Source organism: Crocodylus siamensis, chromosome 6 (assembly GCF_052110815.1).
Source record: "Crocodylus siamensis isolate JL-2025a chromosome 6, ASM5211081v1, whole genome shotgun sequence".
NCBI lineage: Eukaryota > Metazoa > Chordata > Crocodylia > Crocodylidae > Crocodylus > Crocodylus siamensis.
Window position 1 is genome coordinate 23,593,212 of NC_143400.1, and position 70,312 is coordinate 23,663,523.

Below are 70,312 nucleotides of genomic sequence, written 5' to 3' on the forward strand. Positions count from 1 at the left end.
AACTAGTTCAGAGGCGGGGCAACAGCTTCTGTTGGCAACTACCGACCGCATCCAACGCTATGAGGGGTGGGCAGAAAGGAAGGGCTGTGTGGAGAAGGGGAAGGGGTCGGGGAGATTCTGCTAAGAGCTGATGAGTGGGTCCATTAGCTCCATGGAGGTGAATGAGGTAATCAACACAACTCAACCTGAAATCCCACTGCCCTTCCCCTACCCCATCTATCCACTCTCTGCCCAAAGCCACAGTCCCAGAGAGTCCTCCAGATGCTTTAATAATTCTAATTTCCCAAAGCTTTGGCCCGCACCTGGAGGGCATCGGCATAAAGTTCATCTACAACCTTGGAGAGCTGGTAGACAGAGACAATGAAAGAGCACGCTGCACCTATTAGTGCACAATTACGTTTTCCCTTGACCATTCCAAGTACACAATGTGACTTCTGGGCCCAGGATTGCTGTACAAGAGGAAGCTGTATCTTTTGGATTTCTGGTGATCTCATCATCCCCTTCAACTCAGCTAGAGGAAGGTCAGCCTGACTGGCCATATGGCTCAGGGACTCATCATCCAGGCCAAAGTGCTTGTAGAAGCCAATCATGGAGACCAGCAGGAGTTGGATATTGCACTGCAGAGAGACACTAGGGACAGGAATGGCACTGGCACCACCTGAGGCCAGAGCTATGAGCCAGGTCAACTTCTTCAGTGCAGCTCGCTTCTTCTCCAAGATTTCCTTGGAGAAGATGGGCAGGCTCAGCAGAAACACCAGCTTCTGCAGACGGGGAAGATCCTGTTCTAGGGTGTCCTTCAGTTGGTGAAGATCAAACTTGGCTATATCCCAGCTGGAGAGAAGAAAAACCTTTGGACTGGAGACCCCCAAGGCTTCCAGGTGTCTCCTGCACGTGTCCCGGATCTTCTGAAGAACACCGCCTTCATTGTAGGCTTCACCACGGGCCCTTTTTTCATTCTCTAAATCTTGGTCCACTTTGGCCCGCACAAAGTAGAACTTCTTGTCCATCTTCTGGATCTCCAGAGCCAGGTCGACATCGCTGGATCGAAACCGTTCGGAGCTCACAATGATGAAGAAGTCGTAGGTACTGAAGTTCACGTCCTTCAGATAGGTCTTTGGCTGGAAATGCACAGATCCGATGCCAGGCAGGTCATAGAATATGACATTGGGGTAGCGAGGACACTCATAAGGCGTGGGATCCATTGTTGTTTCCTTCACCCCAATTTCGGCCGCACCTGTCTGTTCAGGTCTCACGCCCCGGATGGCATTGATGAAGGAGGATTTCCCAGCACCTGTTTCCCCCGTGACAGCAATACGAAGCTTGGCGGTTTCCAACAACGTGATCTCCTGAAGTGCTTGACTGGCCGCTTCTTGGTCATCCCGGGCTTGGAAGAACGACTCAAATGACTCATAGATCTTGAAAGCTGTGGACAGTTTCTGCTCTGAGGGTAAATCTTGATATGGACTCATGGACACCTGGAAAGCTTCCAGAAGGAGGGTCCATTCCTGAAAAGCATGGGGATGGCAGAGCTGCAGTGGGTGCATGGTTAGAGGATCCCCCAAAATATACTGATCAGAATCATTCCTGTCCTCTCCTCCCCTCTCCTCCTGCCCCACACATACACCAGGCTCATGTTTCCCAAATGAGGCTCATCAGGGTTTGAAGTACTAGCCAACATGCCTGGGTTCTTCCCCAGGTCCAGGAAAGGACCCAATGCACCCCACTCCTCTCCCTACCCAGGCATCCTGTCTCCATACCCCCCTGCTGCAATCACCCCAGCCCCACTCCCCTTCCAGAGCTCCTGGACACTGGGCTTTATCTCTTGCTCTGCTGAGGGACCTGAGACTGGTGGATTAGAGCGGGCGGCTGGGAGCCCAGATGCCTGGGTCCAGTCCCAGCTGTGAGGAGCAAGTGGACGAGACCCCAGGAGCTGTGGACCAGGACTCCTGGGTTCTCCATGGACTCTGGGAGCAGGCTGGGGTCTGCTTGATATGAGCAGGGGGGTTGGGAAGGGCAGCTGTGACCCAGCTTCACTGCTACTGCCATGGGTTCACTCAGTAAGCATCTCTGTATCCCAGAGCAGCCCAGAGGCTGAAGTTGGTTCCTTATTCCCAGTTCCTTTTTCAAAGCAAATCCTTACACAGTTAAAGGGTGTCAGTAACGAATGGCAGAGGCTCAAGAGTTTCATCCAAGATGGAAATCTACTAGTAGAAATGTACAATACTATCATGTATCAAGTACACAGCCCTGGAAAAAGAGACTTGCAAGTAGGCTAGGATGATGAAGTAACTCGTTTTCAGGACACCCAAAATAAAACGGTGCATATCTGGTTCTGCATCCGATTACCAACCCATGAACTCTCAAATGCCAATCACTAGGTTTTGGGAGATGGTTGTACCCTATCTCCTTGCCACCAAAATCCCTTTCTTCTATCCTGTATTTATGTCTCATGTATTGAAGCCAATGGACTGCTGCTAGTTCAAACATGTCACCAGTCCTGCCGAATTCAATGGAGAACATCCAACAGTTTCATAGTTTCATAGTTTCTAGGGTCAGAAAGGACCTAAGCAGATCATCAAGTCCGACACCTGCCATGGCAGGAAAGAGTACTGGGTCAAAGTGTTAGAAATGGAATATTGTTAGAAATGGAGTATTGTTAGAAATGCACAGCTTGCATCTTGCACCTGATAAGAAAGAAACACTGCCAAGGACTTTTTTCCTTGCCCAGCCTTGCCACAGCTTTTCTTATATTAAATTGCAGACTCTCCCCCAGCTTCTCCCTAGCCTTTCTCATGCAGATTACAGAAGCTGGAATTCAACTGACTGTGTCCTTGAAAGGTGGGGGGTTTAAACTCTTGGTGACCTATAGTATTCCCTGAGCATGCTTAATTAGCTGATGCATATTTACCTCTCCGCCCTGCATACTTAAGGAGTTAATTATAATATACATGCGATGTATGTAGTGATGTAACCACATGTATGCTTGTATGAAACGGAAGTGAGCTGTAAGAGTTCCTGTTTCTGCACATGTGCCCAGGAGGAAAAAGATAAATACAGCCTGCAAAATTCCTTGGTGGGTTCAGAGTAATCTGAGTTTTTGACTCTGCTCTGACCTGATTTGCAAATACACCTTTTGTGCTGCTAAATGACTGTGTGTCTGAGATTCTTTGCGAGCCTTCAAGAAACAAACCGCAATCTTTTGCAACAGCCTATTCCTCCCTTCTAGCATGCCCACATCCCCCCACATCTTAGTGTCATCAGCAAATTTGAACAGGTGCTTTTTACCCCCTTGTCCAAGTCGCTGATGAAGATGTTGAGCAGTGCGGGCCTGAGGACTGAGCCCTGCGGAACCCCACTGCCCACGTCCCTCGAGGTCGAACATGACCCGTCCCCCACCGCTCTCTGGGTGCGGCCCTCCAGCCAGTTGGTGACACATCTGACTGTGCGGGTGTCGACACCGCAGTCCTCTAGTTTTTTAATGAGAACGGGGTGAGAGACAGTGTTGAAGGCCTTCCTAAAGTCCAGGAAGACGATGTCCACTGCTACCCCTGCATCCAGGGATTTGGTGACCTGGTCATAGAGGGCCACCAGGTTGGTCTGACAGGACCTGCCTCAAATGAACCCATGTTGGTTGCCCCTAAGCATAATCTCCCCCCTGGCCCCTCGTGGACAATATTGACAAATTGATCAGATTTTGGTAAAACAAAGGATTTCTCATTGCCAGGACAGGGTAGTTGAAGTAATGTGCAACACTGGCAACCATCTGTATATTCGCACAAACTAGGTGAGACTAAGAGCTGGCGTTATCACGATGGATACAAGCCTCCTTATCACAGGGGCCTGTGAGTTGGCAGCCTGGCACACAGAAACTGCTTCACATTGAGCAGGTCTTTTCTTCTTCACAAGAGTCCCCTGATGGCCAGGACACATGGTTTCTGGTGACCTAAAAGGATTTCCACCTGTAATCCCAGCCCAACCCCAGCTCCTTATTCAGTGCTACATACATAGCACAAAGGCCCGGGGTGCCACCCGTGGGCAGCCTGGCATGCAAAAATGAAGCTTCAGATGGGGCAGGGCCCTGCTCACGCTTACTCAGAAGTGTCCTTCAGTGGCATTGACATGCATCTTGGGGTGTCCCAGAAAGTATTGTGTCCCAGAATCCCAGCCTAATCTCAGGTCCTTTTTCAGGGCTGTGCATTTGACGCATGAGATTATTTTACCTTTTTACTAGCAAATCTCTATTTTGGATGAATCTCTTGAGCCTGTGTCATTTGTTACTGACATCCTTTAATTATATAAGGATTCACTTTGAGAAAGGGGACGGGAAATGGAACAAGGAACCATTGTCAGCCCCATTGGGAAGGCTTGAATAGTCCCAGAGGCCAGGCAGGACCCCCCAGTTCCTCTATTTACCCCCTGGACCACTCTGCCCAACCCTTTCTCCAGGGCCAGATTAACCCTTTAGTGCACCCTAGGCAAACAACCTCATGGGTCCCTGCTTAATACTGTATATTTATAGTACTTTTTTCACTCAGTAATTATAATCTGTACAACAAGCACAACTGGGCCCCTTCCTGGCTTAGGGCCATAGGCCCGTGCCTAGTTTCCTGTGCATTAAATTGGTCCTGCCCCTCACTTCCTTTTGCTGCTAAGACACTTCCAACCCAGACAGGAGCCCTGAATTGAGGGCTGGGGTGCAGGACAGCCCAGGGCACCCTCCATGCCCTCTGTCGGCACCTACCTCATGTCCAGCCTCAGTTTTCCCATGGTGCTTACTTGTTGTGGGTCGAGACTGGTGGTTCCCCATGGCTGCTGCAACTGGAGGAGTTGCTAGGGAGCAAAGTCAATCCAAGGCTTCACACAGTCCCAGGACACGAAACCGAAAGCAACAGGCCCATGTGACCGTTTTCCAGAAATAGAGTCACTGGCCAGGAGCCAGGGCTGGGTGTGCTTCCTTAGGGAGTAGGAAGAAGGCACCAGGTACCGTGGGGCCCCTGTGGGAGACTTGGCAGTCTGGTGGTCGCACCAGAGGAAAAGGCGGACCTTTTTAACAATTTCTTTGGCTCCATTTTTTTGTGCAGGGCCTGGGACTCCCCCACCAAGATCCAGGATGGACTCAGGAGAGACTGTGCCATGCCTAGGGTCAGGAAGGAGCAAGTTAGGGAACGTCTGGAGGGGCTGGACGTGTTCAAAGCAGCAGGTCCAGACGCTCTCCACCCCCGAGTCCTGAGGGGATTGGCAGGGGTCATCGCGGGGCGACTGGCACGGCTGTACGAGCACTCATGGTGCTCTGGTGTGGTGCCAGATGGCTGGAAGAGGGCCAGTGTGGTCCCCATCTTTAAAAAAGGGAGGAGGGAGGACCCAGGCAACTATAGGCCCGTTAGTCTTACTTCAATCCTGGGGAAGCTGTTTGAGAAGATTATCCAGGAGCACATCTGTGATGGGCCGGCAGCAGGGATGATGCTCAAGGGCAACCAGCACGGGTTCATTAGGGGCAGGTCCTGTCAGACCAACCTGGTGGCCTTCTGCGATCAGGTCACAAATCATTGGATTCAGGTGTTGTGGTGCATGTAGTCTTTCTGGACCTCAGCCAGGCCTTTGACACTGTCTCCCACCCCATCCTCATTAAAAAGCTAGGTGACTCTGGCGTCAATGCCTACACAGCGAGATGAATTACAAATTGGCTGAGGGGCCGCACCCAGAGAGCAGTCGTGGAAGGGTCATATTTGACCCGGAGGGATGTGGGCAGTGGGGTCCCCCAGGGCTTGGTCCTCGGGCCCGCACTATTCAATCTCTTTATTAGCAACTTGGGCGAGGGGGCAAAAAGCACCCTGTTCAAATTAACTGACGACACCAAGATTTGGGGCCAGGTGGGCAAGCTGGAAGGGAGGGACAGGATCCAGCTGGACCTGGACAGGTTACAGGAGTGTGTGACTGTGAATAGGATGGGATTCAACACTGACAAGTGCAGGGTACTGTGCTTGGGCAGCAAGAACCAGCACTACACCTACAGGCTGGGGAATGCCTTTCTCGAAAGCACAGAGGCAGAAAAGGATCTTGGAGTCATTATTGATTCCAAAATGAACATGTGCCAACAATGTGAGGGCAAGGTGCAGTTGGCCTTCCTGACCGCGCTCTCATATTGTCAGCCCATGTTCATTTTGGAATCAATAATGATTCCAAGATCCTTTTCTGCCTCTGTGCTTTCGAGAAAGGTGTTCCCCAGCCCCCCACGTGGGACCCAGAGGACTTTGACAACACAGCCGCCGACCGTCGGCGACCCCCAGATCCCAGCGGCTTCGCTGCAATACAGCGGACATCAAATAGTCCCCCTACAGACCCGAGCGGGGGAGGTATACACCTCTTTGGTGATAGCCCCTCCCTTGCACCGGGTGTACGCCTCCTTTTTGGCAGTCAGGCATTCCCGAATGCCCTTGGTGAGCCAGGGGGGCTTTTGGGCACTCTTGCCCCGCTTGCTCCTTGTTGGGACTGTCACCCCTTGGGCTCTGAGTATCGTCTCCTTAAGGAATGACCACTCATCTTGAGCACCCAGTTCCCCTACTCTCGAGGACCCCAGTGCCTCTCCCACTAATCTCCTCAACTCATTGAAGTTGGCCTTCTTGAAGTCTAGGGCTACTGCCTTGCTGCAGGCCCTTGACACCCTGCACTGGATGATGAATTCCCACAAGTGATGATTGCTATTGCCCAGGTGGTTGAGGACCTGAAGCCCTCTTACCAAGGTGTCACCTGTGGCCAGGACCAGGTCCAGGAGGGCACTTCCCTTGGTAGGACTGTGTACCTCCGGGGTTAGGTGGAGGTCCTGTATCTCAGCCAGGAACCTCTGTGAGCAGTTTGACCTGGCTGATTGCTCCTCCCAGCAGAAGTCCGGGTAATTTCATAGATTTCATAGATTTCATAGACATTAGGGCTGGAAGGGAACCTCTTCGGGGTGGTGGCAGCTTACGTTACCCCCAGGCTAGCGAGTGTGCTCCAGGAAGGGGGTCAGCCGGACACGAGGCACCCCTGGGGAGGAACTCAGAGCCTGGAAGGTGGTCTGGCGCAGTGAGGTGAGTGGCTCAACACAGGAGCGCCCTCTACTGGTCAGCTACAGTCATCAGGTCACCCCTGAGCCTGCGCTTTTCTAGGCTAAAGAGCCCCATGTCTCTCAGCCTGTCGTCGTAAGGTCTGTTTTCCTGACCTCTGATCATGCGCGTGGCTCTCCTCTGCACTCTCTCAAGCTTCTCCACATCCTTTTTGAATTGTGGAGCCCAAAACTGGGCTCAGTACTCCAGCTGCGGCCTCACCAAGGCCGAGGACAAGGGGAGAATGACGTCCCGGGATTTGCTCGAGAAGCATCTATGGATGCAAGCCAGCGTTTTGGTTGCTTTACTAGCCGCAGCATCACATTGCAGGCTCATGTTCATCTCATGGTCAATCATGACCCCCAAGTCCCTTTCATCCGTAGCGCTAGCCAGCGTAGCACTGCTGAGCCTATAAGGATGCTGCAGGTTTTTCTTCCCAAGGTGGGAATTTTTCAGTGTTGAACACCATCAGGTTCTTGTCCACCCATTTGCTGAGCCTGTCCAGGTCAGCCTGGATCACTCGCCTGTCTTCTAGTGTGGATGCTTTGCCCCAAAGTTTGGTGTCATCGGCAAACTTGGCCAGTCCACTTCCGACTCCAATGTCCACATCATTGATGAAGATGTTGAACAATATGAGTGCCAGGACAGAGCCTTGAGGGACCCCACTGGTCACAGGGCACCACGATGAGTGACTTCCATTGATTACTACCCTCTGGGTCTGACCACGGAGTCAATTTCCCAGCCAGCAGATCGTGGTGGACCCAAGGCCACAATTGGCCAGTTTCGCCAAGAGATGATCATGGGATACCAGATCGAAGGCTTTTTTGAAGTCAAGGTATATGACATCAATCTCTTCTCCCTTGTCCAGGTGATAAGTCACCTGGTCGTAGAAGGAAATGGATTGGTCAAGCAAGACCAACCCAAAACAAACCCATGCTGGGTATCCCTCAGGATGTGGCGTCAGCCAGTCCATTAAATATGGCCTCTTTAATAAACTTTTCTAAGATCTTCCCTGGGATAGAAGTCAGGCTGATGGGCCTATATTTAGCTGGATCCACTTTCCTCCCTTTCTTGAAGATAGGCCCCACATTGGCCTTCTTCCAGTCTTCGGGCACTTCACCAGAGCGCCAGGAGCTCTCAAAGATCTGTGCCAGGGGCTGGGCTATGATGCTCGCCAGCTCCTTGAGTACCCTGGGGTGTAGGTTGTCAGGGCTGGCTGACTTGAAGGTATCCAGCTTCTCAAGGTGTTCCTTCACGAGGTTGGCATTGATGGAGGGCAGGGGATGACCCTCACCTGTGAATTTAGATCACCCATGACAACTACATCCCTTGCCTTAAGTGCTTCCATATGCTGATCGGAGAATTCACAGTCCAGCTCTTCCCCATAGTTAGGAGGTCTGTAGTAGACCCCCGCTGTTAAGTCCCTTTCCCCACAACCCCCCTGTATGCTGACCCAGAGCACTTCAGCCTGCTGGTCCTCTGACCCCATCCTGCTGGTAGAGGATGTGTATTGCTCTTTGACGGAGAGCGTCACACCCCAGCCTTTCCTCCCCGCTGTATCTCACCTGTACAGTCTGTAGCCCCTAATGTTAACTGCCCAGTCATGCAATGAATCCCACAGGTTTCTGTGAGCCCTGCTATGTCCGGATTTGAACAGGTTATTTAGAGGTCAAGTTTGTCCTGATTATTCCCCATACTACGAGCATTTGTATAGAGGCATTTAAGGCATGATCAGGAGGCAGCAACGCAGACCCTATGAGGAGAGGCTACAGGATCTGAACCTGTTCAGCCTCCACAAGAGAAGGCAGAGAGGGGACCTAGTGGCCATCTATAAACTTTCCAGCGGGGACCAGTGGGGAATGGGAGAGACCCTGTTCCCCTTAGCCAAGGGGGACCAGCAGCCATTGGGAGAGTCCCTGTTCCCCTAAGTACTACTGGGAGTAACAAGGAATAATGGCCATAAGTTGACTGAGAGTAGATTCAAACTAGACATCAGGAGGCGCGACTTCACAGTCAGGGCGGCTAGGATCTGGGACCAACTTCCAAGAGAAGTGGTGCAGGCTCCTACCCTGGGGGACTTTAATAGGAGACTAGATGAACACCGTGCCGGGGTTGTTTGACCCCAGTACTCTTTCCTGCCATGGTAGGGGTCGGACTTGATGATCTGCTTACGTTCCTTCCGACCCAACCAACTGTGAAACTATGAAACTAAGGGTTATGGATTCATGATGAAGTCAACTCCATGTGTCAACGACCTTATTCATCTCCAGGGACCTAATGGACCCACTCATTGGCTCTATAGCAGCATCAGCCCCATCCCTTCCCCTTTTCCACACAGCCCTTTCTTTTCTTTCATTGCTGATCTCTTCGTACTAAATTACAGCAGAGGGTGCCACACACCACTAATCCTTGTTATAAACCATTCATATCTGTAACTTACAGCGATATTAATTCATTAATTTAATTAATTTTTACACATATTTTGACTTTTTTTTGCATTTTTTCCACCAATAGTTTTTAATTTTTGTATTCTTATTTTATTCTTCCTCTTTTCATTCCTAGCTTTATTTTTATTCTAATGTTATTTTTTTTCCCTACTTCTATGTCATTATGTAAACTTTTTTCCCTGTGTAAATCCACTTTAAAACATTTCATTCAAACATCTACCCCCATGAACAGGGCACTGAAATTCTCTGCTTCTAATATGCTCACCAGTCTGCACCCCATGCATTTCTTATATATCTCTCTTGGTGTACATATTGGAGTGAGTCTTGTGGTCTCTGTTCACATGCATATTGGGGTCCACATCCCAAGCACATACCAAATACCAAATCCACATACCAACCAGCCAAGCTCCCCCCACCCCACGTTAACAAGAGATCCTGGCCTTCTGACTGGACATACCCCATCCCAGACAGGAGCGGAGAGCTGCTTCATTACCACCTCCCCTCTCTCCAAGCAGGGTGCTGAAGTTCTCTGAGCACTTATAAAAATGCATGAATCAGCACCCTGTGAATCTCTTATTTTTTCTGGGTGCTGAGTGAATGTGATCAGTGGTAGGAAATGCATTTTAATATCCTTGCCGCATCACAGCCCCCATAAACACAAAGCAAAGGAAAACCTGTAGACTTCAGCCGTCTCTGGCTCCTACCCCCTCCCCACCACCTGCTTGCGCTAAGAGGGTTGAATAGGTAGGGCTTTTAAATAGGGTCATTAGTATTATAAGAGCCCTGTTCTTTACATCTCAATTCCTACACACCCCAGGTTCCTGGAAACACCCTTCCTGCAAGAGCTTGGGGTTTTAGGTTTCTTGGGGATTACCCCTGAACTCCATCAAGCACTCAGTGGATAAAAAGCAGGTGCTGAGCAGACGACTGAACGGATGAACCCCCAATTTCCCATCCCTCAAACCCAATAGACCCCCCAGAAGGAGTGGCAATGCATAGGAGGTGCAAGCGGGTGCATGTGCACCCCCTAAGATTGGCCACCACTGATGCTACCGGCAGTGCCTCCGGGCGGTCAGCGCTTGTCACCACCTCCCCTCACCACTGACACAGTCATTGGCTCACCGCCCCCCAACCCTTGCTGCCAACATCGCTGCGGCCACCTACGGGAGCTCCCTACTCGACATGCAGTCCACGTGCGCTCGCCATGCCCCCAGCCTCAGGAGGCTCGCGACGTTCATGCCCAGGAGCACAGCTGAGTGACTGATAGGTCAATTGATAGGTTGGACAGCGCACGAGTGGGGGAAGGTGTTTGGCGGCATGTATTTGGCAGCGGTTGAGAACAAAACAACTTCAAAACCAGTCAGGTAAAAGTTTGACTAATGGTAATTGCCACTAGCGCTCCAAGCCAGCAACCCCCCTGCCCACCAGCACTGAGCTGTCTGAGCACTTGAGACATAGCAGGTGAGGGAATGAATGGTGACAAAACTCACCCGCTATGTATAAAGCAGGTGCACTTAAGGCTCATGATGGCGTTCACACAACTCCACTCACCAGGTTCACATAAAGCCAATGAGTAAATTAACGGTGTTGGGGGAAGAATTACGCTGCGGCCAGCTGAAAAGGGACGCTTTAGAGGTTCAGGGCATGGGGCCATAGGGGTTCCTTATGGTTCAGGGTGGGAAAAGTCTGGGGACTTTTGCCACCAGCTGTCTGGACAGCAAGGGAAGTTTGGGGACCCATTAAACTCCTAATAGGTGTTAAATGCTCAGAGCAGAACCCTCCCAACTTGGCAGGCAGGGTCAGGCTTCTCTACACCAGGCATGGCACAGCAGCTGTGGGGGAAACCCTGCTCCGCCATCCCCGCTCCCCAAAAATCCCTGGCATGGCACAACACCACTCATAGCACTAATCCCAAGTGAGGTGACCAGCATTCAATAGCATGCTTCACTGTGCAGTATTTCTATAATACTGCTGCGGGGGTCAGGGTACACCATGCACATCGTTATGCTCGATAATGGAGAAGGGAGAACAGACAGCAAACACTGACCGAGATCCATGAGAGCTGAGAATCAGCTCGATCTCCCCCCCACAACACGCCCTGGGGCCCTTTGCACACCCACCACAAGTGAAATAGGAGATGGCAGCCACAGACTGGTTTCTTTGAATTCTTTATTTAATACAATAATTAAAAGAGGTCACAGGAGATTGGTTCATGTTAGGCTCTGCCGCTACACCTGGTGTCCTAAAACACTCATTACACACAAATATGCCCAAGTGGGCTTCTGAGGTGTGACTTACGGGTGTGGTAAGCCTGTTTGAGAAAACTACTTCTTAGTTTTATTCATCTTAGTAATCATTCCTTTACACTTCTTAGTGATCATTCCATAAGTCTAATCTCCAAATTGAAGCCTTCTTCCAAAAACTGTTTTTACAGATTCTTATGTGATCTTCAAAATGCATACTACCAAGTGTGTACTGGTTTTTATGAAAGTGTACTTCAAATGTTTTGATATACTTTTTACTGAAGTTATTTGAGCAACATCATTCAAAGTCAACTTCACATTTCAGTATAGATTAAGGATGCTTATTTTCTGGTTTTTAGGCATGAAATAAGCTTATATCCACATGACAATTCACAAGATTCATTACAGAAAATCACTTTGGCTTCCTTTTGTCTTAATTTTACAAATATAAAAGAGGAACACACTATGCCCTAAGTATTCATAGAGTCATAAAAAGCTACCTGCACTGAACATAAGAATTAAAAAAACCCAGCAGTTCACTTCTTTACTTCCTACTTTTTTTTTATAGGAAAGGATTTGTGGCCTCTAAGGGAACTTGTTTATGGTTAAAGTCATACAAGGCAAAAAAGAGAACTCCACCTTTAAATGCTAGATCACCATGAACTTGAGTTCTGCCTTCCTCTCATTCATGTTCCTACTTTCTTCAGTGTGCCTACTTGGAAATCATTTTCTGATTTCTCCAAACATATATTTCAAATCGTATGTATATTTCCCATCATCTGTGCTCTCAGATAGTGTACATATAAAAGCAGTGTGTCAAAAAGAATGATTAAATACTAGAGGGGCTTGTTGGGTTTTTTTTTTTAAAATTGGTTTCAATCACTGCTTGTCACAAGGGCCATGCTTGTGGGTACCTGTTCATACAAAAGAGACCATTTTATATCTCTAGTAACGATGGATCCACTTAATGATATTACTCAAAAAAACAAAGCAAAAAAGAGCTCCCAGGTGGCATACAAATATTCAATTCTGGCATTATTTCCACGGCTAGAAATGACTACAGGAGTGGGGGAGGTATAGATGTTCAGTCTGCAACTTTCCTATCAGCCCTACTCCTTGTATCTTCCCAAGACTGGGGTGATCCCAGTCTGATCCTGTTCCCAGTAGAAATGGAACAGCCAGGCAAAGTCCCTGCCTGCTTCTGGTGTCCCAGGGTGAGAAGTAAGTAGGGGCTTTGCTGCTTCCTGTGCTTGGCTCCCTGTGGTTTGAGGAAATCTGGTGTGAGAAGTAAGTACCAGCTCCCAGTGCCCAGCAGTGGAGCAGAGGGAGTAGTGCAGCAAAGCTCTGCCTGCTTTTGGCAGCGAGAAGCAAGCGAGGGGCTGTGCTGCAACCTGCACAACTCAACTCCCAGGCACAAGATGTGAGCAGAGGGAGCAGCACGGCAAAGACACTGCCTGCTTCCTCTCATTGACTAGGTATAAACATTCAAAAAGCCTGAGCCTGAACTGATTCATTCTTTGCAGGTTAGTCTAAGCTGTGCAGCTTAAACTGATTAATAACTGAACGGATATTCTCTGTTAAATCAGGCAATGCAGCCACATGCCTACAGTGGCTCAAGCCAGAAGTTAGGGGGTACTAGGGCACGTCTGCCCACCACTGCCAAAGGGGAGGGAAGAGAGACGCCCTCCAAGTCTCTCACCTACTCTGCTGGAGCAGAGTGGGTGTGGTCAGGCACCGGCCGAAGCTAGCACAACACACAGGCTGCCACCCACCAGCCTGGGGAGGCAGCTGCTACCAGACTGAGGAATGGGGATGGGGAAAAATTAGGTTAGATATCAGGAGGCGCCGCTTCACGGTCAGGGAGGCTAGGGTCTGGAACCAACTTCCAAGAGAAGTGGTGCAGGCTCCTACCCTGGGGGTGTTTAAGAGGAGGCTGGATGAACATCTTGCTGGGGTCGTTTGACCCCAGTACTCTTTCCTGCCATGGCAGGGGGTTGGACTAGATGAGCTGCTCAGGTCCCTTCCGACCCTAGAAACTATGAAACTATGAAAATACCTGCAAATGGTAGCAACACTTGGTGCACAAGGGGGCTCACCACAAATCATTCAGTGACTTGCCATGGACACATGACAGACTAATGGCTGCAACATTGCAAGCTGCAACATTGCAAACTAAACTACCTCAGGATGTGGTTTAGTTTGTGATAATGCAAACTCATTTAAACCCCCCCCAAACTTGCGTACATGTAAAATGTGATGCCATTAAGCCATACGAAGGGAAATTTTCATCAGGTGTACATTGTCTGGATGTCACGTGTACAAGCGCCCTAGGTGTCCTTACCTGGCAGGGGAAATACCATGACCACTAAAGTGGTTTTTCCAGTTGCACCCAGGGAAAACTGCTTTTCTGGCACGGGGTAGGACCCACAGAGGCAATGTATAGTTACTCTCTCCTGTTCTTTGCTCGTGGGAAGATCTAGCTTTACGCCCACTTTATGGACATGGGAGACTTGCCCCTGGGGTGTTACAGCTGAAGGGGAGCGAGACTTGGGTGCATCCGAACCCTAAGCCTCCGGGCGTGGGCCTGCATGTAGGATGCCTGCCAAAGGATTTGGAAACATCTGAAGCCCCAGCTGGGGGTGGAGGATGTTTGCCAGTAGTACGGCCACTTACAGTTCTTGACTGACTCACGGATTTGGAATTAATTTGACGGATTTGGACTGGAACATGAACAATTCTCTTAAAAAAAATACAAGTCCTGTTTCCCTGCTCTAACCCGCCGGAGCCCATGCCCCTCACAGAGCTGGAGAAAAGCCGGGCATCTGGACTCCCACTCACCCCCTCTCATTCCCTTAAAGCCCCGTCCTCACTCTCCCCCCAGATTAGGGAGAATCCAGGTGTCCGGGGCCCTTCCTGGCCTCAGGCTTTACCTGCTGCATGTTCCTGGTCCCTTCTGCTCCCACTCGTCTTGGGAACTCTCCGAAGGTGGAGATTGGCCAACACAGGAAGGATGGGCTGGCCTGGCCACCCCCAACTCCCCCAGACAGGAAACAGGAGTGGAAGTGTGGAGTGGGGGCTAGGAGGTGTGGAGTGGGGGCTGGGAGTGGGAGGCTGTGAACCCAGGTTCTCACCAGCTCTGGGAGAGGAACGGGGGCTGGAGACTTAGGACAGGGGGCTAAGAACCGGGATGCCTGGGTTATCTCCCAGCTGGGAAATGAGTGAGTGGGTTTATAACAATGTGGAGGGGGGGGGGTTGGGGGTCTGAACACCTGGCTCCTTTCCCAGCACTGGGAAGTAAGGAGGTTTAGGGCAGGTCGGCTTGGGAGAGAGAACCCAGGTGCCTGGATCTGAGTTAATCTTGAGATCCCGCTGCTGCCCCACTCCCCAACTCTCTGCCCTGAGCCCCGGCCCCAGAGATTCCTTCTGGGTTCTTTTCTCCCAGAGCCCTGGCACGCACCCGGAGGGCATCAGCATGAAGCTCATTCACAACCAGGAAGAGCTGGAAGATGGTGACGATGAAAGAGCATGTGGCGAATACTAGCATACCAGTCGGACCACTCAACTTCGCAAGTATCCAACCTGCTGTGTGGATCCAAGTTTGGTGTATAAAGAGAAACGTTATGTCTTCAAGTTTTGGTGATCTCATCACTCCCCTCAGCTCGTCCACAGGCAGGTTGCCCAATCTGGCCGTATGGCTCAGCGACTCTTCATCCAGGCCAAAGTGCTTGTAGAAGCCAATCGTGGAGACCAGCAGGAGCTGGATATTGCATTTCAGGGGGACAGTGAGAAGAGGATTGACAATGGCAATGGCATTGGCACCAGTTGAGGCGAGGGCTATGAGAAAGGTCAACTTCTTCAGCTCAGCTCTCTTCTTCTCCAGAATTTCCTTGGAGAAGTTGGGCAGGCTCAGCAGAAACACCAGCCTCTTCAGATGGGGAAGAGCCTGTTTTAGGGTGTCCTCAAGTTGGTGAAAATCAAACTTCCCTATTGTCCAGCTGGAGAGAAGAAAAACCTTTGGATCGGAGACTCCCATGTCTTGCAGCTGTCTTCTGCAGTCGTCCCGGATCCTCTGGAGAGTGTCACCTTCACTGTAGGTTTCACCATGGGTTTTTCTTTCATTCTCTAAGTCTTGGTCCACTTTAGCCAGCACAAAATAGAGCTTCTTCTTCATCCTCTGGATCTCCCGGGCCAGGTCAGCGTGGCTGGATCGAAACCGCTCTGAGCTAATAATGATGAAGAAGTCATAGGCACTGAAGTTCACATCAGTCAGGTAGGTCTCTGGCTTGAAACTCAGGGATCCCATACCTGGCAGGTCACAGAACGTGACGTTAGGGCAGCGGGGACAGGCATAAGGTGTGGGTTTCTTTGTTGTTTCCTTCACCCCAGTTTTAGCCGTGCCTTTTTCTCCAGGGCTCTTCCCCAGGATGGCATTGATGAAAGAGGATTTCCCAGCACCACTTTCCCCTGTGACAGCAATCCGCAGCGTGGTGGTTTCCAATGACTCCAACTCTTCTTGCACTTGACGGGTTGCTTCTTGGTAATCCCAGGAGCAGAAAAATGAATCAACTGACTCGTAGATCTTGAAAGCTGTGGTCAGATCCTCCTCTGAGTCTAAATATTGATACGGACTCATGATCTCCTGGAAAGCTTTCAGTAGTGTCCATTTCTGACAATGTTCTAAAAAACAGCCAACATGGCTTTGTTGTGGGTAGGTCTTGCTTGACAAACCTCATTTCCTTACATGTCCAGGTGACATATAACCGGGAAAGGAGAAGAGGTTGATGTCATATATTTAGATTTCAAAACAGCCTTTGCCTTGGTCTCCCGTGATGTCCTCATGGTAAAATTGTGGAACAGCAGCCTTGACAACCTTATGGTTTGCGAGCTGGGGAACTGGCTCCGTGGTCGGACCCAGAGAGTGATAGTCGATGGCACGGAGTCAATATGGCGCATGGTGACCAGTGGCATCCCCCAGCACTCAGTAGTGAGACCAGTACTCTTTAATATATTCATAAATTATCTGGATTCATGTGTCAGAAGCAGACTGGCTAAGTATGCATACAACACCAAGTTGTGGGGAAGTGTGGTCACGCTAGAGAATAGGTTGGCAATTCAGGTCAACCTGAACAGGCTTGCCAGGTGTGCAGATCAAAACCTGATGACACTCAACACAGAGAAATGCAAGGTGCTGCACTGCAGCAGAAAAACCTCATCGAGCTTATGGGCTTAGCAGTGCTACACTCACTAGCATCATGACCAAAAGAGACTTGGGGGTCATGACTGATCACAAGATGAATATGAGTCATCAGCGTGATGCTGCAGTCAGCAAAGCAGATAAAACTCTGGCTTGCATCTACCAATGCATCTCAAGCAAGACCCAAGAAGGCATCCTTCCACATTACTCAGTCTTGGTGAGGCTGCAGCTGGGGTACTGTATCCAGTTCTGGGCTCCACACTTTAGGAAGGATTTGAAGAAGCTTGAGAGAGTCCAGGGGAGAGTCATACACATGCTTAGAGGTAAAGACAACAGGCTTAGGTAAAGAGAGTCTGAGGGACATGGGACTCTTCAGCCTGAAGAAGCGAAAGCTCAGGGGTGACTTGGTGGCAGCCTACAAGTATATAAGGGGTGTGCATGGGTAACTGGGACAATACCTATTCACCAGGGCACTCCGAGGGAAGACAAGGTCCAATTGTCACAAACTGTGGCAGGAAGCCACCTTTGTTTCTCCCCAAAATCTCTGCGCTGTGACAATGTGATTAGGATGGGCCCAGCAGAGGAGATGCACCTTGACCCTATCTCTTTAGGTAACCTGAGCTGGCTCCAGTCCTGAGGGAGGGGAAACCTGCTCCCTCTGCCCACAGGACTGCTATGAGCTACCTGGGTGAGGGGCATCTACCTGGCGGGCTGGAGTCCGCACAGCAACTAGTGATGTATTTCAAATTGGTTGGCTGACAGCCAACAGATGCTGGCCTCCACTGGACCAGGTGAATGAGGTCTCAGGGGCTACATGTTAAGACTGCCCGGGGGTGGGCAGCAGCCATGAGGGGGACTCAGAGAGGAGTTTACCATCAGAAACCGGCTCTCCCCCATAGCTCATGGGCGAGGAATGGCCTGCCTCCAGAGGGGATCTCCAACAGCCTCAACATGATACTTGTGAGTAAGCTACTTGAGATCTGCTGAGATATCTAGCTGGCAGTAACTCAGATGCATGATCAAAAAGCTACTTCAGCCAGACTGTTTGCTCTATGGGATTTCTATGATATTGGTCTATCTTGTACCCTATTTTCACCCTGCCCCTGCGATCAATAAAGTTCTCCTTTGTGACCGATGTAGGAGACTTATTGAGGGGTGGGTCTAAATTATGCCTAAGAGGCCCCTTGGGTCTGTGGACTGCTGCTAGTTCAAACATGTCACCAGTCCTGCTGAATTCAATGGAGAACATCCAATAGTTTCATAGTTGGTCGGGTCAGAAGGGACCTGAGCAGATCATCAAGTCCGACCTGTGCCATGGCAGGAAAGAGTACTGGGGTCAAACGACCCGGGCCAGGTGTTCATCCAGCCTCCTTTTGAAGACGCCCAGGGTAGGAGCCAGCACCACTTTGCTTGGAAGTTGTTTCCAGCTCCTAGCCACCCTGACTGTGAAGTCGCACCTCCTGATGTCTAATCTGAATTTACCCTCTGCCAGCTTGTGACCATTATTCCTGGTCACTCCTGGCGGTGCTCAGGGGAACAAGGACTCCCCCAATGCCCACTGATCCCCCTGACTAGTTTGTAACAGGTCACTAGATCCCCCTCAGCCTTCTCTTGTGGAGGCTGAACACGTTCAGGTCCCATTGCCTCTCCTCGTAGGGCCTGCCCTGCTGCCCCCGATCATGCAAGTGGCCTCCTCTGGACCCTCTCCAGGCTGTCCACATCCCTCCTGAAGTGTGGCGCCAGACCTGGACGCAGTACTCCAGCTGCGGCTTGACCAGTGACGCATAGAGGGGGAGGATCACCTCCCTGGACCTGCTCGAGATGCATCTGCGGATGCAGGACAAGGTGCGGTCGGCCTTCCTGACCACGTCCCCACACTGCCAGCCCACGTTCATCTTGGCATCAATGACGACTCCAAGATCCTTTTCTGCCTCTGCGCTGACAAGAAGGGAGTTCCCCAGCCTGTAGGTATGGTGCCGGTTGTTCCTCCCCAGGTGCAGCACCTTGCACTTGTCAGTGTTGAATCCCATCCTGTTCCCATCCGCCCACCCCTGTAACCTGTCTATGTCCAATTGCAGCCTATTCCTCCTGTCTAGCGTGCCCACATCCCCTCACATCTTAGTGTCATCTGCGAATTTGAACAGGTGCTTTTTACCCCCTCATCCAAGTCACTGATGAAGATGTTGAACAGTGCGGGCCCGAGGACCGAGCCCTGGGGGACCCCACTGCCCACATCCCTCGAGGTCGAACATGACCCGTCCCCCACCGCTCTCTGGGTGCGGCCCTCCAGCCAGTTGGTGACCCATTTGACTGTGTAGGTGTTGACGCCACAGTCCTTTAGTTTTTTAATGAGAACGGGGTGAGAGACAGTGTTGAAGGCCTTCCTAAAGTCCAGGAAGACGATGTCCACTGCTACCCCTGCATCCAGGGATTTGGTGACCTGGTTGTAGAAGGCCACCAGGTTGGTCTGACAGGACCTGCCGCTGATGAACCCGTGTTGGTTGCCCCTAAGCATAACCTCCCCCGCTGGCCCCTCATGGACAATATTGGCAAATTGATCAGATTTTGGTAAAACAAAGGATTTCTCATTGCCAGGACAGGGTAGTTGAAGTAATGTGCAATACTGGCAACCATCTGTATATCTGCACAAACTAGATGAGACTAAGAGCTGCTGGCGTTATCACGATGGATACAAGCCTCCTTATCACAGGGGCCTGTGAATTGGCAGCCTGGCACACAGAAACTGCTTCACATTGAGCAGGTCTTTTCTTCTTCACAAGAGTCCCCTGATGGCCAGGACACATGGTTTGTGGTGACCTGAAAGGATTTCCACCTGTAATCCCAGCCCAACCCCAGCTCCTTATTCAGTGCTACATACATAGCACAAAGGCCCGGGGTGCCACCCGTGGGCAGCCTGGCATGCAAAAATGAAGCTTCAGATGGGGCAGGGCCCTGCTCACGCTTACTCAGAAGTGTCCTTCAGTGGCATTGACATGTGTCTTGGGGTGTCCCAGAAAGTATTGTGTCCCAGAATCCCAGCCTAATCTCAGGTCCTTCTTCAGGGCTGTGCACTTGATGCATGAAATTATTTTACTTTTTTACTAGCAAATCTCTATTTTGGATGAATCTCTTGAGCCCGTGTCATTTGTTACTGACACCCTTTAATTATATAAGGATTCACTTTGAGAAAGGGGACGGGAAATGGAATAAGGAACCAATGTCAGCCCCAGGCCAGCCAACCTCTGTTTTGCAGGGCCCTGCACAGAGTACGTGGAGCTCCCACACTCACACACCACCAGGGAAAGCCCCATATGATGGATCTGGTTGCTTTCCCTGCACCCTGCTGTGCAGGTCTCAGGACTCCACAGGGAAGCAGGGGCTGGGACTCCCTCTCCACTTCCAGCAGAGTCCCTGGACCACTGGTGGCATGTGAGTGCAGGAGATGTATGTCCCCCTCCCCTTTTCATAACCCTTCACCCCCTTCCCTATTCACCATTGTCTCCCTCCCCCTCTCCTATTCATCACCCTAGCCCTCCCCATTCTCCTTCTCAGAACCCAGGACACACGCACATACTTCCCCACACACTCGGAGAGCCCAGGCATCTGGATTTAAAACATAGTGAATGAGGAAGAGGAAGTCATTAAGCATTTATTTTTGACTATTTCTCGCCATACAGGACTGAGGGTTCACAGTGTTAAACTATCTGGTCATTGGTTTTGAACCCACAGCAGGAAGTTTTTTCACCTATTGTGGGAGGAAGCTGAGAGCTTGTGGCCACCAGCTGTGGTGGAAGCTGAGAGTTTAGACAGATACACAAAGGGATTGGACCCATTCTTGGAGGAAAGGGGCATCAGGAGCTATTGAGCAGGGAAGTGAGGGGCACGGCCTCTAAATCCAAATGTCCTGGACCTTCAATGCTGGAGGCTGCAGGGGAGAGAACAGGGGAACCCCCGAGCTCAGACCCAGGTCATGCTCCCTTCCAGCCGCCATTCTCTGCTGCTTCAGGACATGGGAGGTGGATGGACCTGTGGTCTGACTGAAGTTCTTGTGGCTTATGGTCTTATGTTTCATGGTGTGGTGTGACCAGTGCCTCCACTCTCAGCCCTAATCCACAGCACCTGGAGACTCCTTCAGCCCCTTTAATGAGTCTCTTCTCCCAAAGCTTTGGCATATACCTAGAGGACATTGGCATACGTCTTATCAAGAATCTGGTTGAGCCGGTAGATGTCAATGATGAAAGAGCATGCTGCACTTCCTAGTTTCCCAATCAGAGATCCTCTGAACTATTTGAAGACCTGCCACATGGCTCTAGGTTTGGTAGTCAATGAGAAGATCTATGTTTTGGATTTCTGATGATATCATCACTACCTTCAGGCAGGCCTGTGTGGCTGTATGGCTCAGGGAGTCATCATCCAGGCCCAAGTGGCTGTGGAAGGCAATCATGGAGACCAGCAGGAGCTGGATATTGCATTGCAGAGGGATGCCAGGGACAGGAACAGCACCAGCGCCAGCTGAGGCCAGGGCTGGCCAGGTCAACCACTTCAGCTTAGGAAGCTTCTTCTTCAGGATTTCCTTGGAGAAGTTGGGCAGGATCAGCAGAAACAGCAGCCTCTGCAGATGGGGAAGATCCTGTTCTAGGGTGTCCTCCAAGCGGTGAAAATGGGAAGTGGGGATTCGGGGGTGGGGGGTGTTAAAGCAGGGGGCTGGGAACCCGGACTCCAGCTCTGGGACAGGAATGAGGGCTGGAGGCTTAGGGAAGTGGGGCCAGGAGCCAGGATGCCTGGGTTCTCTCCCAACTGGGAAATGAGTAAGTGGAAGGAGAACAAACTGGAGGAGGAAAGCAGTAGTTGGGGACCTGAATACCTGGATTCTCTCCCAGCTCTGGGAGCCAAGCCAGGTTAGGACAATCTGGTTTGGGAGCCTGGACTCCTGGGTTTTCTCCCACAGGGGATGGAGCTGAGGCATTCAGGCTCTGAGCCACCCTTGAGGTCCCACTGCCCCTCCCCTGATGTCTTCCATGAGCTACAGCCCCAGTAATGATTCTCATCTCCCAAAGCTGGAGGGTGTCGGCATAAAGCTCATCCAGAAGCTGGGATAGCTGGATGACAGTGATGATGAAAGAGCACTCTGCATTTGTTAGCATACAAATCAGAAGTGCTTCGAGCCCAAACCCTCCAAGTACACAACCTGCCACCTGGGCCCAGGCTAGCTGTACAAAGGGAAGCCGTAACCACTGCGCACGGGGTAGGTTGGCCTGTCTGGCCATACAGCTCAGCGACATCATCCAGGCCCAAATTGTGGATACTAGCAGGGACTGGATATTGCAAGGCAGGGAAACACCAGAAACAGGAATGGCACCAGTGCCAGCTGAGGCCAGGGCTATGAGCCAGGTCAGCTTCTTCAGTACAGCTCTTTTCTTGTCCAGGATTTCCTTGGAGAAATTAGGCAGGCTGAGCAGAAACAGCACCCTCTTCAAACAGGGAAGATCCTGTTCTAGGGTGTCCTCCAGTTGGTGGAAATCCAACTGGGCTATATCCCAGTTGGTGAGAAGAAAAACCTTTGGCCTGGAGACCCCTATTCCTTCCAGTTCTCTCCTGCACTTGTCCTGGATCATCTGTAGAGCGTTGCCTTCATTATAGGCTTTGCCACAAGCTTTTCTTTCATTCTCTATGTCTATGTCCACTTTGGCCAGCACAAAATCAAACTTCTTCTCCATCCCCTGGACCTCCTGGAACAGGTTGGCATCACTAGATCGGAACTGCTCAGAGGCCACAATGATGAAGTCATAGATACTGAAGTTCACGTCCCTCAGGTAGATATCTGGCTTGTAATTCATGGATCCAATGCCTGGCAGGTCATAGACTGTGACGCTGAGGTAGTGGAGGCAGCAATAAGGTGTGGGTTTCATCGTTGTTTCATTCACCCCCATTTTGGCTGCGCTTTCTTCTCGAGGTCTCAGTCCCCAAATGGCATTGATGAAAGAGGATTTCCCAGTGCCTGTTTCCCCACAGACAGCAGTCCTCAGCTCAGTGCTTTCCAGTGACTGAAGCTCCTCCCATGCTTGACTGGTGGCTACTTGGTAATTCTGGGCGGAAAAGAACTACTCGAATGACTCAAAGTTTTTGAGAGCTGTGGCCAGCGCCTGCTCTGAGGTTAAACCTTGATCTACATCCATGGCCTGATGGAAAGCTTTCAGTAGTGTCCATTTCTGAAAGGCATGGGGACAGGAGAGCTATGGTTGGTGCATGTTTGGAGGCTGGCAAATAAAATACCAATCACATTACAATCTCTTCTCCCACCCCCGTCCCCCCAGGCCTGCCCCACCATGCACACAACAGGCTTGTGTTTCATGAATGGGTTTTCCAGGTTTCCTGGCACTGGGCAGGACACCTGGGTTCTTCCCCAGGGCCAGGTTGGGAGGAGGAGAACAGGAACACAATGCACACCACTCCACACAATGCACCCTCACCTCCCCCTGCTCAGATCTCCCTGTGGGTGCCCAGACCCCTGGGTTCGGTCCCTCACTCTGGGAAGGAAGTGGAGTATGGTGGATTAGACCAGGGTGGCTGGGAGTCCAGTTATCTGGTCCCAGCTGGGAGGAGGCAGAGGGTTAGAGCCCAGGAGCTGTGGACCAGGACTCCTGAGTTCTTAATGAACTCTGGGAGCAGGCTGGGAACTGATGGATATAAGTAGGGGGGTGCCGCAGAGCTCTCAGGCGCCCTGCGACTGAGAGCAGAAACAGCTCTGGAGAGACCCCTAGTGGCGGGAAGGGGGAAGCTTAGCTGCCAGTCACCAGGACTGCGCAGGTGCTGGTTGCCTTAGCAACCAAGGAAGCCTAGAGCCAGGAAGGGGCGGAGCTTAGCCCTTCTTAAGCGCAGGCAGAAGGCCAGGAGGGCAGTTCCCCTCCGGCAGCCGAGGAAGGAGGAACTCAGCCAGAACAAAGGGGAGAACTCTGACGGTCGAAACATCCCCTGGTTCCTGCTGGGGGTTGATGCGCTCTCTCTCTCTCTCTAGGGAGAGAGTCGTATTTTGACCAGAATGGTCTAGCTTTTATGTTGTAGCCCGGGGGCTTTGCATTTTGTGTTTTCTGTTTTACCAGAGGACCGGGTGAGGCTGTAAGGGGTTGGAGGAGGCCTCATAGGAGCTCCACGATAGCATGGGGTCTCCTGGCGCTGGAGGAGGCACAGCTTTGTTTGGGGGCGCATTGGCCCATCCCAGAACTAGGGGGGCAGCGAGGAGCCCCGGAGCTAGGGGGGCAGCGAGGAGCCCCGGAGCTAAAGGGGGGCAGTGAGAAGCCTCAGAGTTAGGGGGCAGCGAGGAGCCTGAGAGTGAGGAGGGGCAGTGAGGAGCCCTGAGTCAGGGGGCGACAAGGAGCCCCGAGAGTAAACGAAGGGCCGAGACATAATCACACGGCCCAAGTTAGATCATACCAGCACCATCTGCGAGGCTTGGGCTGCAGTGTAGGGGAGGAAAAGGAGCCGCAGACAGCGCCCCCTGTCATCGGGGTGCATAAAAATGGGCAGCCTCCCGCTGATTCCAATCATCTATTAATCACAAGTAAGATCAAGGCGTGGCAGGAGAATAAGCAGGCGGTTGGCCCATTGCAGGAGGGCGGAGCCACACATCCAGAGGGGCTCCGAAAGTAGGACTCCTGCTACAGGAGGTTGGGGAAAGGAAAAGCCACAAAGGGCAGCTGTAGCCCAGCTGCAGTGCTACTGCTGTGGGCTCACACAACATGTCTGGATCTCCAAGAAGCCTTTAATGAAGCTCCAGACTGTAGTCAGGACCCTCCCCACTGCCCTCAGTACCCTATCCAACCCCCTACCACTCCTCCAACCACCCCCACCCTTCCTTTCCCTGCTACAGCCCCTTACAGCCAAGACTGGAGCCCTGAAGTGCGGGCTGAGGTGCAGGACAGCTCAGGACACCCCAGACTGCCTGCCCTCTCCCATCACCACCATGCCCATTGTCTAGGCACCTACCTTATTTCCAGCCTCAGTTTCCCCATGGCTCTTACTTGCTTTGGATCAAAACCGGCAGTTCCCCATGGCTGCAGCTGCTGGGGGAGCTGCCACAGGGCAAAAGTCAGTCCCAGGCAAATGCACCCAAAACAAAGCATAGACCAACATGACTATTTCCCCAAAATAAAAGAGGAACAGCCACTGGCAAGGAACCAGGGCTGAGAAAAACCATTGCTTCACTGCAGCCTTACTGGAAAGGGCAGGGAACTTTTGGAGGGCACTAACACAGAGGGAAGAAGTAATTCAACACCTACCATGTTGGAGGAGGAGGAGGAGGAGGATGGGTTGGAAGAACAGGAATGGCTTCACCTGGAGAAGACCAGAGAGAAGATTTGTTCCCCAGTCAATCCTAGTTTAGGGATTTGTTCCCCAGGACCCATTCCCCTCCCAGAGCTGGAGGGAACCCAGGCATCCAGGCTTGTAACCCACCCTGTTCCACTCCCCCAGCCCCCGCTCCCCTCCCAGAGCTGAAGACATGCCAGGTGAGTGGATTTACAATCCATGGCTCTCAGCCACCAGACCCCATACCATTCCTGGAGCTCAGGGCAGAGCCAAGGCCCAGACCCCTCCTCCCCTCCACGCTCTCTCTCACCCACTACTCCCGCACCTCAGTCCATAGCCAGGAATAGAACTCACATGTCCTGGGTGGCATCACACGACTCAGAAATGGGATTCAGCAAGTGCAGTGGTTTGGCTGCTGCATGTCACAACTGTGGATTGACAAAGTCCCTGGGCACATGATGCCCTGCAGTGAGACCGGGAAGTTGGGGGGACGGGGAACAGGGCAGATGGGCTGGCATGGCCCAGCTTGAGCACTGCCACCCCTACCTCTATCTCCACACCCAGTCTTCCACCCCCCCTCGTCTCCATCCACCCACCCACTGTTTCGCCTCTCAATCCACCCTTCTTCCATTAACCCCATTCCATCATTCCAGCCTTCCATCCATGCATTCCCTTTCTCACTGCTCCCATCCACCCATCGCACCCCAGCTGAGTACCACCAGTTTGGAGACCAACTGGCTTCGGGGACAGAGTGGGCAGGAGATTCTATCAGCAACAATCTACTGCATCTGACGTTAGGAAGGGTGGGCAGAAAGGAAGGGTTTTGTGGACTAAAGGAAGGGGTGGGGGTGATGCTGCTAAGAGCTGATGAGTGGGTCTGTTAGGGTAATGAAATGGATTTTAGATGTTGGGGTAATGATATGAAATCTGGGGGTGCTGAGTGTGCAGCTGAATGAAGGCTTTTTGCTGTGTCTCAGCAAAAAGCTGCTTGTCACAAGGCTGGATGATATATTAAAAGTAACTAACTTTTTAAATACTTAGGCAAATGGTTTTCTACACAAAGTAGTGTTAGAGCCCATTGTGTAAGAAGAACAAGATGCAACCCACCAGCTATTATCAGGAAATAAGACAGAAGCCAAACCTTGGAGATGGTGATGAAATCAGAAAAGAACAAGAAAGAACCAGCAAGTGACTGAGAGTGCCCGAGTTCATGGTCTTACACATGCGCTCTTAGCAGAGAGGCACGTAAATGAAGGAAATGCATAAGCAAGTCCATGTTAATGAAGTAAATATAGGTGGAGCTTGAGATGAGAGGAAAGATGGGTGGAACCGGAGGTGGAACAAGGTAGGGTAAATGTTAATGTGTATAAACTGAAGTGTATAGATATTGGAAAGAACTGTTGTTCAGGGTGGCTCCACATATTCTATTGGTGAGGGAGTTGGCCCGAAGCTGTCTCCATTCTGAATAAATTTCACAGACATTCAGGCTGGAAGGGACCCCGGAGGATCATCAAGTCCATCCCCCTGCCCCAGGCGCAGGAAGTCAGTAGGGATCATATGATCCCAGGAAACTAAACATCCAAAAGTGTCTTGAAGGCATTCAAAGTGGGTGCTTGAACCACCTCCAGCAGCAGTCTATTGTAAACCTTGGGGGCTCGGACAGTAAAGAAGTTCTTTCTTATGTCCAGACTAAAACGGTCACAGAGAAGTTTGTGACCGTTCGACCTTGTCATCCCTTGGGGTGCTCTGGTGAACAGACATCCCCCCAGACCCTGGTGAATACCCCTAATAAATTTATAGGTGGCCACCAGATCACCTCTGAGCCTGCGCTTTTCCAGGCTGAAGAGTCCCAAAGCTCTCAGCCTGTCATCATAAGGTCTGTTTTCCTGACCTCTGATCATGCGCGTGGCTCTCCTCTGCACTCTCTCAAGCTCCCCCAAATCCTTTTTGAATTGTGGAGCCCAAAACTGGACACAGTACTCCAGCTGCAGCCTCACCAGGACCAAGTACAAGGGGAGAATGACGTCCTGGGATTTGCCTGAGAAGCATCTATGGATGCAAGCCAGTGTTTTGCTTGCTTTACTAGCTGCAGCATCACATTGCAGGCTCATGTTCATCTTGTGGTCAACCATAACCCCCAAGCCCCTTTCATCCGCAGTGCTAACAAGTGTAGTACTGCCAAGCCTATAAGGATGCTGCAGGTTTTTCCTCCCAAGGTTGAGACCCTTGCATTTTTTGGTGTTAAACACCATTAGGTTCTCATCCACTCATTTCATGAGCTTGTCAAGATCTGCCTGGATCACCCGCCTGTCCTCAGGTGTGGATGCTTTACCCCAGAGTTTGGTGTCATCAGAAAACTTGGCCAGTCCACTTCTGACACCAATGTCTACATCATTGATGAAGATGTTAAAAAGTAAGGGCCCTAGGACAGAGCCCTGAGGGACTCCACTGGTCACAGCTCACCACGATGATTGACTTCCATCAACCACCACCTTCTGGGTCGTGCCGCAGAGCCAGTGGATCGTGGTAAGGCCAAGGCTGTAGTTAGCCAGTTTTGCCAAGAGATGATCATGGGATACCAAATTGAAGGCTTTTTTAAAGTCAAGATATATGACATCAATCTCTTCCCCCTTGTCCAGGTGATAGGTCACCTGGTCATAAAAGGAAATTACATTGGTCAAGCAAGACCTACCCGCAACAAATCCATGCTGGGTATCCCTCAGGATATTGCTATCAGCTAGCCTGTAAAGGATGGCCTCTTTGATAATCTTTTCCAAGACCTTCCCCAGGATAGAGGTCAGGCTGATGGGTCTGTAGTTTGCTGGATCCACTTCCCTCCCTTTTTTGAAGATAGGCACCACATTGGCCCTCTTCCAATCATCGGGCACTTCAGAGCACCAGGAGTTCTCAAAAGATCCATGCCAGGGGCTGAGCTACGATGACTGCCAGCTCTTTGAGTACACTGGGGTATAAATTGTCAGGGCCGGCTGACTTGAAGGTGTCCAGCCTTTCTAGGTGTTCCTTTACAAGGTCAGCTTTGATGGATGGTAAGGAATCTCCCTCACTCGGGCCTCCTTGTCTCGCAGTGGGCAGGGTTGTCTCATGGGACTGGTGAAAAACGGATGCAAAGTACCTATTTAATACCCAAAAAGCTGTTGTGAGCAATGTGTGCTGGTGTTTGCTCCCTGCTGTGCTCTAGCTAGTGAGCAACAGGATCCATGGGCAATTGGACCATTGTCTTCCTAGTTGTTGGGCACTGCATGGAGTCAGGGTCTAACAAGGTCCATTAGATCCATGGAGAAGAACAAGGCAGTTGACACCTGGAGATGACTCCATCATGAGTCCCTCACCTATGCTGAGACTAAAGTTGGTACAATCCATCTTTGACCTCTGAGGACCCGTCCTTGTCCAAACACCCCTCAACAACCACCTAAAACATGAAAACATCACCCAGAGACTGGGTTGGGTAGCCAGGTATCAGATCATCTGTAGCACAACTTCACTGATCCCTGGAAGCAACAGGGCTGTTGAGACAAGGGTCTCCCCATATTACACCTCCCTCCACCCCCCACCTGAAGTCCATGGCTTCATCTTCAGTTGAAGTTGGAGAATCTCCACTCCAAGTTGCCTTCTTGCAGATGTGGGCACCTTTCAGTAGGAGACTTGAAAGGGACAACTGATGAAGCCAGGCTGGAAGAACTAGGGTCACTGAGTGTGGAGAAGAGAAGACTGAGGTGGGGATTGGATTGCGGTCTTCCAATCCCTGAAGGGCAATGACAGAGAGGATGGGGATGGGCTTTTCTCTATGACCAGAGGGGACAGGACTTGAAGCAACAGGGCTTCAAGCTGCAGCAGGGGAAACCAAGGAGATGAGAAGGAACTCCTTGAAGTGGACCAGACTACCTAGACATGAGGTGAAATCTGCATCCTTGGAGATCTTCAAGAGCAGGTTGGATGGACACATGGCTGGGATTGTTGATTCAGGGGTGATCCTGCCCTAATCAGGGGACTGGACTAGATGTAACCTCTTAAGATTCCTCGTAGCTAAAATTTACCATGATCCTATGGTCTGTTACATTGCTGAGATACATGTGACTGAGCAACATGTGGCCAAGACCATGGCATGGAGATTCTCTCTCACTTCCCCACTCCCATCATCTCCTCCCTCTTTTTCTTGGTGTCTCCTAAAACTCCTCTGCTCAGAGAAGAAGAAGAAGCCTGATTTGGCTTCTAACCACTGCTGGAGGGACCTGGATGCTTGGGTTCCTCCCTGGGCATGCTCCAGACACGAATAAGGAATCACCATGGGTAATGGGAATTCCCTGAGTTTTCCCTAAAACTGAAAAAGGGGAAGTGACTCCTTGGCTGCTGGGACTTGGATGGTGTTGGGAGATTGGCCCAACTGGGTTGTAATGGGAGCCCTGATGACTCTACCCAGCCAATTGGGAGGGTGAAGGGTGTGGCTAGCTGGACTCATCCCAGCTGGCCAATGATTTAGGGCTGATAAGAGGCAAGGACTGTGAGTCATCGGGCTCCAGCCATCCCCATCCCCATCCCCATCCCCATAACTACCACATGGATTCCCTGCACCTTCCTTATTGTCTTAGCTACTTGGTTACATGAACAGACATCCATCAGAAACTCACTGTTATTGGCTGCTTTTATTCCATCAACAGTCAACAAGACTTAGTGGATCCCAAAACCCATCTCAAGGAAAAAAGAAACAAGGCCTCCAAAGAGGCTTCTCCAAAAGGTTCCTCCTCCTGGTAGAATACACCTCTGATGGGAGTGATCCCAGAATGCATCATTACATGAGAAACCATTGGCCAGTAAAGCCCATGAAATATGCAAGCAAATGCACCATAAGTAGCTAATTTTGAGGGACAGATGAAGGTCATATGTCAGGAAATATGGTAATCACTTCTCCTGCTACAGAACATGGGGTCTTATCAAGCTAACAAACAAAACATTGGAGTAACATCACAGGAGCATATGTAGAGGCTGGAAGTAGCTTGAAAGGGCTGGAAGAAACATCCAATAGTAGTAAGAAATTCCATCAGCATTCAGATGGAGCCCCATTGATTGACTGAAAAGGTTCAACACCAAAGTTTCTTCCTGGAAAAGCAAGGATGAGACCTAGGACAATTCCTACCAGGCCACTGTTACTATCTCCATGGAGATGAAGCTGCAGGAGAACACAGAGATGAGGCAGCAGGAGAAGGTCTATTGGTTGACAACTTCTCTTCCTACCCCAGAAGTAATGGGAATGGGAGAGGCCTAGAGGAGGAGTCTATAAGGCCTGGGAGTCTGACTTCAAGGTGGATTGAGTCTGGGCAGCCACTATGGGGGCATCCTCAGTGAAGGCCTTCTCAAAGGCCAAGAACAGTGAGTGCCGTAGCTTCTCTTTGAAGTCATGAGCCATAAAGACATAGAGGATGGGGTTGAGGCAACTGTTGATGAAGGCCAGGCTGGAAACCAATGGCATGCCGATGTAGACGGCTGTCCTAAACTTAGGCAGGTCATCCATCTCAAGGAAGGAGAAGACATGTAAGGGGAACCAGCAGAGGAAGAAGACCACAATCACCACAACAATGATCTTGAAGGGCTTGCTGGAGAGTGCTAGTTGGCTGGTGAGGAGCTTGGCCACAATGATCCCATAGCAGATGACAATGATGTAGAAGGGGATGATGAAGCTAAAGATGAAGCGGATGATGACTGTGGCTCGGCTGTTGGAGGTGGTCACCCGCTTCCACTCCTCCTCTGTGGCCTCCTCCCCAGCTGTGTCAAACTCCTTGTAGCAGTAGGTGACATTCTTGGAGTCATCGTAATCTATCTCCCGGAAGTACCAGTAGGGAATGCAAAGGACCAAGGACAGGATCCAGGTGCCCAAGGCCACCAGTGAGGCTAGGCGGGGCTGACGATGGTTCTGCGTCCACACAGGAAACACCACGCAGACACAGCGGTCCATGCTGATGACTGTGAGGAAGAAGACACTGGCATAAAGGTTGAGGGAAGCCAATCCCGCATTGAGTTTGCAGAGGGCTCTCCCAAATGGCCAGTGGAAGTTCATAGCTATGCTGGTGATGCTCAAGGGGAGGAAGAAGGTGAAGATAAAATCCGCTATGGCCAAGTTGAGGAACCATATGGTGTTGACTGTTCGCTTCATGTGGAAGCCTGTGACCCAAATCACCAGCCCATTTCCTGTCACACCCAGCAGGAAGGCAATGCTGTAGATGATCATGGTGAAGATGTGAATGCCCCTCGTAAGCCTGTCAGGGGCATTGTCAGTGCCTGGGGAGCTGGTAGGGCTTGAGGTCTCCATGCCGGTGGGAGCTGTCCCTGGCTCTGTCCTCACCTGAAGAAGACTAATTGTTCATTACATGCCTCCAGGCCTCAAGCAAGCATCATAGAGACTTTGGGATAGGTCCCTCAGGAGGTCCCAGCCCCTTGCTCCAAGAAGGCACAGTCCCTTCTGAAGCAAACCAGACAATAGGTTGTCCAGCCTAAGGATCCATCTCTCACTCAATGATCATACACTTTGCCAAGGCATGAACACCACCATTGGACTTGCCTCAGGTCAAGCTGGGGGCTGAGGCCTCCACCCAGGTCCTGCCCCTGACAGGCTAGGAAGGAACAGGTTCAAATCCCCTCCAGGGATCCATGTTCTCCACTCCAAAGGCAAGTGAAGCCCTCCCAGGTCCATGGGGGCCAACCCATCAAGGTGTCAGACTGAGCAGAGGGGCAAGACCCTCTAGCCAGGAGCCCCCAGGTTTTCTATGACCATTGGCTATGGGAAAAGAGGACACCTGGGTTCTCAGCCCTTTGCACTGCACTTGAGAGACGGTTGATCCTTCCATTCCTGAAGGTCACAATATCTTCAGCCCCATCCTCCATACCTCAGCAAGTAACTTGAGTATGGGACATCTGAGATGTCTGCCCAGGTGCAGGCCCAGGTGAAGGGGGAGAGGTTGGGTTCTCCCTTGCTCTGGGTGGGGTGTGAGAACTGGCAGTTAGAAAGCAGCTGTGGTGTGAAGGGGGAGAGGGGAAGTAGGGGCCAGCTCAGCCCAACCAGCCAGCAGTTCCTTTTTTGTGAAGGAGGCAATGTGACTAGCTTTACCTTTTCAGCCATGGCCCCATGAGAATAGGACCCAGGTGTCCAGGCTGCCTCAGTCTAGGGATCACCCACCAAGCCCTATTCACCTCCCAGAGCTGAGGGAGAACCAGGTGTCATCCAGGATCCTAGCCCCACTCTGCTGTGCCCAAACAGGTGCCACGCTCCTCCCCAATCTCAGAGAGAACCCAGGTGTCCGGGCACTGTGCTTTACCTCGCCAGACCTCTGCCCACCCAGAGCTGGTGTAGGACCAAGGGGTTCCTATCCCACCACTCTCACGCCCTCCAAGACCCGCCCTCCATACCTCCTCCCTCCACTGAGCTGTCATAGGACCCAGGTCTCCTGGCACCTTTAGCCCATGGAGCCCCTATTCCCCTACGTGATGTAGGAGAGAACCCAGGTGTCCTGGATCCCTGCTGTCTCCCCCCAGTCCCCACACCCCTCCCAGAGCTGGAGAGTACCCAGGCATCCAGACTACCAGACCCCGCTTGCTCTCACTCCCCAACCTGCCCCCCACAAGGGAAAACCCAAGTGTCCAGGCTCCCAGCCCCACTTCCTCTAACCCCCCCAGCCCTCACTCCCCCCAGAGTGGGGAGAGAACCCGGGTGTCCAGAGCTCCCTTGCCCTCAGCCATTACCTACTGGGTGTCCCTGGTCCTCTCCGCTCGCACTGGGCTCTGAGCTCCTCTGAGGCTGCAGATTGGCCAACACAGGAAGAACAGTTTTATCTTCCTATCCCACATCCCCGTAAGACAGGAAACAGGAGTGAAGTAACCCTTGCGGCACACAGCTAGGGATTGCAACTTAGTGGGCAAGGGCAGGGGCTGGGATTCTCCCCCATTTCTTGAAGGTAAGTGGGGTCCCGGGTAACAGCAGTGAGACTGGACACCTGGGTTCTTTGGGAGCAGAGTAGGGTCAAGGGGCGGTCGTGTGAGCCGAGGCCTGGACAGGCCGGGAGGGGAACGGGGGCCGAGGGCTGGAGGGAACCCAGATGCCAGGATTCCCTCCCAGTCTTCTTAGGCAGCTAGTCAGGGTGGGTCAGCCCGGATGCTTGGGTTCCCTTCAGCAGTCAGGAAGGTACCTCAAGCCTGGCTCCAGGTTTCCAGAAAAGGTGGGATCTTGGGCAGGCTGTTGTCCCTCCTCCCCAAGGATTCTGGGTGTGTGGGAACAAAGCCAGGCACCTGACGGAGGTTCAGGAAGGCTGGAAATGGGATGCTCAGTGGGGGTGGAGGTAGAAAGGAGAAGACACAGGTGGCTCCCACTCTGCCCCAGGGAAGAAGGAGATATTTTGGGGACACTGAGCATGGTGTGAAGGGACTGTGCCCGACTGGCAAGGGATGAACATGACCAGAGACTTGCACCAGCTCGGTGGGGAGAGGTATAAGGCAGGGAGGATGGCCAATAGGGTGTGTTTGGGCACCGCCCCACTAGTTTCAACACACAAAAACTGCATCAGCCAAATAAATAAATAAAAGTAATAGTATCGTTAATTGGAAGGATCCAAAACAGTGTCAGTTGAATTAACAATGTAAACAAAAGTAATAATATTTTTTTCCGGCCTACATCCATTTGTAACATAATCAACGATTATGCTCGCCCACTACGCATACACAACGAAAAGTTGTGTACGTGCAGTAAGATCTCCTTACTGCCCAAGTGGCACATGAGCAGTAGAAACACCTGAACAGTTTGAATGGATGACAATAACCACTTGTTTAAGCAGGCAGCGGAGTGCCTGTACTGACGCCCTGGCCCGGGTAAAGAGCAGTTACCTAGGAACCCATGGCAAACCCCCAACCCTGCCCAGAGGGGAAACGGTGGGGCCTGACACCCTCAGTCACCCAAAGCTTGTTTCAGGCTCACTTTCCTTCTAGAGCTTGTGAGGTAAGTAGGGCTTGCAGGGTCCTGGGGGGTGCGGGGCAGGGGGCGAAGCTGGCTGCGTGCTGAGGGAGTGGGGAGGTTTGCAACTGGCTGGGCACTCTGGCTGGGAACTGAGGGGTTTGCAGCCAGGAAGCTGGAGGGGTGGGGTTAGTTTTGATAAACATAAAAAAAATCCATGTTATGTTTTATAGCATTGTTTTCATAAACAAACAAAAATTGAATAGTTAAAATAAAATTTTAAAAGATTTGAAACTGGATGACACAGTGTGATGGTCCACCTGCCTCACCTGTCTCAGAGTTCACCAGTCGCACCTGAGGCAGAGTCTGCTCCAAGCCCCCAGTCCCCCAGCCCGGGGAGAGTACCTAGGAGTCCGGGCTCCTGCCCTCCCTGATCCACCCAGACCCCACTACCCTCATAGCATGCAGATAGCACCCAGGCACCTGAGCTCCCAGCTTTGACCCCCCAGCCACCACTCCCTTTGCAGAGCAGGGGAGGTCCCCTCTCCATCCATCCATCCATCTCCTCACATCCCTCCTCTATCCATCCATGCATCTCTCCAGGGATCTTGCTATATCCCCCATTTATCCTTCAGTCCATCCCCACACACCCTGTCCATCCATCTATGACCACAGATGGATTTCATAGATTTCATAGACATTCAGGCTGGAAGGGACCCCGGAAGATCATTGAGTCCAGCCCCCTACCCAAAGGGCAGGAAGTCAGCTGGGGTCATAGGATCCCAGCAAGATAAGCATCCAATTTGCTCTTGAAGGTGTTCAATGTAGGTGCTTGAACCACCTCCGATGGCAGGCTGGTCCAGACCTTGGGGGATTGGACAGCGAAGAAATTCTTCCTTATGTCCAGCCTGAAACGGTCTCGCAGGAGTTTGTGACCGTTCGACCTCATCATCCCTTGGGGCGCTCTGGTGAACAGATGTTCCCCCAGACCCTGTTGGTCACCCCTGATAAACTTATAGGTGGCCATCAAATCACCCCTGAGCCTGCGCTTTTCCAGGCTGAAGAGCCCCATGGATCTCAGCCTGTCATCGTAAGGTCTGTTTTCCTGACCTCTGATCATGCGTGTGGCTCTTCTCTGCACTCTCTCAAGCTTCTCCACATCCTTTTTGAATTGTGGGGCCCAAAACTGGACGCAGTACTCCAGCTGCGGCCTCGCCAAGGCCGAGGACAAGGGGAGAATGACGTCCTGGGATTTGCTCGAGAAGCATCTATGGATGCAAGCCAGTGTTTTGCTTGCTTTACTAGCCGCAGCATCACACTGCAGGCTCATGTTCATCTTGTGGTCAACCATGACCCCCAAGTCCCTTACATCTGTAGTGCTAGCCAGCGTAGCACTGCTGAGCCTATACGGATGCTGCAGGTTTTTCCTCCCAAGGTGGAGAACCTTGCATTTTTCGGTGTCAAACACCATCAGGTTCTCGTCTACCCATTTGCTGAGTCTGTCCGGGTCAGCCTGGATTGCTCTCCTGTCCTCAGGTGTGGATGCTTTGCCCCAAAGTTTGGTATCATCAATGAACTTGGCCAGTCAGCTTCTGACTCCAATGTCCACATCATTGATGAAGATGTTGAACAATATGGGTCCAAGTGTTGCAAAAATTTGCTATGGTTCATTTCTCGGGAGGCAAAAAACTCTCAGTCACAGACACACTCCATTAGCAATACAAAAGGTATATATTTGCAAATAGGGTCAGAGAGAGAGACAAAAGATCAAACCCTCTGCCCGCAGGGAACACTTCTCAGCAGGCTTTTATCCCCTCTCTCCTGAGAACGTGTACAGAAGCAGGAACTCTTACAACTCATTTCCGGTTCATACAAACATATATGAAATGACGTCACGTCATACATCGCATGTGTATTATAATTAACTACTTAAGTATGTGGGGCAGGTAGGCTTATATGTATTAGCTGATTGTGCTTGCTCAGAAAGTACTTTAGGTTACAAAAAGTTCAGACCCAAGGCCAAGATTGCAATTATTCTTATCTACCCTGAGAAATGTAGGGGGCATGAAAGGAAGTGTGATTTAGTGTAACAAAGAGCTAGTAAATTTGCAGAACAAAGAGAGAGTGATACCTTAGTACAAAGAGCCCTTAGTAGCTTTTTTTTTTTTTCTTCAATCTCCAGCCCCCCCTTCTTCCACCAAGGAGACAAGGAGAGCTAGCAGCTGTGCTGTTCTAACAACACTATTGATAATGCATTTTTAATAATATTTCTAACAATATCCCCCCTCAAGATGCTTTCTGATCTTTACTTCATTTGGGCATATCAAGATAATTACGAGGAATTTTTCTGAGGACCATGACTTTTGCTACAGTCTGTGCTTTCAAAGGGACTGCTGTGACCTGCATTCCTTCTACTGTGGTGGTTATCAATCTAGTAAGACAAGGAATAAGGCAAGGGATAAAAATCAAACCAGTCAGAGCACACAAAAGCACAAATCCTACTTTTTTCCACCAGGGTCCTTCAAATAATTGAAACCACCAGTCCTTATTCCATGTGGTTTCCCACGTTTGTATTGGTACATGGGCTATTTTCCTAATCTCTTTGGCAATCTCTAAGACCGCTTTTCCGTTGTCATCTATTTGGAGGCAACAATTAGAAAGGTTGAGCTTTCCGCAGACTCCGCCATCCTCTGCAAGTAAATAGTCTAAGGCCATCCGATTTTGGTATATGGCTGCTCTCATCTGAGAACTCTGTCGGGCCAATAACTCGAGAGCAGTGGCAGTCTGGTTAGTAATTATTTCCAAGACTGCCTGCAACCTGATGATTCTATTTAGCATATATATTGGTGTCCGGTACCCACAACTCCCATCATTAGCCCATGTAGCCGGTCCATAATACTCAATAATCCTCTGAGGAGGCCACTCATCCTCCTTCCACTTTTGGGAGCCACCCTGTGTCAAACTTACATCAATACTTCTCTTGGCCCTTTTCCAATCATCATACAAAGAGACTCCCAGCTTATTTCCAACCTCAGACGGTAACAAAAAGAAAGCTGGTACTATTACTCCCATATAGCAAGTTCCTGTCCACCCTTGTGGTAGTATTGTATAGGCCCGTCGTCCACAAATCCAATAGTATCCTCTTAAGGCCCTATTTTCTCTATTGGTGGCATTTGGAGGGGCCCAACCATAGGGCATCTTGGGAAACCCCAAGCCTCCTTCTGGACCCAAAGGACCAGCAACTGCGTGGCCTCCTTTCATGGAACATTCCCATAGCCCATCTTGGTTCTTCTCTGTACAATCTGTCCGATCATCACTTCGATTTGTGGCACTCCAATACTTATTAAACCACACAATTGTTCCATTAGGATGCTGCCACACTAGCCGATTATACCCTGGGCTATTAGGATAATAAAGCCGTTCTAATTTTGTAAGGTTCATCCACCTTACTTTTAAAGTCCATATGCAACGGCTGTGTCCCAACCTTTTTCCTGTACCATTATTACTGATGCAATACTCTCCCAATGCCACTTGGGAAAGTTCCCAACTGTGGTTCTCATCCCATTTTTGACTAGTACTCTTAACATCTGCCTTACTACTTACTAGCCACTTCGGGGCCAAAGGAAAACCCCTCCAAGGCCAATGGCCTCCGGCCTCCCAGAGCCCCCCACAGGCCCAGCAGTTGGTAAGATTAAAAGTACCTGCAATTCTTTCCATCATGTCAACATACAAATTTGTCCCTGGGGAAACAATTGGGGAAAGTGGGGGCATAGGCCAGCGGCTAAGGCTACGCAATCCTGCTTCTTTCATTATGCAGATAACAACAAGGCACATTAAGGTTCCCACCATATTTTCCCTTTTACTTTCTTGACTAATTTTCTGAGCTCTGATTAAGCCATCTCAGGCGCACTTGGAGATCACCAGTAGGTTCACAGCTCCACTTCCTGGCTTCTTGTTCCGAAGACGACTCAGCTTCCGGAGTGAGTTCGTCTTGGGAGTTGTTGTCCTCTGACGCTTGTGGATGTCGTTTCACACGGGTATGGTGTATCCAATGGTCATGGCCAGCAATCTTTACAGCGGTGTGGGTTGTTAGAAGTACCTGGAAAGGGCCACTCCACCTCTCAGTCAAAGGTTCCTTTTTCCACCGCTGCACCAAGACCCAGTCTCCCAGGGAGAAGTCATGTACCGGTACGTCTAAAGGCAGGTGCTGAAAGGAGGCTGCATACCTGTGAAGAGAAGACAAGACAGACTGCAAAGCAATAACGTACATATGAAGTTCACTATTACCTAATTCAAAAGTTACATTTTCTTGCATCCCAGGAGGTAAGACTCGAGGGGGCTTGCCAAACATAATTTCATATGGGGTCAATTTGAGGCCCCATCGGGGAGTGTTTCGAATGCTAGTAAGAGCGAGCGGCAATGCTTGAGGCAACTTAAGGCGTGTTTCAATACAGATTTTGGTGAGCAAAGTCTTTAAAGTCCTATTCATGCGTTCCACTTGTCCTGAACTCTGTGGTCTCCATGGTGTGTGTGTAGTTTCCAAGTAACCTTGAGAGTTTGCGCGACTTCTTGAACCACCTTTCCCACGAAGTGTTGTCCTTTATCCGACTCAATGGACTCAGGCAGGGAATACCGGGGAATGATCTCCTGCAACAAATACTTCACTACTGTAGCCGCAGTGGCAGTCCTGGTGGGCCAGGCCTCGACCCAACCAGAGAGCTGGTCTACCATGACAAGGAAAAACCCGTGATGTCCGGACCGTGGGAGCTCAGCAAAATCAATCTGCCATGCCTGTCCAGGGTACGCTGCCCAGGGTCTACCTCCCATTGGCACAGGGGGTTTCCTTCAAGGGTTTACTTTCTGGCATGTGATGCACTTGGTAGCAATGCGCTGAGCTTCTACATATAGCCCTGGGGCTACTGCTTGGCGGATCACTAGATCACCCATGGCCAAACCTCCCATATGGGTTCTTGCATGGAGCTGTTGCAGCACCTCCCGAAGCAATGGCCTGGGTATCATGACTTTCCCTCCTGGTACTATCCACCACCCCTGGGAGTTCTTTTCTGCACAAGCTTTCTGTGCAAATTTATCTTCTTCAGGGGAATACTGTGGGACTAAATCCTGAACGTCTGGCCATATGGCATGGGACATGGCCTGCTTGGATACCCCTTCCGCTTCTCCCCCAATAAATGCAGCTTCCTTTGCTGCTGCATCAGCCTTTGCATTTCTAAGCTTATGCTTCTCCTCAGCAGCCTTCCCATGGGCCCGCACATGAATGACTGCTACCTCTTTAGGCTGGTGGAGTGCCTCAAGTAGCTTGATAATCTGGGGGCCATTAGCAATCTTATTCCCAGAGGCCGTAATGAAACCCCTTTCTTTCCACAATAGTCCGTGTGCATGGACTGTAGAAAAAGCATAGCGAGAGTCAGTGTATATGTTAACCCGCTGGTCTGTCCCCAGCTGTAATGCTCGGGTGAGCGCAGTGAGTTCCGCGGCCTGTGCCGACCATGAGCTCGGCAATGACCCCCTCCATACTACCTTATCCAAGGTTACCACTGCACATCCTGTTCGTCTTTTTCCATCGATGACAGAGCTGGAACCGTCTACGAAGTATTCAACATCTGGGTCCTCAATTGGGTCCTCAGCAAAATCAGGTCGCACCTGCGTGGTTTGATTCAGGACCTCAAGGCAGTCATGCGTCGGTTTCCCTGGCTCCGGCAGCAAGGTTGCAGGGTTTAAAGCTGTAGTATGTCTGAAAGTAAGTCCTGGATTAGAGAGCAAAAATATCTCATACCGTGATTGTCTGGAGGGGTTAAGAAATTTCCCTCCCTCAGTCCCTACGATCTGGGGAACTCCATGAGGAGTGAGTATTTCCATATCCGCACCCATGACTATCTTCTGGGCTTCTTCAACAACCACTGCTGTGGCTGCCACAGCCCAAAGACAGGCTGGCCACCCGAGTGCAAATGGATCTAGAACCTTTGAGTAATATCCCACGGGTCTCCAGGTCGGGCCCGATGGCTGTGTCAGCACCCCTCATGCGACCCCTCGATTCTCATGAACATACAGTCAATATGGCTTTTTACTATTTGGGATGGCCAGGGCAGGGGGCTGGGTTAATGCCGCCTTCAGCAGATCAAAGGCAAGCTGCATTTCTTTATTCCATTTCCATTTAGTGAGACTCTCCTTAGTCAGGGATTCATACAATGGTCTAGCCTTCCCGCCATAATCTGGTATCCATAGTCGACAGAACCCAGTTAGCCCTAGGAATGCCCGCAGCTCCTTGGGTGACTTAGGTGGGGTTAGACCTTGGATTGCCTGTATGCGATCTGCACTCAGGGCTCTGACTCCTTTTGAGAGCTTATATCCCCAAAATGTGACTTCAGGCTGACATATCTGGGCTTTCTCTCTAGAGACTTTATATCCTTTTCCCCCCAGAGTGTTTAGGAGTGACCTGGTGGCTTCCTTGCAGAGCTGCAAGTTTGGACTTGCAACTAGCAGGTCATCCACATACTGGAGGAGAGTCACTGTGGGGTGTGATCCCTTCCACTCCTCCAAGTCCTTCTGAAGGGCAAGTCCGAAAATATGGGGGGCTGCTATGAATCCTTGTGCAAGAACTGTCCACATGAGTTGGGCTTTATGGAAGGTGTCTGGATCCTCCCATTCAAAAGCAAACAATTTTTGACTCTCTCGGTGAAGGGGAATGGAGAAGAAAGCATCTTTCAAATCTAGCACTGAAAATATTTCAGCCTCCCCTGGTACTTGTGTCAAAATCGTGTGAGGGTTCGGGACTACAGGATGGTCTGAAAGGACCTTCTTATTTACTGCCCGTAGGTCTTGGACCAGTCTGTATGAGACCCCATCTGCCTTCGGCACTCCAAGAATGGGGGTGTTATAGGGTGAGGACCCTTCCACTAGCCATCCGCACCTCTTGTATTTCTCTATTAACGGCTTGAGTCCAGCTCTGGCCGCTCGGCTAAGTGGGTACTGCTTTACCCGAACGGGCCCCTCCCCATCCTTGAGTACGATCCTTACCGGGGAGACGAACTTAGCTCGCGCAGGGGTTCCATCAGCCCATACCGAGGGGTCTACTCCAATCATGTGATCTTCTGGACTTACTGCAGGGCATCGGTCCTCCAGGAGAGCCATCTGATAGTTCGAGCTCTGCTTGACAGGTAGCTGGACCACCATCTGATCGTCTCTGAAAAAGATCTCAGCTTGCAATTTTGTGAGTAAGTCCCGCCCAAGGAGTGCAACCGGGCAACTTGGAGAATACACAAAGGAGTGCTCGAGCAAATGGTCCCCCACTTTGGTGAGGAGTGGTTTACAAACAGGGAGTCGGGTCTTTGTTCCCTCAATCCCTTCCACAAGTACATGCTGTTCACTAGTTCCTGCACAGGGGTTTTTTTCTGGAATCATTGAAAATGTAGCCCCAGTATCCACCAAGGCTTCAAAGTTTTTGCCACCAACCCTAATGGTTACCATGGGATCTTCTCGGGCTCCAACCCGAAGGGTAGTGGTCTTAGATCCCTGTCCCCTTCATTCTGAATCCTCACCCTTGTCTTCTGCCCGCATGAGGTGACCTCTCGGTTCCCTCTCTCTCTTCTCCTTCAACTTCGGGCATTCCCTCTTCCAGTGCCCTTTCTCTTTGCAATAAGCACAAACATCTGCTCCCACTCTTTCTCCTTTCCCCTTCTGTATCCCAGCCTTTCCAGGGTTACCTCCAGTTATAGCAGCTGCTAGTGCTGCCATCTGTCGCTGAGCCTTTTTATCCTCCTTGCGCTCCTGCACTTGCTCACGATTCCCATACACCTTATATGCAATTTCCACCAGCTCTGAAATCGGTTTCCCCGCACCTCCCTCAGTTTTCTGTAACTTCTTAAGGATATCAGCAGCAGATTGACCAATAAACATAAGATTTACCATGCGTTGATTATCTGGGGCTTCTGGATCCAGATCTGAAAACCTGTGAAACGCCTCATACAGCCTCCCAAGGAAAGCTGAGGGATCCTCCTCTCTTTCCTGTCTCACTTCATACAACTTACACAGATTGGTAACCCGGGGCACTGCCTTTCCCATTGCTTCCACTATAATTCCCAGATACCGTGCACTCAGCTCTCTGCCCTCTGCGGTATGATTGTCCCATCTCGGCTCTTCTACAGGGCAGGTATCACACAGAGTACGACCAGCAGCACCCTCTGACTCAACTCTGGCTGCCACAATACGTTCCGCTGTTCCCAACACTAATCTCCTCTCCTCCGGGGTCAGGAGGGTCTGGAGCATCATCTGGACATCAGCCCAAGTGGGTCGATGAGTCTGCCCAATAGATCGAAACAGGTCCCTCATCTTTTCAGGGTCTTCACGAAAAGAGGGGCTCTGATTCTTCCAGTTAAATAAATCTGAAGTGCTAAATGGGGTGTAGACAAAAGTTGCATTGCCCCCCTCTCCAATAACCTCTCGCATCGGGCAGTTCAGCACCAGCTGTGACTCTACAGGCTTGCGCAAATAATAACCCTTATTCCCTGATTCAGATGAGGCACTTGGCTGAGGCTCACGCTCTAACTCATTAGGTATGCTTTGGTACGTCGGTGGTGGTCTCTCTAAGGGAGGGGGCGGTGCTGCAGAAGGACTGGATCCCGAGGAGGCATCTGACTCATCTTCGCTACCTGACAGGGCAACCGGAGCGCGGGTCCGGTACTCAGCCAATTCAGAATCTTCCCCCTCATTAGACTCAGGGAGTACAGGCGCCCCCCCCCCCCCCCCGAGTCTTTTCCTTAACAACCATCACATGAGACTTTGCTAAGTAACTCTTAATCCAAGGTGGCTGATTTTGAACCACCCACAACCAACAATCAATATAAGGAAACTGATTCCAATACCCATTCTGCATAACAATTTCATGGATAGCTATCACTTCTTTTAGCACTAAGGATCCTTTCGGGGTCCAGTGGACCCCAAATGTTGGCCACTTGAGTTGACAAAACTTAATTAAATCACCTTTTTTCATTTTTACTCCGTAATCGGCCGGCCTTGCAAATTTATTAAAATGACGTAATAAGCACCTTAGAGGGGTATTCATGTTGTTTTCTACACGAGAGCGACTCGTACCCATTTTACCCACAAGAGTGCGCCCAGGGCACACCAAATACCAAAAGATCTCTTAACAACAGATGGTTTACAATGAAAGCCAAGCCCAAAGTTTCTCAGCAAACATACACATCCTTTGTTTTGGATCCATACACCAGATTGGGCAAAGGGAATTCGTATACTCACTCAGATACCCCAGAGATCTCGATCCAAATACCAAGGTGTGTCTAACCTCTCCAGAAACTGAGAATTTTGCACGGGATCCTTTTAATGTCCCGAATATCCCGACCTGCGCCTCAAATTCCAGGGGCGAGCCCCAAAAGTCGGCTCGGTGCGCACGCCCCCTGGTACCAGAGGCGCCCCGCCGCTGGATTTCGGGGTCGTCCACGAGAAGGTACCATCTGGCTGTCCAGAATTGTTGCAAAAATTTGCTATGGTTCGTTTCTCAGGAGGCAAAAAACTCTCAGTCACAGACACACTCCATTAGCAATACAAAAGGTATATATTTGCAAATAGGGTCAGAGAGAGAGACAAAAGATCAAACCCTCTGCCCGCGGGGAACACTTCTCAGCAGGCTTTTATCCCCTCTCTCCTGAGAACGTGTACAGAAGCAGGAACTCTTACAACTTATTTCCGGTTCATACAAACATATATGAAATGACGTCACGTCATACATCGCATGTGTATTATAATTAACTACTTAAGTATGCGGGGCGGGTAGGCTTATATGTATTAGCTGATTGCACTTGCTCAGAAAGTATTTTAGGTTACAAAAAGTTCAGACCCAAGGCCAAGATTGCAATTATTCTTATCTACCCTGAGAAATGTAGGGGGCATGAAAGGAAGTGTGATTTAGTGTAACAAAGAGCTAGTAAATTTGCAGAACAAAGAGAGAGTGATACCTTAGTACAAAGAGCCCTTAGTAGCTTTTTTTTTTTTTTTCTTCAATCTCCAGCCCCCCCTTCTTCCACCAAGGAGACAAGGAGAGCTAGCAGCTGTGCTGTTCTAACAACACTATTGATAATGCATTTTTAATAATATTTCTAACACAAGGACAGAGCCCTGGGGGACCCGACTGGTCACAGGGCACCATGATGAGTGACTGCCATCAATTACAACCCTCTGGGTCTGACCACGGAGCCAATTTCCCAGCCAGCGGATCGTGGTGGTGCCAAGGCCACAATCGTCCAGTTTTGCCAAGAGGTGATCATGGGATACCAGATCAAAGGCTTTTTTGAAGTCAAGATATATGACATCAATCTCTTCTCCCTTGTCCAGGTGATAGGTCACCTGGTTGTAGAAGGAAACGAGATTGGTCAAGCAAGACCTACCCGCAACAAATCTGTGCTGGCTATCCCTCAGGATGTTGGTGTCAGCCAGTCCATTAAGGATGGCCTCTTTAATAAGCTTTTCTATGATCTTCCCTGTGGCGGGCCAGTAGGGGGTGCTCCTGCATTGAGCCAGCCACCTCCCTGCGCCCGACCACCTGCCAGGCGCCGAATGCCTCCCTGGGGGCGCCTTATGCTCGGGCGACCCCTCTCCCGGAGCACACTCGCTAGGCTCCCCCTACCCAGTTAAGGAAAGCATCCCACATCAAGGCCACATAATCCACCATTGACTTCTCCAGTTGTGGGCGGAGATTCCAGAATTTTTTCCGGAAATAGTCCGGTCCTAACTTGAACCTTGCAGCCACGGCCTGTTTAAATGTATCATAGTCATCAGCTGCATCTGAGGGCAGGCTGTTCAGGACCGCCGCCAGGTCGCCTTCTACCAGGGCCGCTACGTGCAGCATATACTCCTCCTCAGGCACCTTCAACCGTCGGGCTTGCTTTTCAAAGATGCTGAGGAATACTTTGGGGTCGTCTCCAGGTCAGTAGCAAGCGAAGGCTGAGGAGTTTGGTTTGGGGCGTTCCCCAGGCACTCGCGGAGGGGCCGCATCTTCCCCGTTGGTCTGCAGATGGAGTACCTCTAGTTCGTGCTTGCGCTTGGCCTCTGCCTTTCGGGCCTCCGCCTCACACTTGAGCCTTGCCTCTTCAGCCTCACGCTGTGCTGTCTTCTCCACCACCTCCATCTTTTTCAGCTCCATCTCCATCTGTACCTTCTCATGCTGTGCCTGGGTCGCCAGCTCCATCCTTTTCAATTCTAGCTTGTACTTGCGCTTGCTCTGTCGCTCCCGCTCTTCAGCTTCTAGCCGCATCTGGTACCTCCAGCGCTCCTCTGTAGGGGTTGATCCCTCTGAGGACTGCGAACTTGGCGTGCGGCGCTGTGATTCTGGGGAGGACTCATGAGTTGGTGAGTGTGGAAGTTGCTCTATGGCTGAGTTATTGTCGCACAGGAGTTTAATCAGTTCCTCCTTCTTTAGCTCTTTCTTCGCATGAAAGCCTCTCTCCTTCACCGGCTCTTTCAGTTCAGGCATGGTCTTTTGGGCGTACTGCTCCGCCATCCTGGCTATCTACATTATCCAGTCAACCCGATGCCAGATTAGAAATTGTTTGCTTAAGGGATTTCAGTGACTCTATTACTCTTTCCAAATTATGCCTGTAAAACAGTAAGGTATTCGTATCCCATGTGTGGTGGGCAGTAGGGGGCGCTCCTGCGTTGAGCCGCCCACCTTCCTGCGCCCGACCACCTGCCAGGCTCCGAATGCCTCCCTAGGGGCGCCTTATGTCCGGGTGACCCCTCTCCCGGAGCACACTCACTAGTCTGGGGGTAACATCGCCCCCACCACCCCGAGAAGGGACTGTCTCAGCCCTGTGTCCTTGGGGAAACACAGGCCTAATAGTCTGACTGGTACTCGACCCAGTACAGGCACTTGGGGCACTTCCCCAAGTGAGGGGGCAAAAAGCAAAGTCTCCCTTAGTCCACAGACCTAAGGGGTCTCTTAGGCATAATTTAGACCCACCCCTCAATAAGTCTCCCACACCAGTCAAAAAGGAGAACTTTATTGATTACAAGGGGTAGGGTAAACTAGGGTACAGGATTGAGCAATATCTTAGAAATCCTAAATAGCAAACAGTCTGGCTGAGGTAGCCTTTTGATCACGCATCTGTGTTACTGCCAGCTAGAAATCTAATCAGATCTCGAGTAGCTTACTCACAAGCATCTTCCAGAGGCCGGTGCAATTCCCCTCTGAAAGTAGGCGGTTTCTAGCTCGTGCGTTTTGGGGTGAGAGAGAGATCGTTTCAGATGGTAAGGCTCCTCTGTGTCCCCTGTTTGGCTGCTGCCTCACCTCATGGCTGTAGAGAGAGACCACCTCTTCCCCCCACAACTTCTATAACCCCTGTGACCTCATTCACCTGGTCCAGTGGAGGTCAGCCCCGGTTGGCTGTCAGCCAACCAATTTGTAATACATCACCAGTTACCAGGCAGATTCCAGCTCCCCAGGTAGATGCCCCTCACCCAGGTGGCGGATGCCAGTCCCGTGGGCAGAGGGAGCAGGTTCTCCCCCCCCCCCCCCCCCGCCCCGGACTGCAGCCAGCTCAGGTTACTGAAAGAGACAGGCTGAGGTGTGACTCCTCTGTGCTGGCCCACCTAATCACATTGTCACAGGGCAGAGATTTTGGGGAGAAGGTGGACCCAAGTCCACAATCGTCCAGTTTTGCCAAGAGGTGATCATGGGATACCAGATCAAAGGCTTTTTTGAAGTCAAGATATATGACATCAATCTCTTCTCCCTTGTCCAGGTGACAGGTCACCTGGTCATAGAAGGAAATGAGATTGGTCAAGCAAGACCTACCCACAACAAACCTGTGCTGGCTATCCCTTAGGATGTTGGCGTTGGCTAGTCCATTAAGGATGGCCTCTTTAATAAGCTTTTCTATGATCTTCCCCAGGATAGAAGTCAGGCTGATGGGCCTGTAGTTAGCTGGATCCACTTTCCTCTCTTTCTTAAAGATCGGCACCCCATTGGCCTTCTTCCAGTCTTCGGGCACTTCACCAGAGCGCCAGGAGCTCTCGGAGACCTGTGCCAGGGGCTGGGCTATGACGCTCGCCAGCTCCTTGAGTACCCTGGGGTGTAACCCGTCAGGGCCGGCTGACTTGAAGGTGTCCAGCTTCTCACAGTGTTCCTTCACGAGGTCAGCACTGATGGAGGGCAGGGGATCTCCCTCACTTGGACCTCCCTGTCCTGTAGTGAGCGTGGGACTGATGAAAGACCGATGCAAAGTACCCACTTAATAGTTTGGCTTTTTCCTGGGCATCTGTTGTCAGTTGTCCCATCCATTCACGCATCCATACTTATACCTTCTATCCATCCATCTAACCATCTGTCTGCATATACCCTGATATCTACACATCCCTTCATCCCACACTCTTTCTACCCATCTATCCCCATATACCCATGTACCTCTCTATCCCTTCACCCCTTCCCATACTTTCCCTCCATCCACCCATCCCTATATACACCAACATCTGTCCATCCTTCCACCCCAAATCCTCTGTAACTGTAAGTGTGACACTACTCACGCTCTCACCTGAATAGTGGGTACCTGGTAGGAAGTGGTCCCGCTCAGCTTCCTGGGTAGCTGCTGCAGGGTCCCCGAGCAGAGAGCCTCCCCTTACAATTAAACACCTTTCAGACTGTTATAAAACTACAGGATTTAATTATTTACAAGGTAACATATAACCAACGCAATAGAACAAATGTTACACCGCATGACTTGGTGATGGTGGCTTAAGGGTTAATGCTTCTTGGATACACTTTACACTAAGGGAAGGTATGCAAATTACCCATGATAAATAAGGAACCAATACATAAATACACTGATACTCCAAGTAATAAACATCAGTAACTTATTTACAAAGTTTATAACTCATACAGTGTGTACTGAGGACCCCATGTGCACAGCTCCTGGCGGGGTGACTCGGGGAGTAGGACTGTCTGTGCTCCTGCACAGGATCTGTAGGTGGTCCCTGGTGCCGGTGTCCCTCCCATGAGCTCCAGGGGGCTTGGTGCAGCAGGTAGTGGCTCCTGCCCTGCAGTCCCTGCAAGGGAGCTGATTCCTGCCCAGACCCTGGCCCTGGCTCAGCAGGGAGCAGTGTCTGGGCTGCAGGTTGTAACAGTTTACCCTGCCCAGCACAGCCTCACAGCACCCAGGAAATGCAGCCCCTCCTGGGCAGTCTCCAGCCTCTTCCCCTGGCCCTGCGTCCCGCTCCCCTGCTGCGCTCACCCAGCCACACAGGGGCTTGCAGGAGGGTTTTCCCAGGCTTGGAGTCTCCTCACAGGCAGCTTCTCTCTTGTCCTGCCCCGGTGGGGCTCCGGGGGGATGGGAGGGAGAACAGGACACAATGCAGCACTCTTCTCCGATGCCTCTTGCTGCTACTTCTGCAGGGCTCTGCCAGGAGCTCTCGGAGGGATGGCCATGGGGAGATCCTTTCCCTGGTCTCCAGCCTCTCTCTCACCCCCTCTGTCTCCTCTCTTCTCTTCCTGGGAAAACTGCTCCCCTCTTTTAACCAAGCCTCTCAGCCAATCCCAGGCCAGGGCTCTTCCCGGCCTTCTGCTAGCATCTCTCATTTTAACCCTGCTGGGCTTACATCACCCTTCCCACTTCCAAGAGGGTTACCTCCAAAGCAGCTTCACTCACCATCAGGGCAAATGGTATCCCTACTGGGACAAACTCTGTCTCTTCATGCTCTGTCTCTTTGGGTCCCTCTGCAGGGCAGCCCTTCCTATTCCTTCAGGTGGGTCTATTTTTAATGCTCTGTCCTTCTACCTATCCATCTCTATATACCTTCTCCATCCATTTATCCCCATATACACTCACATACTTTTCTATCTCTCTATCCCTTCCCACTCATACCCTCCATCCATCCATTCCCACACACCCCATCCATCTATCTACCCATCCTTATATACACCTATATCAATCTATCCATCCATTTGCACATCCTCGCTGTCTATAACCTCATCCCTATATACCAGACTTAACCATATATAACCATGTACCTCTCTATCTACCCATCCCTTTCCACCCCAAAGGTCTCCCAAGCCCCACCCAGAAGCTGACACTTGCTCACCTTCACCATGGAGCTGCCAGAAATTGTGAGGAAGACAAGGATGCAAAAGGACCTTCTGGTCTCTGACCTGAGCTACTCCAAGCTGGGTGGACCCGAGTGGTGCATAGGGACCAAGGACATTTATAACCCTGAGGGGAGTGGGAAGGGGAAGGGGAAGGGGGAGAGGTTGAAGGTGTCCTTGTTTTCTGTTATGAACCAGGTTGGAGGAGGGGAGAGGAGGCCCTCATTGGTGGGGACGGGCTTCTGGGGCAGGAAGTGGAGGGGGAGTGACAAGAGCTCTTGAGCGGAGAGGAAACCACCGCCACCTTGCTAATCACATACACTGTGGCTTTGCTCAGGGAGCAAAAAAAACAGGCATCCAGGCTCTCAGGCCCCTAGCCCTCAGCTCATGGCCAAGCCCTGTTGCTCCTTGGTGGCCACAGATAAGAGCACCACAGACATGAACCCCCTGTAGAGCCTGGGCATGCCATGACCTGGTCTGGGTGTGTGGGGAAATCACGCATGGGGGGAGATCCCTTCTAGCCCCACTGTCCCCATGATCCTGTGGGTCCTTGGTAGATCCCTTCTGGATCCTGTCACCATGATCCTGGTAGATCCCTGTGATACCCCCCTCCAGCCTCATGGTTGTTAAAAATAGAATATTGTTAGAAATGCGCAGTTTGCATCTTGCACCTGATAAGAAAAAATTTCTGCCAAGGACTTTTTTCTTTCCCAGCCTTGCCACAGCCTTTCTCATGCTAATTGCAGTTTCTCCCCCTCACCTGCCTTAAGTTTTTCTCATGCGGATTGCAGGAGCCAAAATTCAATTATCTGTGTCCTTGAAAGCGGGGGGGGGAAGTAAACTTTTGGTGACCTGTTGTAGTTTCTGAGCATGCTTAATTAGCTGATGAATATTTACTTCTCCGCCCTGCATACTTAAGTAGTTAATTATACTATACATGCAATGTATGTTGTGATGTAACTTACATGTATGCTTGTATGAAACGGAAGTAAGCTGTAAGAGTTCCTGTTTCTGCACACGTGCCCAGGAGAGAGAAGATAAATTTCACTTGCAAATACCAATGCTTGGTCAGAGTAATCTGAGTACCTGACTCTGCTCTCACCTTTGTTTGCAAACAAATACCGCTTTTGTGCCGTTTAATGTATGTGTGTCTGTGATTTTTGCGGGCCTCCAGAGAAACAAACTGCTTTATGCATCAATTGGCAACCGCGGCAGGACATCTTCTGGATCACCGTGGAACCCAGTGACAAGATCGTCTCTGCCACCACGGGGAGTGTGCACCGAGCCGCCTTTTTGGGCTCACCCAGGGGGCTTCAGACGTGAGTCAGGGTATCCGAGAGATTAAAGGTTCCCGTGCAAAATTTTTGGTTTCTGAGGACGCCAGACACACATTCTGGCATTCTGATCGAGATCTCTGGGATACCTGAGTGAGCATACGAATTCCCTTGCCTATTTAGTCTGGATCCGGGGACAGAGACGTGTTCGGTTCGGTTTCATACTGGGAGATTTTTAGCCCAGTATGTGGTGTGCGTAAGATGTACTTTTGCAAACAGTCTGTTACTAGAATCTTTTGGTATTTGGTGTGCGTTAGGTTCACTCTTGTGGGCATTAATATGGATGCGGGTCGCTCCCGTGTAAAAGACTCAGGTACGCCTTTAGGTTATATATTACAAAACTCCAGTAAATTTGCAAAGCAGGCAGATTATGGGGTGAAGATGAGAAAGGGTGATTTAATTAAGTTTTGTCAACTCGAGTGGCCAACATTTGGGGTCCACTGGACCCCAAAAGAATCCTTTGTAGTAAAAGAAGTGATAGCTATCCATAAAATAGTTATGCAGGAGGGACATTGGGATCAATTTCCATATATAGATTGTTGATTGGAAGTGGTTCAAAATCAGCCACCTTGGATTAAGAAATGCTTAGTAAAGTCTCATGTGATGGTTGTTAAAGGAAAGACTCAAGGAGGACTGCCTGTACTCCCCGAGTCTAATGAGGGGGGGATTCTGAATTGGCTGAGTATCGGACCCGCTCTCCGGTCACCCCTGTCAGGTAGCGAGGATGAATCAGACACCTCCTCGGGATCCAGTCCCTCTGCACCGCCGCTCCCTCCCTCAGGGAAACCACCACCGGCATATCAAAGCATACCTAATGAGTTAGAGCGTGTGCCTCAGCCAAGTGCCCCATCTGAATCAGGGAATAAGGGCTATTATTTGCTCAAGACTGTAGAATCACAGCCGGTGCTGAATTGCCCGATGTGAGAGGTTATCGGAGAGGGGGGCAATGCAACATTTGTCTACACCCCATTTAGTACTTCAGATTTATTTAACTGAAAGAATCAGAGCCCCTCTTTTCGTGAAGACCCTGAAAAAATGAGGGACCTGTTTCGATCTATTGGGCAAACCCATCGACCCACTTGGGCTGATGTCCAGATGATGCTTCAAACCCTCCTGATCCCGGAGGAGAGGAGATTAGTACTGGGGGCAGCAGAGCGCATTGCAGCAGCCAGGGTAGAAGCGGAGGGAGCTGCTGGTCGTACCTTGCGTGATACCTGCCCTGTTGAGGAACCGAGATGGGATTATCATACTGCAGAAGGAAGAGAGCCGAGTGCATGGTATCTGGGGATTATAGTGGAAGCAATGGGAAAGGCAGTGCCTCGGGTTACTAATCTGTCTAAATTGTATGAAGTGAGACAGGGAAAAGAAGAGGATCCCTCAGCTTTCCTCGGGAGGCTGTACGAGGCGTTCCGCAGGTTTTCGGACCTAGATCCAGAAGCCCCAGATAATCAACGCGTGGTAAACCTTATGTTTATTGGTCAGTCCACTGCTGATATTCGTAAGAAGCTACAGAAAATTGAGGGAGGTGCTGGGAAACCAATTTCAGAGCTAGTGGAAATTGCATATACGGTATATGGGAATCATGAGCAAGTGCAGGAGTGCAAGGAGGATAAAAAGGCTCAGCGACAGATGGCAGCGCTGGCAGCTGCTATAACTGGAGGTAACCCTGGAAAGGCTGGGATACAGAAAGTTGAAGGAGAAGAGAGGGTGAACCAAGAGGTCACCTCATGCGGGCAGAGGAAAAGGGTGAGGACACAGAATGAAGGGGACGGGGATCTAAGACCACTACCCTTCAGGTTGAAGCCCAAGAAAATCCCATGGTAACCATTAGGGTTAATGACAAAAACTTTGAAGCCTTGGTGAATACTGGGGCTACATTTTCAATGATTCCAAAAAAATCCCCCTGTGCAGGAGCTAGTGAGCAGCATGTTCTTGTGGAAGGGATTGAGAAAACGGAATCCTGACTCCCCGTTTGTAAGCCACTCCTCACCAAATTGGGGGATCATTTACTTGAGGACTCCTTTGTATATTCTCCAAGTTGCCCGGTTGCACTACTTGGGCAGGACCTACTCACAAAACTGCAAGCTGAGATATTTTTCAGAGACGATCAGATGGTGGTCCAGCTACCTGTCAAGCAGAGCTCGAACTATCAGATGGCTCTCCTAGAGGACCGACGCCCTGTAGTAAGTTCTGAAGATCACATGACTGGAGTAGACCCTTGGGTATGGGCTGATGGAACCCCTGCACGAGCTAAGTCGGTCTCCCCGGTAAGGATCGTACTCAAGGATGGGGAGGGGCCCGTTCGGGTAAAGCAGTATCCACTCAGCCGAGCGGCCGGAGCTGGACTCAAGCCGTTAATAGAGAAATACAAGAGGTGCGGATGGCTAGTGGAAGGGTCCTCACCATATAATACCCCCATTCTTGGAGTGCCAAAGGCAGATGGGGTCTCATACAGACTGGTCCAAGACCTGCGAGCAGTAAATAAGAAGGTCCTTTCAGACCACCCTATAGTCCCAAACCCACACACGATTTTGACACAAGTACCAGGGGAAGCTGAAATATTTTCAGTGCTAGATTTGAAAAATGCTTTCTTCTCCATTCCCCTTCACCGAGAGAGTCAAAAATTGTTTGCTTTTGAATGGGAGGATCCAGATACTTTTCATAAAGCCCAACTCATGTGGACAGTTCTTGCACAAGGATTCATAGCAGCCCCCCATATTTTCGGACTTGCCCTTCAGAAGGACTTGGAGGAGTGGAAGGGATCGCACCCCGCAGTGACTCTCCTCCAATATCTGAATTACCTGCTAGTTGCAAGCCCAAACTTGCAACTCTGCGAGAAAGCCACCAGGTCACTGCTAAACACTCTAGAAAAAAAAAAGATATGAAGTCTCTAGAGAGAAAGCCCAAATATGTCAGCCTCAAGTTACATTTTTGGGATATAAGCTCTCAAAAGGAGTCAGAGCCCTGAGTGTGGATCGCATACAGGCAATCCAAGGTCTAGCCTCACCTAAGTCACCCAAGGAACTGCGGACATTCCTAGGGCTAACTGGGTTCTGTCGACTATGGATACCAGATTATGGTGGAAAGGCTAGACCACTGTATGACTCACTGACTAAGGAGAGTCTCACTGAATGGAAATGGACTAAAGAAATGCAGCATGCCTTTGATCTGCTTAAGGCAGCATTAACCCAGCCCCCTGCCCTGGCCATCCCAAATAATAAAAAGCCATATCGACTGTATGTTCATGAGAATCGAGGGGTTGCATCAGGGGTGCTGACGCAGCCATCAGGCCCAACTTGGAGACCCGTGGGATATTACTCAAAAGTTCTAGATCTGGTTGCGCTCAGGTGGCCAGCCTGTCTTTGGGCTGTGGCAGCCACAGCAGTGGTTGTCGAACAAGCCCAGAAGATAGTCATGGGTGCGGACATGGAAGTACACACCCCACATGGAGTTTCCCAGATTCTGGGGACTAAGGAAGGAAAGTTCTCAACACTTCCAGACAATCACGGTATGAGATATTTTTGCTCTCTAATCCAGGACTTACTTTCAAACATACTACAGCCTTGAACCCTGCAACCTTGCTGCTGGAACCAGGAAAACCAACGCATGACTGTCTTGAGGTCCTGAATCAAACCACACAGGTGCGACCTGATCTTGCTGAGGACCCAACTGAAGACCCAGATGCTGAATACTTCGTAGACAGCTCCAGCTCTGTCATCAATGGAAAAAGACGAACAGGATGTGCAGTAGTAACCTTGGATAAGGTAGTATGGAGGGAGTCATTGCCGAGCTCGTGGTCGGCACAGGCCGCGGAACTCACTGCGCTCACCCGAGCATTGCAGCTGAGGACAGGCAGGCGGGTTAATGTATACACTGATTCTCGCTATGCTTTCTCTATGGTCCATGCACACGGACTATTGTGGAAAGAAAGGGGTTTCATTACGGCTTCTGGGAATAAAATTGCTAACGGCCCTCAGATTATCAAGCTACTAGAGGCACTCCACCAGCCTAAAGAGGTAGCAGTCATTCATGTGCGGGCCCATGGGAAGGCTGCTGAGGAAAAGCATAAGCTTGGAAATGCAAAGGCTGATGCGGCAGCAAAGGAAGCTGCATTTATTGGTGGAGAAGCGGAGGAAGTATCCAGGCAGGCCTTGTCCCATGCCATGTGGCCTTACGTCCAGGATTTAGTCCCGCAGTATTCCCCTGAAGAAGATAAATTTGCACAGAAAGCTTGTGCAAAAAAGAACTCCCAGGGGTGGTGGATAGTACCGGGAGGAAAGGTCATGATACCCAGGCCATTGCTTCGGGAGGTGCTGCAACAGCTCCATGCAAGAACCCATATGGCTATGGGTGATCTAGTGATCCGCCAAGCAGTAGCCCCAGGGCTATATGTAGAAGCTCAACGTATTGCTACCAAGTGCATCACATGCCAGAAAGTAAACCCTTGAAAGAAACCCCCTGTGCCAATGGGAGGTAGACCGTGGGCAGTGTACCCTGGACAAGCATGGCAGATTGATTTTGCCGAGCTCCCACGGTCCGGACATCATGGTAGACTTGTCATGGTAGACCAGCTCTCCGGTTGGGTCGAGGCATGGCCCACCAGGACTGCCACTACGGCTACAGTAGTGAAGTATCTGTTGCAGGAGATCATTCCCCGGTATTCTCTGCCTGAATCCATCGAGTCGGATCAAGGACAACACTTTGTGGGAAAGGTAGTTCAAGAGGTCACACAAGCTCTCAAGATCACTTGGAAACTACACACACACCATGGAGACCACAGAGTTCAGGACAAGTGGAACGCATGAATAGGACCTTAAAAACTCTACTCACCAAGATCTGTATTGAAGCATGCCTTAAGTGGCCTCAAGCATTACCGTTAGCTCTTACTTGCATCCGAAACACTCCCCGATGGGGCATTAGATTAACCCCATATGAAATTATGTTTGGCAAGCCCCCTCGAGTCTTACCCCCTGGGATGCGAGAAAATGTAACTTTTGAATTAAGTAATAGCGAGCTTCATATGTACGTTATTGCTTTGCAATCTGTCTTGTCTTCTCTTCACAAGTATGCAGCCTCCTTTCAGCGTCTGCCTTTAGACGTTCCGGTACATGACTTCTGCCCGGGAGACTGGGTCTTGGTGGAGCGGTGAAAAAAGGAACCATTAACTGAGAGGTGGAGTGGCCCTTTCCAGGTACTTCTAACAACCCACACCGCTGTAAAGATGACTGTTGGATACACCATACCCGTGTGAAACGACATCCATGAGCGTTAGAGGACACCAACTCCCAGGACGAACTCACTCCGGAAGCTGAGTCGTCTTCAGAACAAGAAGCCAGCAGGTGGGGCTGTGAACCTACTGGTGATCTCCAAGTGCGCCTGAGACGGCTTAATCAAAGTTCAGAAAATTAGACAAGAAAGTGACAAAGAAAAAGTTTAGGCTGTATTTAATCTCAAGAAAGGGAAAATATGGTGGAAATCTTAATATGCCTTGTTGTTATCTATGTGGTAAAAGAGGCAGGATTGAATCGCCCTAGCCACCACCCTATATCCCCGTTTCCCCCAATTGCTCCCCCAGAAGCCAATTTGTATGTTGACATGATGGAAGGAATTGCAGGTACCTTCAATCTCACCAACTGCTGGGCCTGTGGGGGACTCCAAGAGGCCAGAGGCCGGTGGCCTTAAAGAGCTTTTCCTTTGGCCCCAAAGTGGCTAGTGAGTAGTAAGGTGGATGTTAAGAGTACTAGTTAAGAATGGGGAGCAGAAAGCATCTTGAGGGGGGAATATTGTTAAAAATAGAATATTGTTAGAAATGCGCAGCTTGCATCTTGCACCTGATAAGAAAAAATTTCTGCCAAGGACTTTTCTTTCCCATTCTTTCTCATGCTAATTGCAGTTTCTCCCCCTCACCTGCCTTAAGTCTTTCTCATGCAGATTGCAGGAGCCAAAATTCAATTATCTGTGTCCTTGAAAAGGGGGGGGCGGGGAAGTAAACTTTTGGTGACCTGTTGTAGTTTCTGAGCATGCTTAATTAGCTGATGAATATTTATTTCTCCGCCCTGCATACTTAAGTAGTTAATTATACTATACATGTGATGTATGTAGTGATGTAACTTACATGTATGCTTATATGAAATGGAAGTAAGCTGTAAAAGTTCCTGTTTCTGCACACGTGCCCAGGAAAGAAAAGATAAATTTCACTTGCAAATACCAATGCTCGGTCAGAGTAATCTGAGTACCCGACTCTGCTCTGACCTTTGTTTACAAACAAATACCACCTTTGTGCCATTTAATGTACGTGTGTCTGTAATTTTTGCGGGCCTCCAAAGAAACAAACTGCTTTATGCATCATGGTCATCATGATCCTGGGAGATTCCTAGTATATGGGATAGGCCTTCTGTGGTAGGCCAGTAGGGGGTGCTGCTGTGCTGAGCTGCCCATCTCACTGTGCCCTACCAAAAGCCATGCTTCAAGTGTCTCCCCTGGGATCCTTATGTCTGGCCATCCCCACTCCTGGAGCACACCAGCAAGCCCGGGGTAACCACTGCCACCACCAGCTCGATCTCAAGTAGGGCTCTGTGCAGCCCAGGGTACACGGACCCTGCAGACCTTGGGGGTGCTTTGCCCACAGCAAGATATATCTGGGTGCTTCTTACAGCTTTAAAAGTAGCTTCCCTTAGCTAGCTGAACAAAGGGAGCTATAAAACTAATCTCACCCTTTTAAGCACACACAGTGAGGAGTGCTTTAACAGATAGTTTTATTGATCAAGGAGGGAGAGCATAGGGAAGGAATATGAAATGAAAGGAAACTGCTTTGAGCAAATCAGTGTAGGCTTGTTTGGCCCTTTGGATACACATCTAGAACACTTCATCCCAAACTACTAGCTACATTTCAGGTAGGTTACTCACATGTTCACCCAGAGACTGAATGAGCTTGCTCTGGAGGCTGATTGATTGTTTCAGTGACCCAAAATGTCTGCCTGGAGGCAGTTCCTCCTGAGATCAGGTGACCAGACCTTTAAATACCCTTTTATGACCTCATCATCTGGCTCCAGCCAGAAGCAGGCAATGTCTGAACCCATCTGAACATACCAATCTTTTAAAAAGATGTCAGCATCCCCAGGTTGGGGCAGCCCAGCAGCCCCAAACTGGCCTGACAGGTACCTGGGCAGGCACTGAGACAAGGTTTCTGCACCACAAGCTGGGCTGGGGTGGGGGGGGAATGGGAGGTCTCAGGCCCAGGGACAGAGAGAGAAAGTGAAAGACGCTTTCACACTATCCACCCTCATTGTCCCCATGAGCCTGTGGATCCCTGTGATATTCATAGTTTCATAGTTTACTTCTAGCCTAGCAGTCCCTGTGATTCTGGGAGATCCCTGCTGGACCCCTTCCAGCCCCACTGTTCCCACGATCCTGGGAGATCCCTTCAAGCACCACAATCCTGATCAATCTCCAGTGGATCCTTTCCAGCCCCACTGTCCCCGTGCTCTGGGGATCCAGCTGCTTTGGATCCCGCCTTCAGCATCACAGACAGAGCCACCGGACAAGCCCAGGGGAGACGGATGGGGCTGGAGGTCCTGGGGCAGGGCCAGGTGTGTGTGGGGTGTGGGGCAGCAGTTATGACCTACCAGCTGCCAGCACTGGGAGAGAGCCCAAGAGTCCTGGCTCCCAGGAGCCCCGCATCCCCCTACCCCTGGGGTGGGGAGAGGAGAGGGAAGGGAGCAGGCATCCTGCCTCCCAGTCTCACTGCACTTCCTAGCCTAGAGCTGAAGGCAGAACCCGGATCCTGGCCCTCAGCCCCCCTGCTCCAACCCCTCCAGCCTCCACAAGCAGGGAAAGAACCCAGGTGTCCTGGCTCCCACCCACCCCTCCACCCCTTGCCCCAGGAACCCAGAAGTTCCCGCTCCACTCAGGAGAACCCACAAGTCCTGGGAGATTCCTCCCACCCCCCACTTCCCGAACGTGACACGAACCCAGTAGTCCCAAGTCTCAAGCCTCTTGCTCTGATCCACTAGACCCCGCATCTCTCCCAAACCTGAGTCTGGGCTCCCAGGCCCCCCTGCTGCAACCCCCACAGCCCCCACTGAACTCCCAGAGCTGGAGAGAGCCCGGGTGTCTGGGTCTGAGCTTTTCTACCCTAGCTCAATAAACACCAATAACATTTCTCCATATGTCTGGGAGGGGACTGGGAGCCCTGGAGGAGGCTGGGAGGCCGGACACCTGGGTTTTCCCCACAGTCCAGGGGGAAAGTGTTGGGATTGGGGTATTAAAACATGGGTGCCTGAAGCCTAGACATTTGGGTTCAGTCCCAGCTCCAGGAGAGAAAAGTGAGGCATGCAGGGCTGGAGGAGGGGGCTAAGATGCCTGGGTTTTCTCCCCAGCTATAGGAGAAGAGAAGGCGCTGGTGGATTACAGTATGGAAGGTTGGGATCCCAGACACCTGGGTTCTCTGTCCAGATCTTGGGGAGGAGTGTGTGTGTGGGGGGGTGGGTTTGGAGCAAGAGGATTTTGGGGCCCAGATGCCTGGGTTCTATGTCAAGCTGTGGAGGGGGAGTGGGGTCTTGGGGGCTGGGAGCCTGGGTGGATACAGGATTTAGATGCCTCTTCAAGTCCCTTTTCACCACATATAAAAACACAATGCATCTTTTCCTCCAATTAAAAAGCATTTCAAACTCTACGGAGATTTCCAGAGCCTAGCGCTGCCTCAGTCCAGTTTTGTTTCAAACAAAAACAACCACAGACCTTGCTGGAATGGGCACAACTTTACTAGCTTCATATACAAAAGGCTTAAAAAAAACCCAATGACCACCTGGGCCAAAATAGTCCAGAGAAATCATTTTGTTTACCCAAGTGTTAGTATAATTAAATGTCTGTCACTTATTCAGAAATCAGGAAAACAAAACCTTGCCTTCTTGACAATGCCTCCAATATGTCACTGTCCATCATGACTGTGCCTTCATCAGACAGGTCCACCCCTGCATCAAGGTATTTAGGTACAAGAAAAACAGGTATGAAGGGCTACGGAGTAGATGAGACACGTTACTGGAAGTGGCCAACAGAGAGCAACATGGCAGAAGAATGAAGAGCACGATTAGTGGAACATCAAGATTATTCAAGGGGTGGGGGTGGCATTAATACCTACAGAATAAAAAGATTAGCAGGGATTAGGTAAGTTATAATAAAATGTGAAATCAGTAGACCCCACCAGTGCTACCTGAGTAGAAATGTCACCGTCTCTCCTGGATAATGGGTGGGGCAGACATCAGAGTGAGAGCTGTGACTGCCTCCCTCCACCCCCAGATGTGTCCCTGTCCAGATCCCCAAGTTCTCCCTGCATCCAAGAGAGCCACTGTTGCCTGCTCAGATGTGTGAAGCCTCCTCCAGATGGATCCCTGCATCTCCAGTGTGAGTTGAGGTGTTCTGACTTGAGTCCTCCTCAAATGCTGCACGGAAGTTGGCCAGTATGGAGTGTCGAAGCCTGTCCCGGCAGCTGCCTCCCACAAAGGCATAGAGCAGTGGGTTGAGGCAGCTGTTGAGGTAGGCTAAGGGAATGGCCACATCAAAAAAGTGTTGCACCCCTGGTTTTTTGTAGTGGCCTGCAAGGGCAAGGAGGCGGGCAATGTGCAAGGGGAACCAGGAGATGAAGAAAGTGGCCACCACTGCTACCATGATCTTGAAGGGCCTGGAAGACCGGGTCAAGTGGTTTCTCTTCATAGCAGCTGCCAAGACCCCGTAGAAGCTCAAGATGAGGATGAAAGGCACCAGAAAGCCAGTCACAAAGCTGGTGAGAACCATTGCCTGCTGCCGGCTTGTCCACAGCCTGTCCACCTCCTCTGGAGAACCATTAACAAGAATGTAGTTGTCATAGCAATAAACGATTTCTCTCCCTGACTGCAAGTCAGTCCTAATGTCTCGGAAAGCCAGAGATGGGCTGCTCAGAGCTAAAGCCACTAACCACATGACCAAAGCCACCAGAGAAGCCCGGCGAGGCTGGCGGTGCTGGTGGGCCCAGACAGGGAGACACACGGAGATGCAGCGGTCAGCACTGATGATCGTGAGGAAGAAGACACTGGCATAGAGGTTAAGGTAGGTAATGGTCCCATAGATCTTGCATAGCACCAGCCCAAGTGCCCAGTGGAAACTCAGGGCAGAATAAGCCACTTCAACAGGGAGGAACAAGGTGAAGGTGAAGTCAGCCATGGCCAGGTTGAGATACCAGATGGTGACCACCGTCTTTGGCATCCGGAAGCTGATCACAAAGATGACCAAACCATTCCCAGTTACTCCCAGTAGGAACCCCAGCATGTAGAGGGTGGCAAGGATTACTGATTTCCTTTGTGTCTGTCTGGTGATGTCTTCTTGGTTCTTGTATGCATTGGAGTAGGCCAAGGAAATGGAGATGTTCATGTATGTAGAGGTGGGGTTGAACAAGAAGGACGAGGTCCCCTCCATTGTTGTCTCACCAGCCTGTCACATAGGAACCCAGATCTAATTTCACTTCCAGGGTGATAAGCTCAGAGAGTGAAGTAGAGTCTAGAGGCTAAGAGCTGGGAGCCTGGACACATTGGTTCACACCCTGCTCTGGGAGGAGAGTGAGGTCTGGGGGATGAGAGATGGGGGAGCTGGGAGCCCAAACACCTGAGTTCTCTCCCAGCTTTGACAGGGGAGCATTGGAGACCCATAGGTTTGAGTAGGAGAAGATGTAAAATCAACCTGAAGATGGGTTCCACCTCCAGCTCCAGGAACAGAGTTGAGGTTAAATGAACTGGAGTAAGGAGGGCTGGGAGCCTGGATGCCTGGGTCCTCTCCCAGCTCTGGGAAGGGAGCATAGCCTTAGAGAAAGTTAGCATAGGAGAGGTTGGGAGCCCAGACACCTGTCTGCTATTCCTAATTTTGGGTGGGTAAAGGAGTCTAATGCGTCAGAGCTGGATGAGTGTGTGTGTGTGTGGGGGGGGGTTCCTCTGTTGTACTCCAGCTTGGTGAGGGCAGCCAGGATTCCTGGGTTCCATCCCCACCCCAGGAAGAGAGAATGCGGTTGGATGGGTTCAGGGCAGAACCATGGTTTTCTTACCTGGGTATCAGGACACTAAATAGCTTGCAGAGAGATCCTAGATGCACGGTGCATGATGTCCAGGGCAGGAACTTGCTGGAGAAAGGTCCCAGAGAGGAGCTGTGGTTTAAAGATGCAGTCCTGAGAATAGAATCCAGGACAATGACCTCAGCACTTTCATTTCCTGCTTTAATTGGGCCTCCTATGAGTGACAGGAAGGGGAAGTGGCCAAATGATACCTACCCCAGGATCACCTTCCCTCAAGCTAACTGACCTGGGTCCCAGGATGGACCATCAAGGAATAAATCAGAGCCATACACTCTTTCTAGCAACCAGCAGCTGCAGCTAATTTTCATACAGCTCAAGGCAGGATGGGTCAAACTAAGCTACAGACCCACACACTAGCTGTGGTCCAAACCACATGGATGACAACATCCAGGTTCATTCACCTGCTCCTGGAGGATCATGGGAACATTGAGCTGGAAGGGACCTCAGGAGGTGGCATCAAGGCCAGCTTCTGCTCAAGGCATGGTCAGGTCTGGTGGCACCAGAGTGAGGCTGAAAGAGCAGATGGAGGAGACAGGAGAGGTTGGAGATGAGGTTACAGGGATGGTCGTGTTGGAGGGAGCTATAAGAGATACTTCTTTCAATCATCCTCCCTGGCTACATCATAAGACCATGGGCTTGAAGGGCCCCCAGGAGTTTGCATCTCAGGGCAGGATCAGCCTCAACTAAACCATCCCAAACCAAGCATTCATCCAATCTGCTCTTGAAGATCTCCAAGGATAGAGACCCCACCATCTCTCTGGGAAGCCTGCCCCCCTGCTGGACACCCTCATGGTCAGGAATTCCTCCTGATCAGCCTCCAATACCCCAGCGCCCAGATTCTGTCATCTCCCTTCCCCCAGTTCTATGCCTCCGCCAGGCCCATTATCTCATTTGTTCTGGAAATGCAAAACAGGATGGATGTCACAACCCAGCCAACAGGAACCCATCACCCCACAGCATCTCCTCCCCACCCCCCGCAGCCCTTTATCAGCCCTTCCTCTGCCAGCTGGCACCTTGTTACAGAAATGTGAGGGCAGCAGAAATAATTTGGGTGTTGTCATTACTGAAGAGCACACCACTGGATCCACAGGGCTCTGCACTGGACCCCTTGCTGTTCCATATCACAGCATCAGTGGCTCTAGGGCTTAAAGCAGGGGGTGCCCATGCAGAAATGTGTCATTTCATGGGACAGGCTTCCCAAACACACAAGGGGCCCATGGCCATGTTGTCTCAGTGGAGATGGAAGCAGAAGCCAGGAGACCTTATTTGGATTTGAGGTCCAAACAACCTAGGGGTAGGGACTGTGAAATCAGAGCTCCATGCCCAGGAGAAGCCACCAATGGCAGAAGGGCAAGAGAATGGGGAGGGTGGGTTTTTTTTTCATTCTCTATGACTTGATACACTTTGGCATGCACAAGATATAACATCTTCTTCATCTTCTGGATCTGCTGGGCATGGCCAGATCGGAACCAGTTGCAGACCACATGGTGACATCATAGCAACTGGATTCCACCTCTTTCTGATAAGTCTCCATGTCCACATCTGCCATGTCCTTATGAAAAAAAGAGGTGTACTCACAGTGGAAGCTAGGGACAGTTCTCAAGGAGGACTATACTTTAGTGGCCAGCACTTGTATGGAAGTGATCAGGAAAGCCAAGGTGGTGACTGAGTTTAGGTTAGCCACAGGAGTCAAGGACAATACCTTCTTTAGGTATGTAGGCAGTAGAAGGAAAACAAATGGAAGTGTGGGACCTGCTTAACACCTTGGGACAGCTGGTAACTGACATTCAGGAAAAAACTGAACTCCTGAATGCCCACTTTGCTTCAGTATTTCACCAGACCATGGGGAAAGTCAAGCGAGATAAGGCTTAGAGGGGACATGCCAGGACTGACAGCCTCCCCACGGTGGATGCTGAGCAGGTGCAATACCAACTAGAAAAGCTAGACATTTATAAGTCAGTGGGACCAGATGGATTTCACCCGGGAGTGCTGATGGACCCGGCTGAGGTCATTGCAGGACCCCGGCGAAGCTCTTTCAGAATTTGTGGCACCTGGGGGATATCCCTGAGGATTGGAAGAGGGCCAACATTGTGCCCATCTTCAAGAAGAGGGAGGACCCAGGCAACTATAGGCCAATCAGCCTAACCTCCATCCCAGGGAAAAACCTGGAAAACCTCATTAAAGAATCCATGTGTGTTACACTTGTGGAAGGTAAGATTTTGAATGACAGTCAGCATAGCTTTGTCATGGGTTGGTCTTGTTTTACCGATCTCATCTCCTTCTACAACCAAGTATCTCACCACCTGGACATGGGAGACAAGGTAGACGTTATATATGTAGACTTTCAAAAGACTTTTGATCTTGTATCCCATGATATCCCTGTGGAAAAACTGGAAGATTGTGGGATCATCTGCTTGATGGTTCTTTGGGTGGGAAACTGGCTATGGGGTAGGACCCAGAGAGTTCTCATGTGTCATCCTGGCATGAAGTGGCCAGTGGTGTCCCTCAGGGATCCATGCTTGGACCAGTGCTTTTCAACATCTTTATCAATAATTTGGATAGGGGAGTGAAAAGCTTGCTGGCCTAGTTCGTGGATGACACGAAGTTATGGGGCAGGGTGGCCATGGCAAAAGATGGGTTGCAGATATAGGTGGACCTGGACAGGCTAGAGAGTTGGTCAGACTGGAACGAGATGAAGTTTAACACTTCCAAGTGTAAGGTGCTCCAGCTGGGGGCAAACAACCCTCAACATACATACAAGCTCAGAGGTGACAGCCTGAATTGCACTATGGCTGAAAGGGACCTAGGTGTAATGATTGACCATCACATGAACATGAGCTGTCAGTGCGATGAGGTGGCCAGCAGGGCAAATAACACGCTGTCACGCATCAACCGATGCATCTCCTGTAAAACTAAGGAAGTGTTACTCCCGCTGTACTCAGCACTGGTGAGACTGCAGCTGGAGTACTGCATCCAGTTCTGGGCACCACCATTCAATAAGGTTGTGGAAAAAACTTGAGACGGTCCAGAAAAGAGCCACCTGCACAATCAAGGACTTGCAAGGAAAGCCATACGAGGAAAGGCTGAGGGACTTTGGCCTCTTTAGCTTAAAGAAGAGAGGGTTGAGAGGGGACTTGATAGCAACTTTTCACTGTATCAGAGGAGTGCATCAGGAGCTCAGTGAACTAGGGCACCCCTGGGGAAGACCAGGACCAATGGATATAAATTCCTGGAAGGCCGCTTCAGGTTTAATACCAGGAACAACTCCTTGACACTCAGGGTGTACAGACTGGAATAAGCTCCCTCCAGAGGTGGTGCAGTCACCTAGCCTAGAGGTTTACAAGAGGAGACTAGACAGTCACCTTGCTGGGCTCACCTAACCCCAGTTGTCTTCCTGCCTAGAGCAGAGGGTGGGCTGGGGAGGGGGGCTGGACCTGATGATCTGTGAGGTCCCCTCCAGCCCCACAATCTATAAACATATGACTGGAAATTCATGGATCCGATGCCTGGTAGGTCATATAATGTGATGCTGGGGTAGTGGGGACAGTCAAAAGGCCCAGGTTCCAGTGTTGTTTCCTTTCCTTCACCAGTTTTAGCTGCATCACTCTCTCCAGGTCTGGGAAGGGAACCCGAGCATCGTGTCTCTTTATCCCACTGCGCTGACCAAACACACCCCTCCCAAAGCCCCAAGCGGTTGCCCCGGCACGTGGGTTCTACCCCTCTCTCTGGGGAGGGAGTGGAATCTGGTGGATTAGAGCAGGGGGCTGGAAGCCCAGACACCAGGTCCCAGCTGGGAGGAAGGTGTGGGTTAGAGAACAGGAGCTGTGGATCCTGGGTTCTCTACAGACCCTGGGAGTGAGCTGGGGTCTGGTTGATAATAAGCGGGGGCAGCTGGGGAGAGCAAAAGCCACATAGGGTAACTGCAGCCTGGCTTCACTGTTATTTCCATGGGGGTCACACGGCACCTCTGCATCCCAGAAAAGCCTTGAATGGAGTCTCAGACCCCAGTCAGGACCCCCACACAAGAATCCACTTCCAACACCTCTCTAACTACTTCCCACCCTTCCTTTTTGCTGCTACTGACCCTTCTAGGGCAGACCAGAGCCCTAGGGGGGAGCTGGGCTGCAGCACAGCCCAAGGCACCCCAGCCTGCCTGCCCTCTCCCATCACCCCATACCCTTGGTATAAGCACTTATCTCTAGCCTCAGTTTCCCCACAGCTCTTACTTTCTGTGGACAGGAGGTTCCCTATGGCTGCTGCAGCTGGGGGAGTTGGGGGGAAAAAGTTAGTCCCAGGCTTCCCATGGTCCTGAGGGAAGACCCCTGAAACTGAAAGCAACAGGCTAACATGACCATCTCTCAGAAACACAAATGAACTAGGCAGTGGCTGACTGGGAGCCAGGGCTGGCCAAGGTAGGGAAAGGCTGAGAAGATAAATCAGTGGGGGAGCATTTGGGAGGCACTGACACAAAGAGAAGTGGCTTGACACGTACCGAGTTTCATCCTGAAGAAGGAGAGGCAGGAAGAACCAGGGTGGCCTCATCTAGAGAAGAGATGACCAAAGAGAAGACTTGATAATAGTTTTAAAGACCTGAAGAGATATGACAAAGAATGGAGATGGACTTTTCTCAGTGGCTGTAGAGGACCAGGGTAGGAGCAACAAACTCAAGCTGCAGGAGGGGAAACTGAGGCTGGAGATGAGGAGGAACTTCCTACCTCTGAGAATGGTCTAGCAATGGTCTGCGCGTCTCCTACCTCTGAGGATGGTCCAGTAATGGCCAAGGCCACCTAGAAAAGTGATGGAGCCTCCATCCTTGGAGACCTTCAAGACCAGGTTGAATGGACACATGGCTGGGATGGTTGAGTCGATGGTTTAGTCAGACCTGATCCTGCCCTGACCAAGAGGCTGGACTAGATGTGACCTCCTGAGGTCCCTTTCATTCCAACTTGCCCATGATCCTATGACACAGTCCAGGAGGAGCCTGGGAAGAAACAGCTCTTGTATTCGTGGGGTCATGGTCTCTCCAACCCACCAAGTGACTTCATCTCCAGCCCCTTCCCTCCACAGATACTCCCTCTGCTCTTCCAAGGGAACCAGCACCACTGAGATCCCACCAAAGCCAATACCTCAAGGTGGACATACCTACCTGACACCAGTTGACTACATGACAAATCAAGTCAAGGTAATTTCTCTACCATGGTCTGCTTCCATGCTGGTCCCTTCTCTATTAGCCTGCAGACAGACCTAGCTCCATTGCATCACCTGAAGACTCCAAACTCACCTGGACTTGAACCCAGAATCCCCCAAGAGTGGCATAAAATCAACACATGAATGAGCTTTGACCAGAATAGACCTTGCCCTAGGCTCACTCAGAGGGGGAAGTAGTGCGAGTCCCCTTCCCCTGCCCCAACCAGGATCAAAAACCTCCACTGAGCATCTCACTGTCAGCCCCCAAGACACTAAGCGCCACCCCCCCCAAAAAAAGAACATACCTCCTGATTGGCCAAACCAGGACCTCTGTGATGATGCACATCCACACAGAGGTGGACCCCAGGTTGAATCTGAATCAACTGCAGCATGGCCTCCAAGATCCTTGGAGCTCCCCCCACAGCAATTCTCTGCCCAACTAGTGCCCCCTTCCCTGACCACCTGGGGTAGCACCAGCTGAGCCCTTTTTCCCAAATTGGAATCACAATTCCACAGTCCTCATAGACCAAGAAAGGACACACAGAGTCCACAAAGTGGGACCTAACACTGTGGTAGGAGGAGGTGCCCATGCTGGTACCTATGGGTGGATCTAGGATGTTGAAAAGGGGGATACAGATGAGGGATGCATCATCCCATAAAACACAACACACTTTGTTCTCCGGGGAAAGAGAAACTAAATGCTTTACTAATGTATTGGGGCCCTAGTGCTGTAGTATTCAGTTTAAGATCAGAGCAGAAGTCAAAGGCAACCTTTGAGATGTGCACTCGTTTGCTAGATTACAGACTCAGTTTCAGAAGCAAAACACAACATGCTAGGCAAGAAAAACCCCAGGGAATATAGTCCAAAGATGCTGTGCTCCATAGCCATTGTAGTTAAATCTCTGCTTCTTATTCAGATTCAGTGGGCTGAATGGGCCAAGGAGGGCCATGCCCCCCCAGCTCCTACTTGGCCCAGCCCCCCAGGAAGCTGCGCAACCCCCTGCAAGCACGTGTGCCAGGTTAGGGGGGAGTTACCCACCTGTTCCTTCCCTTGGTGGAGGGGACGGACTCCTCTTAGCCCCCCAAAAAACAGCGAGGCACCAGGCGGACCTTCTGCGCATGCACACAGTTAAAAAAGGGCCCAGCAATGGAACAAGCCTCAGCTTGGTCCCGGCTCTGGTGCAAGATGCACGGGTGTAAGCCCTCTGCACCCCTGTGAGCCTAGGGACCCCAGAAGAGACCCCAGGACCCCCGATGAGCCCCAGCCTGCCCGCAGGTAAGCAGGGGCCCATGAGGGAAGGGACCTAGTCAGCTGGGAGTGGGTTGAGAGGGCTGAGGAGGGTCACGCTCCCCTCATGTCCCCCGCCCTCCAGCTCCTACATCACCCAGCCCCCCAGGGAGCCACACGACCAGGCCGCTCAAACAGGTGCACTCCCAGGCCCAGCGTGTGAGTTAGTGCGGGAGTTTGCACGGGAGAGCATGCAGAAAGGCCTGACCCTGCCTGGGAGCCCCCCAGAGTAGACAGTCCCAGCCGTAGCCAGCCCACCAGCAGCATGACATGGATGGGCATGCACTGCACCCTGAGGGTCCCCTCAGGGTCTGTGCCCCTCCCTCTGGCTCCTCAGAGGCCTCCACCCAGATGGAGCGAGAGGCAGCGAGCTGCTGGGAAGGGATGGCCTCCGCCTCTGTCCCCTGGGGAGGACGCTCTTCTCAGCCAGATGGGCTGACCTGCTCCACTGAGCTTCAAACTAAGCCCACCAAGGGATGGGGGGACTACCACCACTGCTGGCCCACTGAGCAACCCTTGCAAAGCCAGCAGGCCAAGGCACTTAAGGGAGCCCACCCCTGGAACAAAATGTAGGCATGGCAGGGGCCCTCAAGGGGACACTTGCCTGCCTGTACACAAATGCCAGGAGCTTGGGGAATAAACAGGAGGAACTCGTCCTCCTGTTAAACACTAATAACTTCGATGTCATTGGGATAACAGAGACCTGGTGAGACTCGACCCATGACTGGACCATGGGTATAGATGGCTATACCCTGTACAGGAGGGATCGCGTGGACAAAAGGGGCGGGGATGTAGCTCTCGATGTCAAGGAAAGCTACGCGTCCCTGCAAGCTGATGTTGGTGACCACGGTGGACAATTTGAGACCCTCTGGGTTAAAATCCGTGGGAAACACGCTGCAGGGGATATTATGGTGGGGGTCCACTACAGACCCCCTACCCAGAGTCAAGACCTTGACCAGGAGTTCACCAGGGAATTGGCTGAGGCTGCAAGCTCCCGGTGTATGGTTGTCATGGGAGACTTTAACTACCCAGACACCTCGTGGAAGGAGCGCTCGGCCAAATCTGAGCAGTCACAAAGCTCTCTCTCGTGTGTGGATGACCTCTATCTGATGCAGGAAGTCTACAGGCTGATGAGAAGCAAAGCACTGCTTGACCTTGTGCTGGCAACCAGGGTGACCTAATCAACGACCTAACGATCAAGGGAAGCTGGGTGATAGTGACCATGAACTGATCACCTTCACCATCTGCCACAAAGCTGGCAAATCAGTCAGTAATACAGAAGTCCTCGACTTCAGGAAAGCTGACTTTGACAAGCTAAGGAGGCTTGTCAGAGAGGCCCTAAAGGGCCACAACCCAAAGGCGAGGGGAGTTCAGGACGAGTGGCTGTTCCTCAAGGGAGCAATCCTGGATGCACAAGCAAAGTCCATCCCATCTCGGAGGAAAGGCAGCAAAAGGGCACAGCAGCCCGCTTGACTCTCTGGGGAACTGGCAGACCTCCTGTGTCTTAAAAGGCAGACCTACAAAGGATAGAGGACTGGAGCCGCCACCAAGGGGGAATACTCGGCTCTGGTCCGGACCTGCAGAGAGTAAAATCAGGAAAGCCAAGGCTGAGACTGAACTCCAGCTAGCTACAGGTATCAAAGACAATAAAAAGTCCTTTTTTAGATATGTGGGGAGCCGGAGGAAAAGCAAGGGCAACATCGGACCCCTGCTGAACCAGATGGGGCAGCTGACAACTGACACCCATTGCTAAATGGGTACTTTGCATCGGTTTTTCACCAGTCCCATGGGACGGCCCTGCCAACTGTGGGTCAGGGAGGCCCCATCGAGGGTCCAGAGGAGGCCACTCGTATGGTTGGGGGCCTCTGTGGGAAGCCCCATGAGGAGAGGCTGAGGGACCTGAATCTCTTCAGTCTCCGCAAGAGGAGACTGAGGGGGGATCTTGTGGCTGCTACAACCTTATCAGGGCAGCAGGGACTGGGGGAAAGTCTGTTCACCAGGGCCCCCCTTGGGGTCACCAGGAACAATGGCCACGAGCTGAGGGAGGATAGGTTTAGGTCGGATATTAGGAAGAACTACTTCACG

At 50.9% G+C, this 70,312-nt stretch overlaps 5 protein-coding genes across 5 annotated transcripts; all 5 read right to left on the reverse strand.

Moving 5' to 3' along the window:
- Positions 1–275: 275 nt before the first annotated feature.
- LOC149861698 (interferon-gamma-inducible GTPase 10-like) lies at positions 276–4,873 on the reverse strand. Its single transcript, XM_090053798.1, has 2 exons — positions 4,742–4,873; positions 276–1,505 (listed from the first exon to the last, which is right to left on the reverse strand). The coding sequence occupies exons 1-2, from the start codon at positions 4,805–4,807 to the stop codon at positions 276–278; spliced, it is 1,296 nt and encodes a 431-aa protein (XP_089909924.1). The 5' UTR covers positions 4,808–4,873.
- Positions 4,874–15,124: 10,251 nt separating this feature from the next.
- On the reverse strand, positions 15,125–16,405 carry LOC149861699 (interferon-gamma-inducible GTPase 10-like). The gene has a single exon (XM_090053799.1). The coding sequence runs from the start codon at positions 16,403–16,405 to the stop codon at positions 15,125–15,127; it is 1,281 nt and encodes a 426-aa protein (XP_089909925.1).
- Positions 16,406–21,640: 5,235 nt separating this feature from the next.
- LOC149861700 (T-cell-specific guanine nucleotide triphosphate-binding protein 2-like) lies at positions 21,641–25,071 on the reverse strand. The gene is made up of 2 exons (XM_090052701.1): positions 24,950–25,071; positions 21,641–23,175 (listed from the first exon to the last, which is right to left on the reverse strand). Exon 2 carries the CDS (start codon positions 22,894–22,896, stop codon positions 21,718–21,720), a length of 1,179 nt encoding a protein of 392 aa, XP_089908827.1. The 5' UTR covers positions 22,897–23,175; positions 24,950–25,071; the 3' UTR covers positions 21,641–21,717.
- A 4,860-nt stretch (positions 25,072–29,931) lies between these two features.
- LOC149861701 (chemerin-like receptor 1) lies at positions 29,932–33,079 on the reverse strand. The gene is made up of 2 exons (XM_090052050.1): positions 33,020–33,079; positions 29,932–31,625 (listed from the first exon to the last, which is right to left on the reverse strand). Exon 2 carries the CDS (start codon positions 31,590–31,592, stop codon positions 30,561–30,563), a length of 1,032 nt encoding a protein of 343 aa, XP_089908176.1. The 5' UTR covers positions 31,593–31,625; positions 33,020–33,079; the 3' UTR covers positions 29,932–30,560.
- A 26,935-nt stretch (positions 33,080–60,014) lies between these two features.
- LOC149861702 (chemerin-like receptor 1) lies at positions 60,015–61,106 on the reverse strand. Its single transcript, XM_090053800.1, has one exon. The coding sequence runs from the start codon at positions 61,104–61,106 to the stop codon at positions 60,015–60,017; it is 1,092 nt and encodes a 363-aa protein (XP_089909926.1).
- Between the last annotated feature and the right edge of the window lie 9,206 nt (positions 61,107–70,312).

Bases quoted from the DNA above. Each gene is read 5' to 3' on its own strand.
- LOC149861702 (XM_090053800.1), bottom strand. From the start codon at position 61,106: ATGGAGGGGACCTCGTCCTTCTTGTTCAACCCCACCTCTACATACATG.
- LOC149861699 (XM_090053799.1), bottom strand. From the start codon at position 16,405: ATGAGTCCGTATCAATATTTAGACTCAGAGGAGGATCTGACCACAGCT.
- LOC149861698 (XM_090053798.1), bottom strand. From the start codon at position 4,807: ATGGGGAACCACCAGTCTCGACCCACAACAAGTAAGCACCATGGGAAA. The intron at 1,506-4,741 runs GTAGGTGCCGAC...CATGCTTTTCAG, and splicing joins AAACTGAGGCTGGACATGAG to GAATGGACCCTCCTTCTGGA.
- LOC149861700 (XM_090052701.1), bottom strand. From the start codon at position 22,896: ATGGGGGTGAATGAAACAACGATGAAACCCACACCTTATTGCTGCCTC.
- LOC149861701 (XM_090052050.1), bottom strand. From the start codon at position 31,592: ATGGAGACCTCAAGCCCTACCAGCTCCCCAGGCACTGACAATGCCCCT.